The sequence below is a fragment of the Muntiacus reevesi genome, chromosome X (assembly GCF_963930625.1).
Source record: "Muntiacus reevesi chromosome X, mMunRee1.1, whole genome shotgun sequence".
Taxonomy (NCBI): Eukaryota; Metazoa; Chordata; class Mammalia; order Artiodactyla; family Cervidae; genus Muntiacus; species Muntiacus reevesi.
The window spans coordinates 36,160,027-36,232,115 of NC_089271.1; the positions used below are offsets into that span (position 1 = coordinate 36,160,027).

Consider the following 72,089-nt stretch of genomic DNA (forward strand, 5'->3'; position numbering starts at 1 on the left):
AAGTAAAGAAAAGACAGACCACAGAAAGGGGGAAAATATTTTCAGATGAGGTGAGCAACAAGATACTAATCTCCAAAATGTACAAACAGCTCATACAGCTGTATGTCAAAAAAGCAAACAATCAAACAATGAGCAGATCTAAATTGACATTTCTTCAAACAAGACATATAGATGGCCAAAAAGTGCAAAGCACATGAAAAAATGCTCAACATCACTAATTATCAAATAAATGCAAATCAAAACTACAATGAGGCATCACCTCATACTGGTCAGAATGGCCATCAACAAAAAGTATGCAAACAATAAATGCTGGAGTGAACGTAGAGAGAAGAAACCTCCTACACTGTTGGTAGGAATGAAAATTGGTATAGCCACTATGGAGAACAGCATGGAGTTTCCTTAAAAACTTAGGATAGGAACTACCATATGATCCAGCAATCCCACTCATGGGCATGCACTGGAGAAAGCCATAATCCAAAAAGACACATGTACCTCATTGTTCATTGCAGCTGGACATGGAAGCAACTTAATAGTCAGGACATGGAAGCAACCATATATCCATCGACAGAAGAATGGATAAAGAAGATGTGGTACATATATACAATGAAATATTGTTGTTATTTAGTCACTAACTAACGTAAGACTCTTTGCAACCCCATGGACTGTAGCCTGCCAAGCCCCTCTATCCATGGGATTTCCCAGGCATGAATCCTGGAGTGAGATGCCATTTCCTTGTTCAGGGGATCTTCTCCACCAAGGGATTAAACCCGTGTCTCCTGCATTGGCAGGCTGATTCTTTAAGGCTGAGTCAACAGGGAAGTCCACAATGAAATATTACTCGGTCAGAATAAAAGAACAAAATAATGCCATTTGCAGCAACAAGGATGGACTTGGAGATTATTATACTACAGTCAGACAGAGAAAGATAAATGTCATATGTTATCATTAATAGGCAGAGTCTTATTTTTTATTTAAAAGGTGTAAATGAACTTATTTACAAAACAGAAAGAGACTTACATATCAAACTTATGGTTACTAAAGGGGAAACGTGGGGGAGAGGGATAAGTCAGGAGCTTGGGATGAACATACACACACTATACTATATGAGATAGATAACCAATAAGGCTCTACTGTATAGTACAGAAAACTCTACTCAATATTCTGTGATAACCTATATGAGAAAATAATCAAAAAGAGAGTGGATATATGTATGTGTATAAATAAATCATTTTGCTCATTACCTGGAACTAACACACCATTGTAAATCAACTATATTTCAATAAAAATAATTTTAAAAAATTAAAAAGCTGTATTTAAAAACTCTAAAATTGTATCTCCAGCTGGAGATTGCTTCTCTTTCATGTTGCCTTCCTTTTCCCAGAGATTCAAATAAGCAAAAATCATCACTTATCAAGATGTGTTGTTGTTTAGTCACTAAGTTATGTCCAACTCTTTGTGACCCCATGGACTGTAGCCCGCCAGGCTCCTCTGTCCATGGGATTTCCCAGGTAAGAATACTGGAGCGGGTGGCCATTTCCTTCCTTCCCCAGGGGATAGTCTCAACCCAGGGATCAAACCTGCACATTTCCTGTGTCTCCTGAATTGGTAGGCAGGTTTTGTTTTGTTTTTTTTTTTTTTTACCACTAAGCCCCTAGGGAAGGCTATGAAGATTTACAGTTTTCAATATTCAAAGAGTTCAAATTCCAATCAACCCAGCAGTGGCAAACAGCAAGGAAAGTGTTTCTGGAGGAAAATTCATAGATATAATACAGAAAACTGAGGAGAATATCATTAAACCTTCAAATACAGAAACGTACTGTAGAAGGAAACAATCAGAGCAGGTCTCCCCAACACCCTGTTGGGAATGGCTCCACATGGCAGAAAGTGAGTGTTGGGCACATAAAGCTTCACCTGCATTGACACTCACTCCTGATCATTCATATTATCACCTGGGTGCTACCTCCTGTCACATTAGCAGTGGTATTAGATTCTTATAGGAGAACAGACCCTACTATGAACTGTGCACCTGAGGGATCGAGGTTGTGCTCTCCTTAGGAAAAACATCCTGAAAACATACTCTCCCTCCAACGGAAAAATTGTCCTCCAGGAAACCAGTCCCAAGTGTCAAAAATGTTGGAGGATGCTGAATTAGAGAATAAGAAAAAGTTCTTTCAAATTATTATTAATGCAAAATTTAAAACTCAATAGGTGTCAGGTGCTCAGGTCAAATCATTCCTGCCTCACCCAGGCTTTGATGGAACTTGGACTCAGAGTTCTGGCCCCGCCCACAGGCCCCGCCCACCTGGTGACCTCTTCCTTAAGGGACCCAAAGCGCAGGCGCTCACCCTGCACAGACGCCACTTCCTGTCCATCCCAGAGCCCACACCCAGCCACCTGCCCCCGTGGCCCAGAGCCCGCCTCTGGCCGCCGTCATGGGTCACCGTGAGAAGACTCCGAGGAGGCGGCCAGCACCCCTGCACCCGCTGCTGCCCCCGTCGCTGCTGCCCCCGCCGCTGCCCCCGTCGCTGCTGCCCCCGCCGCACCTCCCTCATCCGAGACGCCTTCTGGATGGTCTGGCCGCTGCCCGCCATGTTGCCCGCAGCGGCCTCGCAGGTGCGCTACCACTACCGCCCCGAGTGCGAGGACGCGGTCAACAGCCGCGCCGCCCTGGAGCTCCACGCCTCCTTCCAGTGCCTGGCCAGGCCCTGCTCCCTGCACCACCACCACGACGTAGCCTTGCAGCGCTTCTCCCGCTTCTTCGTGCTCCGCTCCCAGGAGCACGAGACGATCGAGAGCCTGATGTTCCTGCAGAACCAGCGTGGGGGCCGCATCTCCTTCCTGGACATCAGGATGCCCGAGAGCCAAGAGTGGGAGCACAGCCTCCAGGCCACGCAGGACGCCCTGCACCTCGAGAAGAGCGTCAGCCAGAGCCTGCTCGACCTGCACCAGCTGGCCACCAACAGCAGCGACGCCGACCCGTGCCACGTCCTGGAGATGCACCACCTGGACCAGCAGCTTGAGTTCATGAAGAAGCTGGGGGACCATCTCACCAACGTGTGCAACATGGGGGCGCCGGAAGGCAGCCTGGCAGAGTACGCCTTTGACAAGCTCACCCTGGGTGCTGGTGACAAGGACTGAGCCTAGACTGGACTTTCCCCCGAGTCCTGGGTGAGTGCCCAAGGTCACCTTGTTTGCCATGCAGACCACAGTGTTGCCCTTGCAGAAAAAGTTCACCTAAGTTTTTTTTCTTCCAGTTTTGCCAGTTCTTCACATAAAGTTATTGGGTTCCTAAATTAATAAATGTCTGTTTGATTCGTTTGTGCAACTCTCTCATCTTTTAAACTTTAAAACAGGTATCCAGGAGTCTTTCTCAGCTACCCAGGTCTGGTCCATATACAGCTGAGGATCTCTGCAGAGGGATGGAGAAGGGGTTCCTGAGATCCTGGAAAACACAGGACCCCCATGAACAAAGTAGGTGGAGAGGGTGGGGTGGGCCATCTGAGGCCCTAGTCTATGTGGGAACCTGTACATGGTAAAATTATATATATATATATATAAACCATAATATGGCATTCAAAATACTGGTTGTCTCTTAGTGAGAAGTCAAGAAAGATTAGACAGGGAGCAAAATAAGGGAGTCTTCAACTTTACCTGAAAACATTTAGCTCAACAGATTATGCAAATGCTGAAGTCTATTGCTTCTGAGTAGCATGTCTTTAACAGTATCTCCCTGGACAACACTGATACTGGTAACTAAGCCATAGGCTGACTTCCCTATAGACACAGGAGTGACATCCTAGCTCACCATGCTAGTCATGCATATTGCCGTCAAAAACATCCATCATATATGTTGTTCAGTCTGTAAGTCATGTCCAGCTTTGCAACACCATGGACTGCAGCACATCAAGTTTCCCTGTCCTCCACTATCTCCCAGAGTTTGCTCAACTTCATGTCCACTGAGTTGGTGATGCTAACAATCTCATCACCTGCCATCCTCCTCTCCTCCTGCCTTCAATCTTTCCCAGCATCAAGATCTTTTCTAATGATTCAGCTCTTCACATCAAGTGATCAAAGTATTAGAGCTTCAGTCCTTCCATTGGATATTAAGGGTTGATTGCCTTTAGGATTGACTGGTTTGATCATCTTGCAATCCAAGGGACTATCAAGAGTCTTCTCCAGTACCACAGTTCAAAAGCATTAATTTTTTGGCACTCAGCAATTTTTATGGTCCAACTTTCTCTCTCTCACACACACATATTCCCCCCCCCCTTCCATTGTACCCTTTCTTCCATTAAAATCATCATACCAGAAAACTCAAACTACCTCAGGAGAAGGGCTGAAAAATATGTGGTCAGGTTAAGGTCAAACTTTTGTTTCTGAATAAAAAATAAAATAAAACTCCCCGAATGTTAAGCCAGTGATTTTGGCTCCTTTAAAGAAAGTAGGTGAGTGATGGTGAGTTGAGGCCAGGAGACAAATTAGGAGACCTAGTAGCAGGGCAGAGAGACAGTGGGGGCTGGAAATAGAGTGGCTGCTGAGGGAATGAGATCTTCACATGTTCCAGATGGAATCTGGAGACAAAATTTGCTTATGGGACAGAGGAGAAAAATGGGAAATGATGGAATATAATCTCCATTCCAGGTTTTGCACTTGATCACCTGGGTTTAAAGTGTTGCTACTAATTAATCTGGGGACGTTAGCAGGGAGGCCAGAAGGATGTGGGAAGGCATGTCATGTAAGTCTCAGATGCCTATTAGATTCGGAAGTGGAAATGCCTTGCAGGCAGCCAGAAAACTGCATCTGAAGCTCATGTGGAAATCAAGCACTGTTCTGCAGGGCGTTTCTGGGGTGAGACCCCTGTGTGCCCCTCCCACCTCTTGTTCCCAAAAAAGCTTACAGCAAATTTAATCAGAGAAGTGAGAGTGTACAGAAACAAATGAAAACACACAGCCAAGAGCAAATAATGGTTTAGCCATTAGAACTCCTTCAGTTTCTTCTCAAGGGCTTTATATAACATCCTGAGAGCTGTCTTTGAGTTGTCTTGCAGTTACTAAAACCCCACCATGTAGAAAGAGTTAACTACATGCTGCCACAAGAATGTATAACCCAGAGCTGCTGAAACCAGAAGGTTCATGACTGAGATTCCTGAAAACATCACCCTGTTACCTCGCCATCAATGGATCAGAGAATTGAGCAAAAATGGATCATGCCCCCGAGACCCTTTGCCTCACACTGTTGGTAAAAACCTTCTGGTGAAAGCAATTGGAGAGCTGGGGTCATCTCAGCATGAGCTGCCGGTTCTCCTTGCCTGGCCTGCAATAAAGGCTGTACTTTCCCTTGTACAACCTGTGCCAGTAGATGGGTTTCACTGTGTTTTGGGGGAGTGAATCCCAGTGTGGTTGAGCAACAAGGTGAGAAAACAGTATTTAAAATAAACATAGGGGAACCAACATCTTCTTGAGAGCGCTGGACTCACAGGACTGGATAAACTAACTATTGGATAAGAAGGTAAGCAGAGTCCTGGAAGATTAAGTGAAAGATCACAAGGGTCAGGCCACCTAGGCTTTCTAGTGAGATTTCTTTGGTACTGTGTAGTTTATATGGTATCTAATGCATCATGAGCTCATGTAACAAACCTAGGCCTACTGAACCAGTTCACCTGTTTACCAAGTGCTCCCCACTGTCTGTGTAGAGGAAGCAGCTTATGTGACGCCGGGCTGCGTGGGCTGCTCTGGTGTACAGGTCCATCTGGTCAAGGCTATGGTCTTTCCAGTGGTCATGTATGGATGTGAGAGTTGAACATAAAGAAGGCTGAGCACTGATGAATTGATGCTTTCAAATTGTTGTGTTAGAGAAGACTCTTGAGAGTCCCTTGGATAGGAAAGAGATGAAACCAGTCAATCATAAAGGAAATCAGTCCTGAAAATTCACTGGAAGGACTGATCCTGAAGCTCTAATACTTCAGTCACCTGATGGGAAGAGCCAACTCATTGGAAAAGCCTCTGATGCTGGGAAAGATTGAAGGCGGGAGGAGAAGGGGACGACAGAGGATGAGATGGTTGGATGGCATCACTGGCTCAATGGACATGAATTTGAGGAAACTCTGGGAGATAGTGAAGGACAGGGAAGCCTGGCCTGCTGCAGGCCACGGGGTTGCAAAGAGTTGGACATGCCTTAGCGACTGAACACCAATCTCAACAACTCGCCAAGTTGAGAGGAAGGGATGCTACTTGTTAGAGACGAAAGTCTTCCACATCTTGCTTGTCTCACCAGGATCTGCACCTGTCCCCTCTTCTCACAGTCCCATCCCTTCCTCATCTCTCCATCTGCTCATCCAGTGGATTCCATGCCGAGGGCTCTAAATTCTTGCCACTCAAAGTAAGCTCCCTGACACCAAGAATACTGGCTTCATTTTGGAGTTTGCTAGAAATGCAGATTCCTAGCCAGACCCCAGACCAAGTGAGTCAGAATCTGTACTTGAATGGAATCCCTAGTGATTCATGTGCAAGGTAAAGTTTGAGAAGCACCGGTCTACAGAGTCTTCTCGGGCACTCACCGTGCACAATGGTTGCCATTTCCTGTCCATCCCAGAGCCCGCACCCAGCCACCTGCCCTGCGGCCCAGAGCCCACCTCTGTCGGCCGTCATGTGTCACCATGAGAAGGCTCTGAGGAGGCAGCCAGCATCTCCGCACCTGCTGCTGCCCTTGCCGCACCTCCCTCATCCGAGACGCCTTCCAGATGCTCTTGCCACTGCCCGCCATGTCGTCCGCAGTTGCCTCGCAGGCGCGCCGGTGCTACCACCATGAGTGCAACAGCCACACTGCCCTGGAGCTCCGTGCCTCCTTCCAGTGCCTGGCCAGGGCCTGCTCCCTGCACCACCACAACGTGGCCTTGCAGCGCTTCTCCCGCGTCTTCCTGCTCTTCTCCCAGGAGCATAGCGAGACAACCGAGAGCCTGATGTTGCTGCAGAACTGGCGTGGGGGTAGTTTCTCCTTCCTGGACATGAGAAACCTCGAGATCCAAGATTGGGAGAGTGGCCTCCAGGGCATGCCAGAAGCCCTGCACCTGGAGAAGAGCGTCAACCAGAGCCTGTTCGACATGCGCCAGCTGGCCATTGACAGCAGCGACGCCCACCGGTGCCACTGGACCAGCAGGTCGAGTTCATCAAGGAGCTGGGAGACCAAGTCGACAACCTGAGCAACAAAGGGTCCCTGGAAGGCGGCCTGGCAGAGTACTCTTTGAGAAGCTCACCCTGGGCCACGGCGACAAGGGGGACTTAGCCTGGACTGGACTTTCCCCTGAGACCTGGGTGAGTGCCCACGGTCACCCTGCCTGCCATGAAGTCCGCAGTATTGCCCTTGCAGAATAAGTTCACTTAAGTTTTCCTTCTTTCAGTGTTGCCAGTTCTTCCAGTAAACTAATTGCTTCCTAAAGAAATAAAGGTCTCTTGTTGATTCATGTGTACAAACCCTTAAACTTTCTAGTTGTAAAACAGGGATCTGGGAGTCTCTTGAGTTACCAATGCCCTGTCCACAGGAAGCTCAGCATCTCCACAGAGGGAGGGAAGAAGGGGATGCATGGGACCCTGAACAATACAAAATGTACCTTCCCCTAATAAACAATGTGGTATATGGGGTGGGTGTGGGTGAGGTGAGGCCCTGGTGAATGTGGGTGCCTGTGAATAGATGAGCTATAAAAATAGGGCCTGAAAATCATGACTGGGGTTGATCTCCAGAAATGGTGAAGGGAATGCGACTGTGAATGGAATGAAATAAAGGGGTCTTCATTTAGTTTGAAGCAGACTTCTGGGTAGCAAGATGGGGGTCCGAAATGCTGGCATAGCAGAGTCCCTCTCTGACAAGCTCAACCTGGACTACAGTGACAATCTAAGTGTAGCAGGGCTGGATTTCCAAGAGACGTACTTCCTGTGGTCACCACTGTTGAGCATGGATGCTACCCTTACAAAACATCCACCTGTGATTTTTTACTTGAACTATACTACCCTGAGATAAAGTAACATGGTACCACTCAAAATTTACCTCAATAGAAGGGCTGAAAAATACAAGCTCAAGGATTAAGGTCAATTTGTGATATTGAATATAAAGTAAAATGAATCCCCCTGAATATGAATTCAGTGGTACTGGCTGCACTGAGGAATGTAAAGGGGGATGGGTTGAAGCTGGGAGACTAGCTAGTTGGTATCACAGCTGGTCCGGGTGAAAGACAATGGTGGTTGAACTGGAGTAGAGGATGAAGAAATGAAGAGATGTAGACACATTGCAGATGGATTTGGATAAATCAGCAAGATTTCTTCATGGACCAGAGATATGAAGAAATTAACCCAACTTCTAATTTAGCCTGGATTGATGGTGGTGTTACTTACTAACTTGGGGTCTTTTGCCAGGGGCACAGCTGGGATGGTAGAGAAGGTTTATCATGTAATGTCAGAGATGCATATTAGACATCCAAGTGGAACTGTCATGCAGGTAGCCAGAAAAATGAATCTGGAGTTCAGAGTGGATGTCAGCTTTAGAAACAGACCTATGGGAGACATCATGATGCCTACATAGGTTGTGTTGTGGTCATGGGAGTGGAAAACCTCAGTGAGAGTGGACTGGGAGGATGGCAGAGCCCAGGCCCAGGGTAACTAACATGTAGAAGCAAGGCTGACGTGATGAAACACTCAGGGGGGTGCTGACCTCACCTTGACCTTTAGCTCACTGCAGACTCTGCCCACACCCCGTGGCCCCAAATCAGCCTGTTCAGGACCTCCGTGTGGTCTCCTGGGGTATGCTTTCAGAATGGGGAGAAGACTGTACTTTTTCTCTTTTGGTGACTGTGCAGAAAGAAATTTTCCAGTTAAAAAAAAAAAAAAGATTTCTTAAGAAAATGATAGGGACTTCCCTGGTGGTCCAAAGGTTAAGAAGCTGCCTTCCAACACATGGGATATGGGTTTGATCTCTGGTCTTGGAACTATGATCCCACATGCCTCAGGAGAACTAAGGGCACATGGAGCAACAATGTGCTGCACACAGCCCCCAAAATTATCAGTTCTTCTTTTCCTCTTCCCCTTTAAAAATTCAGCCTCTTGGTCAACTCTATTTGATCTGATGAAATCTGTACACATGTTTCTGCCTGCTTGGACTTCAGTAGTTGGGGCACAGGGGCTCAGCAGCTGTGGTTCCCTGGCTCTAGAGCACTGGTTCAGTAGTTGTGATGCACAGGCTGAGGTGCTCTGCGAAATGTGGGATCTTCCCAGATCAGGGATCAAACCCAGGTCTCCTGCTTTGGCAGAAGGATTCTTTACCACTGAACCACCAGGGAAGCCTGAAGGTCCTTCTTACTCTCCTGTTTTGGAGAAACAGTTTGATGTCATGAATTCTTCCCCACAGATGGCCTGGGTTCAAATTCCAGTCTAGCCACTTACTAAATTGAGGGAATTGGGGCTTGTTATTTACCTTTTCTGTGCCTCAGTTTTCTCACATGTAAAATAGGCATCATAAAACTATTGCTTAAAAGATTAGATGATTTAGTATATTTTAAATGCTTAGAACAGTTGGCTGGAACATAATAAGTACTTTGTGTAACCATCTTTTCTCATCATGACCATCGTCATCATCATACACTAGTTCTAAGTTCCTTTGTGGTGTGTATACTTTGGGGAAAATATTTTTTTAATCTTTTCTTTGCCACTGGGGGTCTCTTGCATTTTGACCAATCCTGCCACCCTTCTAATTAAAAGGGAAATATCCTTTGTAACTGGTTGATTGTCAAGTGCTACTAGGAATCAGGAGAACACATTGCTCTTTTCACTGCTGCAAAATCAGGCCCAAGACTGAAGGCAAGTTTCTGGGTGACAAGTTTTCTTGACAATGCCTCTGCCACATTCTGTTTCAACTAGCTTTTCCTTTAAATTGGCCCCCAGAACCCTTTTTGCTTCTTCTGCAACTCAGGTTGCCTGAGCCTCCTCTTTCCATCCTGAGCTATAAGTTCACTCCTCACAGGTGGGAAACATATGAAGGATGTAGAGGTAACCCTGATCCCATCTTTGACGGTGGGAGAGAAGCAAGTCGGGGTGTCTGGAATCGGAAGAGAAGACCACCTTAGGGCTGATAAAATAATTAAACTTGATAAATCACCATGCACTTTGCCATCGAGGGTCACAAGCTTTGCTGTACAGTAGAATCGTTTATAGAGCTTTTAAAATGCTGGCTGCCCCAGACACATCCCAGACCAATTACATGAGTCCCTGGGGCAGGATCCAGACATCTCAAGCAATTAAAGCCAGCTCGAGCACCTTGCTCTTCAAACTGTGCTGTGGGAACCAGCAGTGGCCACTTCGCCTGACAACCTGTTAGATACTTGGTAGTCCTAAATTTTAAGCGCTACCCCAGGTGTTGGTCCTTTATTGGACCAGAACCTGGTGGTTCGGAGTCGACGATGAGAGAGTGAAAGAAGGAAAGAGGCTAATATTCCCTGGGTTATGCAGCCGGCTTCCGTGCTCCAGGGAATCAACCAGAAACAGAGAGAGAGAGAGAGAAAGAAGAAAGAAAGAAAGACACGGGGACCCAAGCTCTGATGGAGCGAAGGTGTTTTAATCAACGTCGTGTGTGCATATATACTGTCTTACAAGGTAGTTATTCTCAGCAAAGATAAAGATTAAAATTCCAGACTTACAAAACACAAGGCGATCCCTATTAAAGAGAGAACAGGGTACTTATCACCATAATGAGAAACTAACAAAGGAAATGTCTGGATTCCTCAGCCCCAGGAAAGGCGAGCCTCTCCTCTTAATTCCTGAATAGGAATTAATAAGGGCCAAAGGTTTCCTGACAGATCCAGAACAGCACACAGGAAGCCTCCTGTTCAATGCTTCCTGACACCCAGGCTTCCTGAAGCAGAATCAACATTTGAACAAGGTCCCAGGTGATGAATACGCACACTGGATTTTGAGAAGCATTCTTTAGCATCCTAGTTGTCAAACATGGCTCCACTTTGGAATCACGTGCAGCACCAGAAAATAATGCTGACGTCTCGAGATGAACTCAGCATACCCTCCTGTTAGGACTGAAGCAAACACAATAAAAACTTAATGTGTCTTCAAACGCAGTTATGCAAAGGGCCTTGGAAACCTCTTCTTGCACTTCATGTTTCACACACGGTGACACAGACACACCAAGAGACACCCGCACACTTTACACATTGTGTTTTATCACAGCTTCTGCACTTCACTTTTTCCCAGGTGATACAATCACCTCTTTCACCCTCCTCCTCACTGAGTAAGTTCTTCAAGGTGGCAAGTGAGATGGAGCCTGGACTCACAGGCCCCTCGGTGACAGGCAAGCCTGCCGCTCAGCACCAGTGGAAAAACTATTAGGAGCCTCTGACGAAATGGCTGCAGTCTGGGAACTGCTGGAACAGCTTCCTTGGCAGCTGGGTGCCATGGTGGCTTTCAAGCTACCATTTCTGCCAACTATCTCTAAGGGAAGGCGTCTTTTTCAGTATTCCTTAAGTGAACCCTCAAACCCAAGCTGGTCATCCTGGAGATGGTCCATTCTCCTCCGTGGCTTCTCCAGGAAATTCTTACAGCCAAACTGTGGATAGTCACTGCCGCCTTTGCTCCAGAAATTAAACTAGGCTCCGGCTTCCTCTCTTATCCCTCTTAGACTGTTTAGGGTGGGGGCAGGGAATGAGAGGAGGTCATTTTTTAAGACAGGACAATCCATAGACTATTCTCAGTTCTTGGGTTTGAAACCTGGGATGCTCACTAAGTCTTTGACTTAGGGGTTGTCTGATCTCTTTCTCCTCAAAACATCCATTTTCAGAGGGGCTGGCTAAACTTCAGAACCAGCACGAAAGTAGAGAGTGGTTGAGGGGCAAGTCTCTCGTGTGCCTCGATTTTTCCTACTAAGAGACAAAGTGTACTGTGAGCCCAGACTGGAAAACCCTGCTGCTTCCCTTCAGCACCCAGAAGGGCAATGTTTTTCCAGGTGCCACCAAATGTCCCACACCACACAGACCTCTCCTTTCTCAGAAGACTGCAGGTTGAGCCCCATCCGTGAAGGCTGGGAAGAGGTGGCAGGCATTTCCTACTGGTGCTTGTGCTGGGCCCTTCATGGTTTTGCTGGCATAAAAGTCAACTAGCTTGAGTCATACAGTGGTGGAAACTGATCTGCCAACATCAGAACTCTGGCTTCATGAAGGGCCTGTCTTTCTTCAGGGGACAAACTCCCAGAGAACTCTTGGTGGTCCTCCCATTAGCTCTGCCTGGCACTGGCATTATCAACTCCCCTCAGATTAAGAGTAGGTTCACAATGTCTGACCTCAACCGTTTTTTTTTTTTAAGTTATTCTGCAGAATACGAATTTGCAGAAGAGAAGGAAGGTATGGTTCAGGGGGAAGACTGAACATCAGAAAAAGCCTGTCTCGACTGGTTTAGAGACTAATGATGATCCTGACTGAATCCATGTGGCTCTGCCTTCAGTGGCTCCCATGCTTCCCCACCATAAAAAGTGAGAATCCCTCCACAAAGTTCAGAGCTTCCATCAAAACTCCTCCGAAGGCCACAGCTCCACCGGTACCCCTGTACCCTGCCTCACCAGAGAGGCCAAAGGGATTGGTCTCCCCATCCTTGAACCCACGAGGGAACTATATTTGGCGCAGGGGGTACACAGCCTCAGGCAGGGCAATAAACAATGAAACAAGCTCCCAAAGCGCGAGATGATCGTGGTCAATCTAGGGTATTCGTACATGTACACTCTCCATTGTCGACCTCGGATCTTACATAATTGGGGGGAAAAGAATACATAGGGCACAGCTTTCTGCATTTGCCTGAATGCCCTATTCCCTTACGGGGGGGAATCTAACAAAGTTAAATGCCCAAGTGACTTTCTCACCAGACAAAGCAAACGCTAAAGTACTCCTAGGTCAAGCCTGCACCCTCCAAGCTGTGCTATGACCATGGAGAGACAAACTTCAACCAGAAGTCCCTGGAGAAATTCTACAAAAGGTAAGAGCGGATGCTTGAGTAGAAGGGAGGCGAGGAAGAGCCAAGACCGCTGACCCAGTAGTAGGAAAACTCCAGCCAGGTGCCAAGTATCAGAACTGAAAAAGCAATAGCCTTTAAAGAGGCATGTGAAGTATAAAGCCTCTGACAACCGCCTTTACTAAATGCCAAGTAATTCAAAGTTAGTAGTGCATGGTTAGTCACTCAGTCGTGTAAGATTCTTTGCAACCTTAAGGACTGTAGCCCACTAGGCTGCTCTGTCCATGGGATTCTCCAGACAAGAATACTGCATTGGGTAGCCATTCTCTTCTCCAGGGGATCCTGCCGACCCAGGGATCAAACCCATGTCGCCCACCTTGCAGGCAAGTTCTTTAGCCTCTGAAGCACCAGGGAAGCCCTTTCAAGGCAGTGGGCTCTCTGGAAGCAACAGCCAAACGATACTTGCCCTCCAGTATCAACATCAAATAGGGATACAAGCCAACTGGCCCTATGACTGCTCCTACATAAAAGCCATCTGGATATGGGGAATGTGCTCCCAGGATCTGTGTAGGGACTGCCCTAGTGGCTATGCCTAAGTAGCATCAATAGATCGCCTCAGGCCTGGGATGTAAATGTGCCCAGAATATCCATGTGCTTTGGATGAGCTCTTGCAGGAAGGATAGGACAGCCACTCATCCCACTGCTAAAGATGCCCCTGAAGAACCCAGAGAGCTCTCAACAGTTTGTTCCACAAGCAGCAGGCATCAGATATTCCCTGCAATCCTCAAGGAAGCCTCTATGTTATATCAGGCCAGCCTATGCCCAGCTGATGACCAATACTGCATATCCACATGGGTTCCCACCCCTGGGTGGCCTCCACTCCAGAGGACCTCACTGGTGAGTGAGACAGACTCATCGCTGGAGATGATACCACTCCCGGGGGCCATATCCCAGGCCAGGAGTTCACCACCGGAGACACCTATCCCTCCCTCCTCCACTGGAGATGACATCCCAGAGCCATGGTACCATGTTGGAGATGCAGCTGCTCACCCAGATGGCTTGCTCCCCAGTTCACATTGTGGAACAGTGCAACGCGGACTGAGACGTTCCTGAAACAATGGACTGAGTGCACTGCCCAATGGCACCGGAGGACGAGCCGCTATGATCTTACCTGGCGGAACTTGCTGAATGTTGCCTGGGTGACCCAACCCTAGACCAAGAGGCCCTTCAGGCTGTCAGTCAGTTCTCAGGCCAAAAGGACCACCCAGAAACAGACAGTGCCCCTGCCTACAAATCCTGAAGGCTGTTCATGTCCTCACCTCCTGGATCTGCTGTCTCAGCATCACAGGCTGGGCTGTCCTCTAAGCACCTGAGTTGTTTTGTTTTGTTTGCCTGCACTGGGTCTTAGCTATAGCATGTGGGATCTAGTTCCCCAACCAGGGATTGAACCCAGGCCCCCTGCACTGGGACCTTGAAGTTGTAGCCACTGGACTACCAGGGAACAATTACCCTGAGGTTTTTTTTTTTTTTTTCTATGTTTGTTTTTAAATTTTTTTTTATTGTAACGCAAGTGCCTGATGTTAAGCTGTTGATTGCTAAGGCATCCACATCACAGACAGCTGTCTTAAATAAACACAGTGCCAGCTACCAGACTAAATGAAAGCCAGGCTTCCCCATCACAGAAGTTTAAAAAAGAAATCAAAATATCCATAGAAACGAATGAAAATTAAAACACAACAATCCAAACCTAGGGGCCACTGTGAAAGCAGTGCTAAGGAGAAGGTTCATAGAAATACAGGCTTACCTCAAGAAACGAAAAACAAGTCAAATAAATAACCTAACTCTACAGCTAAAGCAACTTGAAAAGGAAGAAATTATGAACCCCAAGGTTAGCAGAAGGAAAGGAATCTTAAAAATCAGGGCAGAAATAAATGAATAAGAAGCAAAAGAGACCATAGCAAAAATCAACAAAACCAAAAGCTGGTTCTTTGAGAAGGTAAATAAAATTGACAAACCATTAGCCGGACTCATCAAGAAACAAAGGGAGAAAAATCAAATCAACAAAAAGAAAATAAAGAGATCACAGCAGATAACACAGAAATACAAAGGATTATAAGAGACTATCATCAGCAACTATATGCAAATAAAATGGACAACTTGGAAGCAATGGACAAATTCTTAGAAAAGTACAACTTTCCAAATTTAACCAGGAAGAAATAGAAAATCTCAACAGACCCATCTCAAGCATGGAAAGTGAAACTGTAATCAGAAATCTTCCAACAAACAAAAGCCCAGGACCAGACAGCTTCACAGCTGAATTCTACCAAAAATTTAGAGAAGAATTAACACCTATCCTACTCAAACTCTTTCAGAAAATTGCACAGGAAGGTAAACTTCTGAACTCTTTCTATGAGGCCACCATCACCTTAATACCAAAACCCGACTAAGATGCCACGAAAAAAGAAAACTATAGGCCAATATCACTGATGAACATAGATGCAAAAATCCTTAACAAAATTCTAGCAAACAGAATCCAACAACATATTAAAAACATCATACATCATGACCAAGTGGGCTTTACCCCAGGGATGCAAGGATACTTCAATATCCACATTAATCAATGTAATACACCACATTAACAAATTGAAAAATAAAAATCATATGATTATCTCAATAGATGCAGAGAAAGCATTTGACAAACTTCAACATCCATTTATGATAAAAAAAAAAAAAACCTAGAGAAAGCAGGAATAGAAGGAACGTACCTCAACATAATAAAAGTTATAAATGACAAACCCTCAGCAAACATTATCCTCAATGATGAAACCATGAAACCATTTCCCCTAAAGTCAGGAGAAAGAAAAGGGTGCCCACTCTCATCACTACTATTCAGTATAGTTTTGGAAGATTTGGCCACAGCAATCAGAACAGAAAAAGAAATAAAAGGAATCCAGATTGGAAAAGAAGTAGTAAAACTCTCACTGTTTGCAGCAGTTTCCTTTGTTTTAGAGATCACTGGATGACTAGGATAACTGACCATCTGACCACTTGTTTTTCCCGGCTGACATTGTAATTCACGCTCATGTTTTAAATTCACCAAGAAAGACTCAATCTGTAACACGCTAGGCATCCCAGCCTAGACCCCAATAAAAGTGCCCCAGGCTACACATGTACTCACTTTCTACCCATGACCCGGCTGTGGAGTTCGACGCATGCCGTCCATCCTCCAGGACCTGGGAGTAATGAGCCATGTTTTCTTTCCAAAGTTCCCTAAGGGTTGTTCCTGAGGCACCTCTTGCAATCATAATAAGAACCACCAGGCAGGGGAGGGGAGGGTGAAATCACAATGAAAAAAGTGGAAGTGTTAGTCGTTCAGCCGTGTCGGACTCTGTGCGACTCCACTGACTATAGCCCGCCAGGCTCCTCTGTCAAAGGGATTCTCCAGGCCAGAATACTGGAGGAGGTAGCCATTCCCTTCTCCAGAGGATCTTCCAGAAGCAGGGATCGAACCTGGGTCCTTTACTCCCAAATATAGATGGACAAATGTTTACCAGATATTTGACAGAAGTGAAAGAGATCATGATGAATGAACACAACTATTTTTAGAGAAAAAAAATATATACGACAGGAAACAGAAGAAGCCATTACCAAAAAAATCCAAATTCATGTTGTCAGAACTGTAAAGATGACAGTGGCCTTATAAAATGGGAAGACGGTGCTATAAAAGGGAGCAATCAGAGAATAAGAGAAAGTCCTTGGGAAAAAAGTATTACAGCAAATGGAAAACTTTGTAGATGCGAAGTACTCAGCTCAAAGCAGCTCTAGCCTCACCCTGGCTTTGATAGACAGTGGTCTCGCCCCGCCCACAGATCCCGCCCACAGATCCCGCCCACTCACGTGACCTCCTCCTTAACCAATCTCAAGCGCAGGCACTGACCCCGCCCAACGGACGCCATTACCCCTCCATCCCAGAGCCCGCAGCCAGCCACCTGCCCTCTAGCTCTGAGCTCACCTCTGGCCGCCCACACCGTCCAACATGGGAAGGTTCCGAGGAGGCCGCTGACGCCCGCGTCCCCGCCGATGCTGGGCCCACACTCGCGTCATCCGAGCTGCCATTCCCTCGATATTGGAGTCACCCGACATGGTGCCCACACCAACTTCGGAGGTGCGTCAGAACAACCGCCCTGAGTGTGAGGCCGCGGTCAACAGCCACGCCGCCCTGGAGTTCCACGCCTCCTTCCAGTGCCTGGCTGTGGCCTTCTACCTCGACCGTGATGACGTGGCCTTGAAGCATTTCTCCCGCTTCTTCCTGCTCAGCTCTCACGAGCACAGCAAGACAGCGGAGAGCCTGATGTTCCTGCAGAAAGAGCGTGGGGGCCGCGTCTGCTTTCTCGACATCAGGAAGCCCGAGAGCCAAGAGTGGGAGAGCGGACGCCAGGCCATGCAAGACACCCTGCAGCTGGAGAAGTGCGTCAACCAGAGCCTCCTTGACCTGCACCAGCTGGCCATTGAGAGCTGTGATGCCGACCTGTGCCACTTCCTAGAGACCAGCTACCTGGACCAGCAGGTCAAGTTCATCAAGGAGCTACAGGATCATGTCAGCAACCTGAGCAACGTGGAGTCAGCAGAAGGCAGCCTGGCAGATGACGTCTTTGACAAGCTCACCCTGGGCCACAGCAACAAGGAGGACTGAGCCTGGACTGGACTTTCCCCTGAGTTCTGCGTGAGTGCCCATGGTCACCCTGTCTGCCATGAAGTCTGCAGTATTGCCCTTGCAGAATAAGTTCACTTAAGTTTTCCTTCTTTCAGTGTTGCCAGTTCTTACAATAAATTGCTTCCTAAAGAAATAAAGGTCCCTTGTTGATTCATGCGTCAAACCCTTAACCTGTCTAGTTGTAAAATAGCTATCCAGGAGTCTCTTGAGCTACCAATGCCCTGACCACAGGCAGCTGAAGATCTGCACAGAGGGAGGGGGAAGGGGTTCCATGGGACCCTGAACAATACAAAATGTACCTTCGCCTAATAAACAATTTTGTATATGGGGTGGGTGTGGGTGAGGTGAGGAGCTGGTGCATGTGGGCGCCTATGAGTAGATGAGCTATAAAAATATGGCCTGAAAATCATGATTGGGGTTGATATCCAGAAATAATGAAGCGAGCGGGATTGGGAAGGGAATGAAATAAAGGGGTCTTCATTTTGTTTGAAGCAGAATTCTGGGTAGGAAGATGGGTGTCCGGGATGCTGGCATAGTAGAGTCCCTCTCTGACAAGCTCACCCCGGGCTACAGTGACAATCAAAAGTGTAGCAGGACTGGGTTTCCTAGAGACATAACTTCCTGTGATCACCACTGTCTAGCAAGGATACTACCCTTACAAAATATCCACCTGTGATTTTTTACTTGAACTGCACCACCCTGAGATAAAGTAACATGGTAGCACTCAAAATTTACTTCAATTCTATTGAGGGTGATTCTATACAACCCTTGGAGGGTGAAAAATACAAGCTCATGAATGCAGGTAAATTTGTGACATTGAATATAAAGTAAAATGAATCCCCCTGAATATGAAGTGAGTGGCTGCATTGAAGAATGAAGAGTGGGAAGGGTTGAAGATGGGAGACCAGTTAATAGGGATCAGAGCTGGTCCAGGTGAAAGATAATGGTGGCTGAACTGGAGTGGAGGTTGAAGAAATGAAGAGATGTAGACACATTGCAGATAGATTTGGATACATGAGCAAGGGTTCTTCATGGAGCAGAGAGGAAGAGGGAGATATGAAGAAAATAATCTCATTTCGCCTGGGTTGATGGTGGTACCATTTGATCAATTTGGGGTCTTTTGCCAGGGACACAGCAGACATGGAAGTTTGGAGAAGGCATGTCATGTCAAATCAGAGATGCATATTAGACATCCAAGTGCAACTGTCATGCAGGTAGCCAGAAAAATGAATCTGGAGTTCAGAGTGGATGTCAGCTTTAGAAACAGACCTATGGGAGATATCATGATGCCTACATAGGTTTGTGTTGTGGTCATGGGAGTGGAAAACCTCAGTGGAGAGCGGACTGGGAGGATGGCAGAGCCCAGGCCCAGGGTAACTAACATGTAGAAGCAGGGCTGAGGTGATGAAACACCCAGGGGGGTGCTGACCTCACCTTGACCTTTAGCTCACTGCAGACTCTGACCACCTGGGCCCACACCCCGTGGCCCCAAATCAGCCTGTTCGTGACCTCAGTGTGGCCTCCTGGGGTCGGCTTTCACAATGGGGAGAAGACTGTACTTTTTCTCTTTTGGTGACTGTGCAGAAAGAAATTTTCCAATTTAAAGAAAAAAATGATCTCTTAAGAAAATGATAGGGACTTCCCTGGTGGTCCAGTGGTTAAGAAGCTGCCATGCAACACAGGGGATATGGCTTCGATCTCTGGTCTGGGAACTATGGTCCCACATGCCTCAGGAGAACTAAGGCCATGTGCAGCAGCAAAGACCCAGCACAGCCAAAAAAAAAAAAAAAACAAAACTCTAATTTTTTACTCTTCCCCTTTAAAAATTCAGCCTCTGGGTCAACGCTATTTGATCAGATGACGTCTCTACACATGTAAACCCTAATATTGCTTTTGCCTAATAAAAACACTCAAACTATGTTTCTTCCATGACTAGGTGTGGTTAATAAGGCAAAAGTCAATAGTTTTACAGATCTTGCCTGTCTTATCAAGGACAGGCACATGGTTCTTGATAAGACAGGGTCCTCTGATTGACCCAAGGTCACTTTGAGACTCCGTAAAGTTTGCAAACTGCTTTGAATATTTACAAATATTCCTCCCTGTATTGCAGACGGTAAACAATCTGCCCGCAATGTGGGAGACCTGTGTCTGATCCCTGGGTCAGAAAAATCCCCTGGAGAAAGGAATGGCAACCCACCTCAGTATTCTTCCTGGAGAATTCCATGGACAGAGGAGCCTGGTTGGCTACAGTCCATGGGATCGCAGAGAGTTGGACACGATTGATCGAATAACTCTTATTTTGAATACTTTCAATTATATAAACAAGCTTGGCTACCAAGGAATTAACTTTCCCATTTCACCATGACTGCACTTGAAGATTTTTTTTAAATGAGGATTAAGTCTCCTCACTTAAATTTCCAGAAAATGTGCTTGTTCCTTTGTTCTTAGACAACCGGGATCTTTTCACTGTTTCATTCTCTGCTCACATTGAGGATCTCTCCTCTTTCTTTGATGGGCATTCCCTGGAGGCTCAGACGGTAAAGAATCTGCCTGCAATGCAGGAGACCCGGGTTTAGTCCCTGGGTCAGGGAGATCCCTGGGAGAAGGGAATGTCCACCCATTCCAGGCTTCTTGCCTGGAGAATTCCATGAACAGAGTAGCCTAGCGACTCCAGTCGATGGGGTTGCAAAGGGTGGGACGCGACTGAGTGACTAACACTTTCGTTTTCCTCTCTCTGACAGGGTCTCAGATCCTGCATATGTCATATGTCAATTCACTGTTCTCTTCTAGATAGCAGCAAGCACCAGGTGAAAAGCTGTTCATCTTTACCACTAGAAATGGACTTTTCGGTTGCGCTAGGGCTTCGTTACTGCGCAGGCTTTTCTCTAGTTGCGGTATGTGGTTTTCTTACGGTGGTGGATTCGCCTCTTGCACACCAAGGCAAGGTATGCTTGCCTTGAGGCTCGAGGCGCTTGGACTTCAGTAGTTGGTGCACAGGGGCTCAGCAGCTGTGGTTCCCCGGCTCTAGAGCACCGGTTCAGTAGTTGTGATGCACAGGCTGAGGTGCTCTGCGAAATGTGGGATCTTCCCGGATCAGAGATCAAACCCAGGTCTCCTGCTTTGGCAGGCGGAGTCTTTCCCACTGAGCCACCAGGGGAGCCTAAAGGTCCTTCTTACTCTCCTGTTTTAGAGAAACAGTTTGCTGTCGTGGATTCTACCACATAGATGGCCTGGGTTCAAATCCCATTCTAACCACTTACTAAATTGAGGGCATGGGGGAATGTTAATTTCCTTCTCTGTGCCTCTGTTTTCTCATATGTAAAATAGGGATCGAATAACTATTGCTTAAAAGAGTAGATAGAGAAGGCAATGACACCCCACTCCAGTACTCTTGCCTGGAAAAGCCCATGGACAGAGAAGCCTGCTAGGCGGCAGTCCATGGGGTCGCTAAGAGTCGGACACGACTGAGCAACTTCACTTTCACTGTTCACTTTCGTGCATTAGAGACGGAAATCGCAACTCTCTCCAGTGTTCTTGACTGGAAAATCCCAGGACAGGGGACCCTGGGGGGCTGCTGTCTATGGGGTCGCACAGACTTGGACACGACTGAAGCGACTTAGCAGCAGCAGCAAAAGGGTAGATGCGTTCTTATATTGTAAATGTTTAATTTAAATTTAAACACATTTAAAATTAGTATCTTTTAAATTGCCCTCAGGCAGGGCATTATCAAACAAAACAAGTTCCCAAAGCGCTAATGACCAAGGTCAACCCAGGGCATTCCTACATGGACACTCTCCATTTTCCACCTAGGATTTATGCAATTGGGGGAGGAAAAAAAAAGCATATATAGGACACAGCTTTCTGTATCTGCCTGAATGGACTATTCCCTTACTGGGAGGACATTTAACAAAGTTAAATGCCCAAGTGACATTGTCATCAGAAAAAGGAGACACTCAGGTACTCCTAGGTCAAGCCTCTACCCTCCAAACAGTGCTATGACAACCAGAGACAAACTTCAACCAGAAGTCCCTGGAGAAATTCTACCAAAGGTAAGAGCAGATGCTTGAGTTGAGGGGAGGCCAGCAAGAGCCAAGACCACTGACGTAGTAGTAGGAAAATGCCAGCTCGGTGCCAAGTATCGGAATTCAAAAAGCAATAGCCTTCAAAGAGGCATGTGAAGTATAAAGCCTCTGACAACCACCTTTATTAAATGTCAAGTAATCCAAACTTAGTAGTGTACTGCTGGTCACTCAGTCGTGTAAGATTCTTTGCAACCTTATGGACTGTGGCCTGCTAGGCTGCTCTGTCCATGGGATTCTCCAGACAAGAATACTGCATTGGGTAGCCATTCTCTTCTCCAGGGGATCCTGCCGACCCAGGGATCAAACCCATGTCGCCCACCTTGCAGGCAAGTTCTTTAGCCTCTGAAGCACCAGGGAAGCCCTTTCAAGGCAGTGGGCTCTCTGGAAGCAACAGCCAAACGATACTTACCCTCCAGTATCAACATCGAATAGGGATACAAGCCAAATGGCCCTATGACTGCTCCTACATAAAACCCATCTGGATATGGGGAATGTGCTCCCAGGATCTGTGTAGAGACTGCCCTCATGGCTGTGCCTAAGTAGCATCAATAGATCGCATCAGGCCTGGGATGTAAATGTGCCCAGAATATCCATGTGCTTTGGATGAGCTCTTGCAGGAAGGAAAGGACAGTCACTCATCCCACTGCTAAAGTTATCCCTGATGAGCCCACAGAGCTCTCAACAGTTTCTTCCACAAGCAGCAGGCATCAGATATACCCTTCAGTCCTCAAGGAAGCCTCTACGTTATATCAGACCAGTCTATGCCCAGCCGATGACCAATACTGCATATCCACATGGGTTCCCACCCCTGGGTGGCCTCCACTCCAGAGGACCTCACTGGTGAGTGAGACAGACTCATCGCTGGAGATGATACCACTCCCGGGGGCCATATCCCAGGCCAGGAGTTCACCACCGGAGACACCTATCCCTCCTCCACTGGAGATGACATCCCAGAGCCATGGTACCATGTTGGAGATGCAGCTGCTCACCCAGATGGCTTGCTCCCCAGGTCACATTGTGGAACAGTGCAATGAGGACTGAGACATTCCTGAAACAATGGACTGAGTGCACTGCCCGATGGCACCGGAGGACAAGCCGCTATGACGTTACCCGGCGGAACTTGCTGCATGTTGCCTGGTTGACCCAACCCTAGACCAAGAGGCCCTTCAGGCTGTCAGTCAGTTCTCAGGCCAAAAGGACCACCCAGAAACAGACAGCGTCCCTGCCTACAAATTCTGAAGGCCGTTCATATCCTCACCTCCTGGATCTGCTGTCTCAGCGTCACAGGCTGGGCTGTACTTTAAGCACCTGAGTTGTTTTATTTTGTTTGCCTGTACTGGGTCTTAGAGGTAGTATGTGGGATCTAGTTCCCCACCCATGGATTGAACCCAGGCCCCCTGCACTGGGAGCCTGGAGTTGTAGCCACTGGACTACCAGGGAAGTCCCCTGAGTTGTCTTTTGTTGGTTTCTTTGTTTTTTATTGTAAACTAAGTGCCTGATCTTAAGCTGCTGATTGCCACGGCAGCCATATCACACACAGCTGTCTAAAATAAACAGTGCCAGCGACCAGACTAGATGAAAGCCAGGCTTACCCATCAGAGAAGTTTCCTTTGTTTCAGACACCACTGGTTGACTAGGATAACTGACCATCTGACCACTTGTTTCTCCCGTCAGATATTTTAATTCGCGCTTATGTTTGAAATTCACCAAGAAAGACTCCATCTGTTAACACACCAGGCATCCCATCCTAGCCCCCAGTAAAAGTAGCCCAGGCTGCACGTGTCCTCACTTTCCACCCATGACCTGGTTGGGCAGCCTGACGCATGCCATGCATCCTCCAGGACCTGGGAGTAATGAGCCATGTTTTCCTTTCAAAGTTCCCTAAGGGGTTGTTCCTGAGGCACCTCTTGCAATCATAATAAGAACCACAAGGCGGGGTGGGAGGAGGGGGCGGTGAAATCACAATGAAAAAAAGTGCAAGTGTTAGTCGTTCAGTCGTGTCAGACTCTGTGCGACCCCACTGACTTTAGCCCCCCAGGCTCCTCTGTCCAAGGGATTCTCCAGGCCAGCGTACCGGAGGAAGTAGCCATTCCCTTCTCCAGAGGATCGTCCATATGCACGGATCGAACCTGGGTCCTCTACTCACAAATATGTATGGACACATGTTTACCAGATATTTGACAGAAGTGAAAGAGGCCATGATGAATAAACAGAACTATTTCTGGGGAAAAAACAAAAAAAACAACTATACGACAGGAAACAGAAGAGAACATTACCAAAAATTCCAAATTCATATTCTCAGAACTGTAAAGATGACACTGGCTTTGTAAAATGGGAACAGGGTGCTATAAAAGGGAGCAATTAGATAATAAGAGACAGTCCTTGGGAAAAAAGTATTACAGCAAACGGAAAACTTTGTAGATGCGAAGTACTCAGCTCCAAGCGGCTCTGCCTCATCGTGTCTTTCATAGACAGTGATCTAGCCCCGCCCACGGACCCCGCCCACTCACCTGACCTCCTCCTTAACCAATCTCAAGCCCAGGCACTGACCCCGCCCAGCGGACGCCATCACCCCTCCTTCCCAGAGCCGGCACCCAGCCACCTGCCCTCTAGCTCTGAGCTCGCCTCCGGCCGCCCACACCGTCCACCATGGAAACGGTTGGAGGAGTCTGCTGGCGCCGGCGCCGTCGCCCGCATCCCGGCCGATTCCAGCCCCGCAGACACCTCATCCGAGCCGCCATTTCCTGGTTCTTGGAGTGGTTCGCCGTGCTGCCCACACCGCCCTCACAGGTGTGTTGTAACTACCGCCCTGAGTGCGAGGCCGCGGTCCACAAGCACGCCGCCCTGGAGTTACACGCCTCCTTCCAGTGCCGGGCCGTGGCCTTCTACCTCGACTGTGATGATGTGGCCCTGAAGAATTTCTCCCGCTTCCTTCTGTTCCGCTCGCACCAGCACAGCAGGACAGCCGAGAGCTTGACGTTGCTGCAGAACCAGCGTGGGGGCCGCGTCTGCTTCCTCGACATCAGACAGCCCGAGACCCCAAAGTGGGAGAGCGGACGCCAGGCCATGCAAGACACCCTGCAGCTGGAGAAGTGCGTCAACCAGAGCCTCCTCGACCTGCACCAGCTGGCCATTGAGAGCTGCGACGTCGACCTGTACCACTGCCTGGGGACTGGCTACCTGGACCAGCAGGTCAAGTTCATCAAGGAGCTGGAGGACCATGTCAGCAACCTGAGCAACGCGGGGTCCCCGGAAGGTGCCCTGGCAGAGTACTTCTCTGACAAGCTCACCCTGGGTGATGGCGACAAGGAGGTCTGAGCCTGGACTGGACTTTCCCCTGAGTCCTGGGTGAGTGCCCACGGTCACCCTGCCTGCCATGAAGTCTGCAGTATTGCCCTTGCAGAATAAGTTCACTTAAGTTTTCCTTCTTTCGGTGTTGCCAGTTCTTCCAATAAACTAATTGCTTCCTAAAGAAATAAAGGTCCCTTGTTGATTTCTCGCGTGCAAACCCTTCCCCTTTCAAGTTTTAAAACAGGTATCTGGGAGTCTCTTGAGTTACCAATGCCCTGTCCACAGGAAGCTCAGCATCTCCACAGAGGGAGGGAAGAGGGGGATGCATGGGACCCTGAACAATACAGAATGTACCTTCCCCTAATAAACAATGTGGTATATGGGGTGGGTGTGGGTGAGGTGAGGCCCTGGTGAATGTGGGTGCCTGTGAATAGATGAGCTATAAAAATAGGGCCTGAAAATCATGACGGGTTGATCTCCAGAAATAATGAAGTGAGCGGGATTGGGAAGGGAATGAAATAAAGGGGTCTTCATTTTGTTTGAAGCAGAATTCTGGGTAGGAAGATGGGTATCCGGGATGCTGGCACAGCAGAGTCACTCTTTGACAAGCTCACCCTGGGCTACAGTGACAATCTAAGGGTAGCAGGGCTGGCTTTCCTAGAGACACATGTCCTGCGGTCACCACTGCTGAGCATGGATGTTGCCCTTAACAAAACTTCCACGTGTGATTCTTTACTTGAACCGTACCACCCTGTGATAAAGTAGACTGATACCACTCAAAATTTACCTCAAGTCTATTCAGAGTGATTCTCTATAACCTTTCTAGGATCAAAACTATAAGCTGATGAAGGAAGGTCAATTTGTGATATTGAATATCAAGTAAAATGAATTCCCCTGTATATGAAGTCAGTGGTACTGGCTGCATTGAAGAATGTAGAGTGGGAAGACTTGAAGCTGGGAGACCAGTTAATAGGGATCAGAGCTGGTCCAGGTGAAAGATAATGGTGGCTGAACTGGAGTGGAGGTTGAAGAAATGAAGAGATGTAGACACATTGCAGATAGATTTGGACACATGAGCAAGGTTTCTTCATGGAGCAGAGAGGAAGAGGGAGATATGAAGAAAACAATCTCATTTCGCCTGGGTTGATGGTGGTACCATTTGATCAATTTGGGGTCTTTTGCCAGGGACACAGCGGAGATGGAAGTTTGGAGAAGGCATGTCATGTCAAATCTGAGATGCATATTAGACATCCAAGTGCAACTGTCATGCAGGTAGCCAGAAAAATGAATCTGGAGTTCAGAGTGGATGTCAGCTTTAGAAACAGACCTATGGGAGACATCATGATGCCTACATAGGTTGTGTTGTGGTCATGGGAGTGGAAAACCTCAGTGGAGAGCGGACTGGGAGGATGGCAGAGCCCAGGCTCAGGGTAACTAACATGTAGAAGCAGGGCTGAGGTGATGAAACACCCAGGGGGGTGCTGACCTCACCTGGACCTTTAGCTCACTGCAGACTCTGACCACCTGGGCCCACACCCCGTGGCCCCAAATCAGCCTGTTCGTGACCTCAGTGTGGCCTCCTGGGGTCGCCTTTCAGAATGGGGAGAAGACTGTACTTTTTCTCTTTTGGCGACTGTGCAGAAAGAAATTTTCCAATTTAAAGAAAAAAATGATCTCTTAAGAAAATGATAGGGACTTCCCTGGTGGTCCAGTGGTTAAGAAGCTGCCATCCAACACAGGGGATATGGCTTCGATCTCTGGTCTGGGAACTATGGTCCCACATGCCTCAGGAGAACTAAGGCCATGTGCAGCAGCAAAGACCCAGCACAGCAAAAAAAAAAAATCTTTCATTTTTTGCTCTTCCCCTTTAAAAATTCAGCCTCTGGGTCAACGCTATTTGATTAGATGAAATCTCTACACATGTAAACCCTAATATGGCTTTTGCCTAATAAAAACACTCAAACTATGTTTCTTCCATGACTAGGTGTGGTTAATAAGGCAAAAGTCAATAGTTTTACAGATCTTGCCTGTCTTATCAAGGACAGGCACATGGTTCTTGATAAGACAGGGTCCTCCGATTGACCCAAGGTCACTTTGAGACTCCCTAAAGTTTGCAAACTGCTTTGAATATTTACAAATATTCCTCCCTGTATTGCAGACGGTAAACAATCTGCCCGCAATGTGGGAGACCTGTGTCTGATCCCTGGGTCAGAAAAATCCCCTGGAGAAAGGAATGGCAACCCACCTCAGTATTCTTCCTGGAGAATTCCATGGACAGAGGAGCCTGGTTGGCTACAGTCCATGGGATCGCAGAGAGTTGGACACGATTGATCGAATAACTCTTATTTTGAATACTTTCTATTATATAAACAAGCTTGGCTACCAAGGAATTAACTTTCCCATTTCACCATGACTACACTTGAAGATTTTTTTTAAATGAGGATTAAGTCTCCTCACTTAAATTTCCAGAAAATGTGCTTGTTCCTTTGTTCTTAGACAACCGGGATCTTTTCACTCTGTTTCATTCTCTGCTCACATTGAGGATCTCTCCTCTTTCTTTGATGGGCATTCCCTGGAGGCTCAGACGGTAAAGAATCTGCCTGCAATGCAGGAGACCCGGGTTTAGTCCCTGGGTCAGGGAGATCCCTGGGAGAAGGGAATGTCCACCCATTCCAGGCTTCTTGCCTGGAGAATTCCATGAACAGAGTAGCCTAGCGACTCCAGTCGATGGGGTTGCAAAGGGTGGGACGCGACTGAGTGACTAACACTTTCGTTTTCCTCTCTCTGACAGGGTCTCAGATCCTGCATATGTCATATGTCAATTCACTGTTCTCTTCTAGATAGCAGCAAGCACCAGGTGAAAAGCTGTTCATCTTTACCACTAGAAATGGACTTTTCGGTTGCGCTAGGGCTTCGTTACTGCGCAGGCTTTTCTCTAGTTGCGGTATGTGGTTTTCTTACGGTGGTGGCTTCGCCTCTTGCACACCATGGGCTCGAGGCGCTTGAACTTCAGTAGTTGGTGCACAGGGGCTCAGCAGCTGTGGTTCCCCGGCTCTAGAGCACCGGTTCAGTAGTTGTGATGCACAGGCTGAGGTGCTCTGCGAAATGTGGGATCTTCCCGGATCAGAGATCAAACCCAGGTCTCCTGCTTTGGCAGGCGGAGTCTTTCCCACTGAGCCACCAGGGGAGCCTAAAGGTCCTTCTTACTCTCCTGTTTTAGAGAAACAGTTTGCTGTCGTGGATTCTACCACATAGATGGCCTGGGTTCAAATCCCATTCTAACCACTTACTAAATTGAGGGCATGGGGGAATGTTAATTTCCTTCTCTGTGCCTCTGTTTTCTCATATGTAAAATAGGGATCGAATAACTATTGCTTAAAAGAGTAGATAGAGAAGGCAATGACACCCCACTCCAGTACTCTTGCCTGGAAAAGCCCATGGACAGAGAAGCCTGCTAGGCGGCAGTCCATGGGGTCGCTAAGAGTCGGACACGACTGAGCAACTTCACTTTCACTGTTCACTTTCGTGCATTAGAGAAGGAAATTGCAACTCTCTCCAGTGTTTTTTCTGGAAAATCCCACGACAGGGGAGCCTGGTGGGCTGCTGTCTATTGGATCTCACAGACTTGGACACAACTGAAGCATCTTAGCAGCAGCAGCAAAAGAGTAGATGGTTTATTATATTGTAAAGTTTTTATTTAACTTTAAACATACTTAAAATTCAATTCAGTCGCACAGTCGTCTCCGACTCTTTGCTTTCTCATGAATCGTACCTCGCCAGGCGAACCTGTCCATCACAAACTCCCAGAGTTTACTCAAACTCATGCCCATTGAGTCAGATCTTTTAAATTCTTCTCAGACAGGGCAGTATCAAACGAAACAAGTTCCCAAAGCGGTAGATGACCAAGGTCAACCCAGGGCATTCGTACATGTACACTCTCCAGTTTCCACCTCACATCTTATATAATTGGTGGAGAAAGAAAAGGATATGGAGGACATAGCTTTCTGTATATGCCCAAATGCCCTATTCCCTTACAGCGGGAAGATTTAACAGAGTTAAATGCTCATGTGACATTCTTACCAGAAAGAGGAGACACTAAAGTATTTCCAGGTCAAACCAGCACCCTCCAAGCTCTGCTCTGAAAATGGAGAGACAATCTTCAACCAGAAGTCCCTGGGGAAACTCTACAAAAGGTAAGAGCGTATGCTTGAGTTTAGGGGAGGCCAGGAAGAGCCGAGACCACTGACCCAGTGGTAGGAAAACGCCAGCTCCGTGCCAAGTATCGGAACTCAAAAAGCAATAGCCTTTAAAGAGGCATGTGAAGTATAAAGCCTCTGACAACAACCTCTATTAAATGCCAAGTAATCCAAAGTTAGTAGTGTACTGTTAATCACTCAGTCGTTTAAGACTCTGTGCGACCTTATGGACTATAGCCCGCTAGGCTGCTCTGTTCATGGGATTATCCAGACAAGAATACCGGAGTAGGTAGCCATTCCCTTCTGCAGGGGATCCTGCCGACCCAGGGATCAAACCCATGTCGCCCACCTTGCAGGCAGGTCTTTAGCCTCTGAATCACCAGGGAAACCCTTTAAAGGCAATGGGCCCTCTGGAAGCAACATCCAAACGATACTTGCCCTCCAGTATCAACATCAAATAGGGCTACAGGCCAACTGGCCCTATGATCGTTCCTACATAAAACCCATCTGGATATGGGGAATGCGCTCCCAGGATCTGTGCAGGGAGTGCCCTCAAGCTTGTGCCTAAGTAGCATCCATAAGATTGCCTCAGGCCTGGGATATAAATGTGCCCTGAATATCCAAGTGCTTTGGATGAAGTCTTCCAGGAAGGAAAGGACAGCCACTCATCCCACTGCTAAAGATGTCCCTGATGAGCCACAGAGCTCTCAACAGTTTCTTCCACAAGCAGCAGGCATCAGATATACCCTTCAGTCCTCAAGGAAGCCTCTACGTTATATCAGGCCAGCCTATGCCCAGCCGATGTCCAATACTGCATATCCACATGGGTTCCCACCCCTGGGTGGCCTCCACTCCAGAGGACCTCACTGGTGAGTGAGACTCATCGCTGGAGATGATACCATCGCAGGTGACATCATCCCAGGCCAGGAGTTCACCACTGGAAACACCTATGCCTCGTCCACTAGAGATGACACCCCAGGGCCATGGTACCATGTTGGATGTGCAGCTGCTCACCCAGATGGCTTGCTCTCCAGGTCACATTGTGGAACACTGCAATGGGGACTGAGACGTTCCTGAAACAATGGACTAAGTGCACTGCCCGATGAACCGGAGGATGAGCCACTATGATGTTACCTGGCGGCACTTGCTGGGTGCTTGCTGACTGACCCAACCCTAGACCAAGAGGCCCCTCAGGCTGTCAGTCAGTTCTCAGGCCAAAAGGACCACCCAGAAACAGACAGCGCCCCTGCCTACAAATCCTGAAGGCCGTTCATGTCCTCAACCTGCTAGCTCTGCTGTCTCAGCATCACAGGCTGGGCTGTACTCTAAGCGCCTGAGTTGTTTTATTTTGTTTGCCTGCACTGGGTCTTAGAGGTAGTATGTGGGATCTAGTTCCCCAACCAGGGATTGAACCCAGGCCCCCTGCACTGGGAGCTTGGAGTTGTAGCCACTGGAATATCAGGGAAGTCCCCTGAGTTTTTGTTTTTTGTTTTTTTAAATTTGTTTTATTGTAAGCTAAGTGGCTGATCTTATGCTGCTGATTGCCAAGGCATCCACATCACAGACTCCCTTCCAAAATAAACAGTGCCAGCAACCAGACTAGATGAAAGCCAGGCTTCCCCATCACAGAAGTTTCCTTTATTTTAGACATCACTGGTTGACTAGGATAACTGACCATCTGACCACTTGTTTTTCCCGTTGGACATTTTAATTCGCGCTCATGTTTTAAATTCACCAAGAAAGACTCAATCTGTAACACGCTAGGCATCCCATCCTAGGCCCCAGTAGAAGCACCCCAGGCTGCACGTGTCCTCACTTTCTACCCCTGACCTGGCTGGGCAGCCTGACGCATATCATGCATCCTCCAGGACCTGTGAGTAATGAGCCATGTTTTCTTTTCAAAGTTCCCTAAGGGGTTGTTCCTGAGGCACCTCTTGCAATCATAATAAGAACCACAAGGCAGGGTGGGAGGGGGGTGGTGAAATCACAATGAAAAAAGTGCAAGTGTTAGTCGTTCAGTCGTGTCAGACTCTGTGCGACCCCACTGACTTTAGCCCCCCAGGCTCCTCTGTCCAAGGGATTCTCCAGGCCAGCGTACCGGAGGAAGTAGCCATTCCCTTCTCCAGAGGATCTTCCAGATGCACGGATCGAACCTGGGTCGTTTACTCCCAAATATGGATGGACACATGTTTACCAGTAATTTGACAGAAGTGAAAGAGGCCATGATCAATACAAAGAACTATTTCTGGAGGAAAAAAAAAAAAAACAAATATACCACAGGAAACAGAAGAGGACATTACCAATAATTCCAAATTCATATTCTCAAAACTGTAAAGATGACAGTGGGTTTATTCAATGGGAACAGGGTGCTATAAAAGGGAACAATTAGAAAATCAGAGAATGTCCTTGGAAAAAAGTATTAGGCAAATGGAAAACTTCGTAGATGCGAAGTACTCAGCTTAAAGCGGCGCTGCCTCACCCTGCCTTTGATAGACAGTGGTCTCGCCCCGCCCACACATCCCGCCCACAGATCCCACCCCCTCACGTGACCTCCTCCTTAACCAATCCCAAGCCCAGGCACTGACCCCGCCCAACGGCCGCCATTACCCCTCCACCCCAGAGCCGGAACGCAGCCACCTGCCCTCTGGCCCGGAGGTCGCCTCTGTCCGCCCACAGCGTCCACCATGGGAAGGTCCCGACGAGTCTGCTGGCGCCCGCGTCCCCGCCGATTCCAGCCCTGCAGACGCTTCATCCGAGCCGCCGTTCCCTGGTTCTTGGATTGGCCCTCCGTGCTGCCCACATTGCCCTCACAGGTGCGTGAGAACTACGGCCCTGAGTGTGAGGCCGCGGTCAACAGCCACGCCGCCCTGGAGTTCCACGCCTCCTTTCAGTGCCTGGCCGTGGCCTTCTACCTCGACCATGATGACGTGGCCCTGAAGCATTTCTCCCGCTTCTTCCAGCTCCGCTGCCACGAGCACAGCAACACAGCTGCGAGCCTGATGTTCCTGCAGAACCGGCGTGGGGGCCGCCTCTGCTTCCTTGACATCAGAAAGCCCAAGACCCAAAAGTGGGAGAGCGGACTCCAGGCCATGCAAGACACCCTGCATCTGGAGAAGTGCGTCAACCAGAGCCTCCTCGACCTGCACCAACTGGCCACCGAGAGCTCCGACACCGACTTGTACCTCTTCGTGGGGACCGGCTACCTGAACCAGCAGGTCAAGTTCATCAAGGATCTGGAGGACCTTGTCAGCCACCTGAGCAACATGTGGTCCCCGGAAGGTGCCCTGGCAGAGTACTTCTTTGACAAGCTCACCCTGGGTGTCAGCAACAAGAAGGACTGAGTCTGGACTGAACTTTCCCCCGAGTCTGGGGTGACTGCCCAAGGTCACCCTGCCTGCCGTGCAGCCGTGCAGACCGCAGTATTGCCTTTGCAGAATAAGTTCACTTAAGTTTTCCTTCTTTCAGTGTTGCCAGTTCTTCCAGTAAACTAATGGCTTCCTAAAGAAATAAAGGTCTCTTGTTGATTCATGCGTGCAAATCCTTAACCGTTCAAGTTTTAAAACAGGTATCCGGGAGTCTCTTGAGCTACCATTGCCCTGTCCACAGGAAGCTCAGCATCTCCACAGAGGGAGGGAGAAGGGGATGCATGGGACCCTGAACAATACAAGATGTACCTTCCCCTAATAAACAATGTGGTATATGGGGTGGGTGTGGGTGAGGTGAGGCCCTGGTGAATGTGGGTGCCTGTGAATAATGAGCTATAAAAATATGGCCTGAAAATCATGATTGGGGTTGATCTCCAGAAACTATGAAGGGAACGGGATTTGGAAGGGAATGATATAAAGGGGTCTTCATTTTGTTTGAAGCAGACTTCTGGTAGCAAGATGGGGCCTCAGAATGCTGGCATAGCAGAGTCCCTCTCTGACAAGCTCACCCTGGGCTACAGTGACAATCTAAGGGTAGCAGGGCTGGCTTTCCAAGAGACACATTTCCTGCGGTCACCACTGTTGAGCATGGATGCTACCCTTACAAAACATGCACGTGTCATTTTTTACTTGAACTGTACCACCCTGCAATAAAGTACCATCATTCAACTCAAAATTTACCTCAATAGAAGGGCTGAAAAATATGGTATTAAAAATATCTGGTTTATTGATATGGCAGGAAACATTCCTTTCTCAACATATTCATATACATTACATAGAGTATGTCAGATACCTAAGGATAATTTTGAAATAGCATAGCAGATCATCATACTTTATGCATGATCATCTCAAGAAAAATAAAGAACTGACTTCTTCACAGTACGTTTTTCACAAACCACAAACTGTTAAGAATCACTCATATACCTCTAGTGCACCTGGGCTGGAAATATGAAACTTTTAAAACTAGTCTTCCCATGTTATATTTATGACTGGAGCAGGAATGCAATATGACTTCTTAATATTACAAAGGGGACCAACAAGTTGCTTTTTCTTCTAACGCAGTAAACATAAGACTTGAGAAAGCACTTCAGTACCCCCATATTTGCTGGTATGTAATTCTCCAGCTTTATTTCTCCAGTCAGATGGAGAAAGCATATGACGTTTTTTTTGACTGGAGTGCACTGTTCTTCAGAGCTATAGCTCAGATAACTGCCAATTTACATGAAATGGTCCCTTGGTGACATTCACTCCTACAATACAAGACACTCTGAGAGCAAAGTTCTCATCTTTGAAACTGTTTTGCCTTTCCAGTTATAAATACAAAACTTTTCAAGGCACATTTAAAGGTAGTGTGGTATTATTTAACAAAGAGTTCTGTTATATAGATGCATACTGAAATATTTATGCATAAAATATCTTAGCATTTTTTCAAAATAATAATAGGTGAGGTAATATTGCCAGGAGTCAGTAACTGTTGAAGGTGGGAGATGGTATAACTGATAAGGACACTGTGGGTCCTTTCTAGGAGAGACCCCTCCCCCATATCCTCTGCCTTAGCTCCTCTCTGAAGTACCTAAATAATAATAATACCTTTATGTACATTTCCTGAGTTGTTTTACAGATGTTAAAACCTCATCACCAGAGAATTCTCTGGCAGTCCAGTGGTTAGGACTTGGGGCTTTTATTGCCAAGGGCCCAGGTTCAAGCCCTGGTCACCTGGTCGGAGAACTAAGATCCCTCAAGCCACGTGGCACAGTCAAAATAATGTTTTTTTAAATTAAACACCACCAAATGGAAGAAATTTAACTACTTGATGATCTGAGCATGTACCTCCCTCCAGACTTACTGGTGCCTAAGGACTGATAATGTTGACACCATCCTGGTACCTTACCATGAATCAATCAAACAACTATGCACAAACTGATACCCTGAGATGCCCCTTCCTCAACTTGCCTTTCAAAATGCTCTTGAAACCCATCAGGGAGTTTGATTGTTTTGGGCATTAGCTATCCTGAATTCCTTGCTTGGTTCCCTGCAGTAAATGCTGCATTTCTTTGCACCAAAACTCAGAGTCAATTGATTGGCTTTACTGCATGAGGGCAAGTGGACCCAAGTTTGGTTTGGTAACAATGAGAATATGGGAATTTATTGTAATATTGTCTACTTTTGTATACATTTGAAGCTGACTACAATCTAGAGATAACTCATACCTTCCAAAGCACACCAGGATAGTTTTGTTACAAAATATTGCAAGAACAATAATTTTAATGGTTTAATGTGAAATTTACAGCACTGTTTTAAGGTAAATCTTGTTTATAATAATAACCAAAATAAGTTGAGTATAAAATCTAGTTAGTTCTCCTTCACATTCATATATCTCATAAGAGATGAGTTTCTAGTATTTATTCCATTTTTATAATATATTCTAGAATCTTTCATGGTAACAATTTTTAATATTTATATACCAATATTCTTGGATAACTTAACCTTGAGAAAATATTTTTCATTCCTGACAAAACCAATGCATAAATCTTTCACTGCACGCAAAGAGATATGAAGAAAATAGGAGAATGTGTAGTTTTGTTTTTACATATAAGAAACATATGGTTATGTTTTTGAAATTGTTGATTGACAATATGAAAAATTATTTATATTTAACTTCCAAAATTAACTTTACTCAAAAAAAAATTCCCTTTGGCAATTAAAATTTCAAAAGCAGATGAAAGGCAAAGATTTGATGTCCCACTTACAAAATGCAGCTTTACAAGTTATTACATTGAACAACTAATCTAATGTGGAGGTCATGGCCACTTAAGCTATTTCCCAGTTTGACAAAGCAACAATTTTATTCAGCACCACTGATTAAAAGGATTAGCACCGATTTTGGAAACATTGAAATATGATTTGAAACTTGTTTCCTAACATGGAGTCTACAAAATGTGTTGTTTCTAAACTGTAAACATGATTAAGGGATCCAAATAATAAAATGTGAATCATGACTTCAGACCCTAAACAGTTTTCCTCCCACGTTAAGTCTCTCTTTTCTCCTCAGAGACAGTATTACTCAGGGCCCTCAACCACCACCGCCACCATCTCCTCCATCCCTTCCTCTCCCCCAGCAGACGCACTCATGTGACATTTTCCCACATAATCCCAGACCAGAAGTTTGGATTCTACAGCATAGTTTGATGGTGATGACTGAAGAGAGCGGGGGCAGTTAACACCAAGGTTTTGGGTATGTGATCCTTTAGTGTGGCTCACTTCCAGCACATGGGCCCACAGATTTACAGCTACTTTCACACAAGCCCTTAATTATCTCATTCTTTACATACTGTCCCTTATTGTGCCCATCTTTGCATGAAATGTTCCCTCAGTATCTCTAATTTTCTTGAAGAGAGCTCTAATCTTTCCCATTCTATTGTTTTCCTCTATTTCTTTGCACTGATCACTGAGGAAGGCTTCCTTATCTCTCCTTGCTCTTCTTTGGAATTCTGCATTCAGATGGGTATAATCTTTCCTTTTCTCCTTTGCCTTTAGCTTCTCTTCTTTTGTCAGCTATTTGTAAGATGTCCTCAGACAGCCATTTTGCCTTTTTGCATTTCTTTTTCTTGGGAATGGTCTTGATCACTGCCTCCTGTACAATGTCATGAACCTCCGTCCATAGTTCTTCAGGCACTCTGTCAGATCTAATCCCTTGAATCTATTTCTCACTTCTATTGTATAATTGTAAGGGATTTGACTTAGGTCATACCTGGATGGTCTAGTGGCTTTCCCTCCTTTTTTCAACTTAAGTCTGAATTTTGCAGTAAGGAGTCATGATCTGAGCCACAGTCAGCTCCTGGTCTTGTTTTTGCTGACTGTATAGAGCTTTTCCATCTTTGGGTGCAAAGAATATAATCAATCTGATTTCACTATTGACCATCTCGTGATGTCTATGTGTAGTTCTTCTTTTGTGTTGTTGGAAGAGGGTGTTTGCTATGACCAGTGTGTTCTCTTGGCAAAACTCTATTAGCCTTTGCCCTGCTTCATTTGTACTCCAAGGCCAAATTTGCCTGTTACTCCAGGTAGCTCTTGACTTCCTACTTTTACATTCCAGTCCCCTATAATGAAAAGGACATCTTTTTTTTGGGTGTTCATTCTAGAAGGTCTTGTAGGTCTTTATAGAACTGTTCAACCTCAGCTACTTCATCATTACTGGTTGTGGCACAGACTTGGATTACTGTGATATTGAATGGTTTGCCTTGGAAACAAACAGAGATCATTCTGTCATTTTTGAGATTGCACCCAAGAACTGCATTTTGGACTCTTTTGTTGACTCTGAGGGCTACTCCATTTCTCTAAGGGATTCTTGCCCACAGTAGCAGATATAACGGTCATCTGAGTTAAATTCACCCATTCCAGTCCATTTTAGTTTGCTGACTCCTAAAATGTTGATGTTCATTCTTGGCATCTCCTGTTTGACCACTTCCAATTTGCCTTGATTCATGGACCTAACATTCCAGGTTCCTATGCAATATTGCGCTTTATAGCATCAGCCTTTACCTCCATCACCAGTCACATCCACAACTGGGTGTTGCTTTTGCTTTGGCTCCATCCCTTCATTCTTTCTGGAGTTATTTCGCCACTGTTCTCCAGTAGCATATTGGGCACCTACTGACCTGGGGAGTTTATCTTTCAGTGTCCTATCTTTTTGGCTTTTCATACCTTTCATGGGGTTCTCAAGGCAAAAATACTGAAGTGGTTTGCCATTCCCTTCTCCAGTGGACCACGTTTTGTCAGAACTCTCCGCCATGACCCGTCTGTCTTGGGTGGCCCTACACAGCATGGCTCATAGTTTCACTGAGTTAGACAAGGCTGTGGTACACGTGATCAGTTTGATTAGTTTTCTGTGACTGTGGTTTTCTGTCTGTCTGCCCTCTGATGGATAAGGATAAGAGGCTTATGGAAGCTTCCTGATGGGAGAGACTGACTGGCAGGGAAACTGGGTCTTGTTCTGATGGGCAGGGCCATGCTCAGTAAATCTTTAATCCAATTTTCTGTTAATGGGTGGGGCTGTGTTCCCTCCCTGTTGTTTGACCTGAGACCAAACTATGGTGGAGGTAATGAAGATAATGGCAACCTCCTTCAAAAGGTCCCCTGCACTGCTGCACTCATACACTACATCTTCTTTATCCATTCATCTGTTGATGGGCACTTGAGTTGCTTTGATATCTTGGCTATCATAAATAATGCTGCTATGAACAATGGGGTGCATATGTCTCTTCAAAGTGGTGTTTTTGTTTTTTTTTCCCTGATATACACTTAAAAGTGGAATTGCTAGGTCATATGGTAGCTCTATTTTTAGTTTTCTGAGAAACCTCCATACTATTTTCCATAGTGGCTTCACCAATTTCCATTCCAACCAACAGTGTAAAAAAGGGTTCTCTTTCCTCCACATCCTCTCCAACACTTATTATTTGTGTTCTTTTTGATGTCAGGGGTGAGGTGATATCTCATTGTGGTTTTGATCTGCATCTCCCTGATGATTAATGATGTTGAGCATCTTTTTATGTACTTGTCTGCCATCTCCACCATATGCTACTTTATAAAAGAAACTTATCATACCTACTCTGTAAAGAACCAAAGCCAAATAACTGGTACCTAGGAAATACTTTTTTCTTTGCATGTAGAATACAGGGTCAGGCTGCTCCTTGAGCTTACTGGTTTTCATGGTAACTGAGTCTTAAGACACTACATAAAGGTAAACTTTTCCTCTTCAACAGATTTTTATCCAAGCACTTGCTGAAGTGAATTAGGACATGAAAAGTGATTTTAACGGGTACCAATTTGCAATGGCTAACAGCCACTATATTTATAACTAACAGTAACCAAATTCTGGCTGCTATCATTCCATATAGGGGAACCACATTAGTAAAATACCTAGGTATGAAACTCTTGCATAGGGAGTTGCCTTAGGCAATTTTGCTGCAGTAAAGCTGTCTAACAAGCAAAATCACATTCTCAGGTCTGCAGAATGACATTTGCAGGAGTCAGCTTCTACCTGCTAGGCTTGGCTATGGGTTGAGTTTGGTTGAGGAGATTCCCTTCTGTTCTACATGTCTCATTTTTCTGCAACCTGCCTAGGACATGTTCTTCAAATGGTGGATGGAAGAAACATAAGAGACCATGCCCAACCATGCAAGCACATTTACATCTTTTGGTCAAACTTGACAAACCTTAGGTTTTTTCATGTATCACTGACCAAAACAATTGACTTGGAACACCCCAAGTCAGAGAAGAGAGGAGTATTTACCACCATCAATGAAGCCATGATTATGACAGGGAGGGAAGAAAGAATTGAGGAAATAATGCAATCTACCACAAGGAAAGGGAATTCTTGGAGTGGCAGGGAGAAGGTGAATGGTAAGAGTCCAATCTCAGTTCATCTTGGGTCTCCAAACAGGTGGCAGGACTAGATTGGCTTATGGTTTGGATGATTGTAATGACTGACAGCAACATCAATAAATTACTCAGACTGGGCAAATATGCAATAAACACGGATGACAATTCAGACTTTAAAAACCAATGACAGCTTAAAAAAAAAATCTGGTGACAGCTTTTGTTCATGCACAAATCTAGTTTGAATAAATCAAGTGATCGCAAAAAAACAAGCATTTGAAAATGTAGATGTTGTTAGGCTTCCATCTAGTGGCCACTAAGAGTATCTGCTCAAGATGGATGCTGAATAAACCATGTTAAAGGCAGAAAAAAAGTGAAAACAAACAAAAATGCCCTATATATTTAGTATGGGTGAGGCTAAAAAGTCAAATTCAATGTGTGTTAAAAGACAGGGTATTTATAGGCCAGGAACTTGTTTCTCAAGGATTTCTTTCTTCTGTAGTATACCTAGAACAGAGTTTCACACTCAGAAATTAACAACTAATTATTGATGGATTCAATAATAGGGCTTAGTATTTGCCAGAGGCTGGAGGGAAGGGGATTGGCAAGTGACTGCTAATGGGTATGAATGGGTACATGGATTCCCTGGTGGCTCAGATAGTAAAGCATCTGTCTACAATGTGGGAGACCTGGGTTCGATCCCTGGGTTGGGAAGATCCCCTGGAGAAGGGAAACGGCAGCCCACTCCAGTATTCTTGCCTGGAAAATCCCACAGGCGCAGGAACCTGGTAGGCTACAATCCATGAGGTTGCAAAGAGTCAGACATGACTGAGCGACTTCACTTCACTTCACTTCACTGATGGATTCAGTTTTACCAGTTTCCTTTTCCCATAAGGAGTATTAAATCCTTTTTTTCTGAATGTTTTATTCATCTTATTATACTGCTGGGTGGTAGGAAAAAAGCCATCATTAACATGAAAATTTGTTTCTTTCAATATTGCCAAATGATGAAAGTAGTAACATTTCATGACAAATGAGCTACACAGCCTACTCTGAATTTCATCTCCGTTGTACAGCCTGATCTTTGGCTGACACACTGTTCCTTTTTAAAAAAAATAACAGCCTTATCAAGATATGATTGAAAAAAAAGAAAGATATCATTGCATACCATATGATTCCAAATTATCACTCAATGTTTTTTAGTACCTTCAAAGAGTAATGCAACAATCACACGACTACATCATTTCAAGGCATTTTCATTATCCCCCAAAGAAGCCATGTACCCATTCATACCCATTAGCAGTCACTCCCCATTCCCCTTCCCTCCAGCCCCTGGCAAATACTAATCTACATTTTTTTCTCTATAGGTTTGTCCATTCTAGACATTTCACATAAATGGAACCATGCCACATATAGCCTTTTCATACAGATTAAAATAAAAATTTTAAAACGTATCAAGGAAAATCTAGAAAGGAGAGGTATCAGTCTTCAAGAACAATCTTAGCATGAAGGTTGGATTTCCATCTTTTTCCCTAGGGGCAGGAAGTTAGATAACTGACAAGAAGGATACAGGATTCTGAATTGGCTCTTTTTGTCCTGTCACTTGCTTCCAGGCACACAGGTCATTCAAAGGACCTAAAAGGAACTCTCAGTCTATCCCAGGTCTTTGTTTCAGTATCTTTCATCATCACACAGTAGAAAGAGTTCTCACTTAGACTTCCTCCAAATGGCCAGTTCAACCACAGACCCTAAAGTTGACCCACTGCTCTCTCCCTGGGGCCAGTCCCCAATAATAGTAGACATGCTCCTCAACATCTTAGCTTTGTCCCAGGTTATAAGACACTGCTTGGCTTGCAACAAACTCTTCCCTCTGGTTGATTTAGATTTCTTTTGTTCCTCATTCTTTCCATTTCTTAAGGTGGGAAGTTCAATAATTTGAGACTTTTCTTGTTTTTTAATATAGGTATTTGGTTCTTATACATTTCCATCTAAGCACTGATTTAGCCATATCTCACAAATGTTGATATACTGTATTTTACTTACTGCCTGCCAAGTCACTCCAGTCGTGTCTGACTCTTTGTGACCCTATGGACTGTAGCCCTCTAGGCTCCTCTGCCCATGGGTCCATTCCAAATAATTTTAATACACCCCTTATTCTTCGACTTTTGGATTGTTTAGAAGTATTATTAGCTTTCAAATATTTGGGGATTTATCAAATATCTTTCTGTTAATGACTTCTAGTTTAATCCCACTGTGGTCAGAGAACATACCTTGCATGATTTAAGTCTGTTAAAATTTACAGAGACCTGTTGTGTGGCCCAGAATTTAGTTTGTATTGGTAAATGCTCCATGTATACTAAAAAATGACATTCTAAAGAATAAGTTTCTAAAGATTCCTCTCTTATGTGTCTATGATTTTTCTTCACATGAGTATTATTTCTTTTTCTTCCTCCTCTTCTCCTTATTTTAATAAGTAATAACCCATTGATTGACTACAGAGAGAAAACTATGCATTTTCAAATAGTAAAAAGTGATAATTGACTCATACTGGCAGACTAGAAACAAAAACAATTATCTAAATGAGAAAGGATATAGTTAGCAAACCAGAGATTTTGAGGCATGCCTGAAAGATAAAACCATGATATGCTTTTACAATTATAAAACCAGAGAATTGAAAGTAACTGCAGCAGACTACTGGGAGATCAAGATAGCAAAGTAGGAGGACGCTGAGCTTACCTCCCCTCATGAACAGATCAAAAATACATCTACACGTGGAGTAATTTATCACTGAAAACAAAATGGAGACTGACTGACAGGCTCTTCTATTCTACAGTGAAGACTGGAATAAAGATAGACATAGGAAGGAAGGAAGGGTGGAGAAGCAATAGGATTGGGACCCGTGCTCCTAGCAGGGAACACAGACGAGGGAGATCACATGTCCTTGGGATCTTCCCTGGGGAGTGAGTGGTTCAAACCACATACTGGGCACCCCAGACCTGGGATCTGATCCGGGGAAGATGAGTCCCCTTGGCTGGTTTGAAGACCAATAGCACTGGCACGGGAGCTGTGAGAAACCGAGACACCACTCATGTACACACCTGCAGGCTGTTAAAACAAGGCAGAGGAAGCGGACTGAGACTGACTGGGGCTCTAGCCAGTTTCCCACAACCCCGAGTGCATACCCCAGAGTCCACTCCAAGTGCATGCTCTGGCCCATCTTGCTCCATGACATAGCTCCCCACTAAGGCAAAGTCTGCCATTGCGGAAGAGAGTGCACAGTTGTGGAGTATGGAGCTGGCTCAGACCCAGCACTACATCTAAATGGGGCAAGGGCAGCCAATGCTGGCACTCTAGGGAGGCAGCAGGTCAGGAACATCTGGGACTCAGACTGGGTGCTGGGACGAACCAAGCACAAGCCCAGACCCACACGAGCAACCCACTCTGGCCCCTCTTGCTCCAACGCTGCTCCCTCGGGAGAAGGGAGAACATACATTTAGAGGAAACATAACCAGCTTAGACCCAACCCTCTTGGCTTCTGCTCCAGCACTTTGGGACCCAATCCCACCCCTGATAGAATGGCATTTGCCACTCAGCATAGGAGAAGCCCCATCTCATACCGGGCTCTGACTCTAGCTCCTCCATCTCCAGCCCTACTGCCCACCAAGGTGATAGTTGCCAGGAAATCCTTGGGGAAGATATGATTCATGCTCACTTCAGATTCAGCTCTACCACCAAAGCTACTGGGTACACACAAATTGTATCGGGATGCTCCCACAAAAGGACACCTCTTCAAGAATGGGATTGCTAACTGTTTTACCTAATTTCATAGAGACAGACAAAGTTAAACAAAATGAGAAGATGAAGGAATTTATTTCATACACACACATGAGAAAAAACTCTGAAAAATACTGAAACAGATAAGTAATTTACCAGATAAAGAGTTCAAATAATTAGTAATAAGAATGCTAAGTGAACTAGGGGAAAGAATAGATGAATATAGCAAAAATTTTAACAAGGAACAAGAAAATATAAAAAAAGAACCAGTCAGAGCTGAAGAATACAATAAGTTAATGGAAAAAAAAAAAAAAAAAAAAAACCACCACGAGGGATTAACAGCAGACTAAGTGATACAGAAGCATGCATAAGTGACCTGAAAGATAAAATAATGAAAACCACTCAGTCAGAACAGCAAAAAAAATCAAGTTCAAAAAAATGAAAACAGCTGAAGGGATCTCTAGGACAACATCAAATAATACTAACATTTGTATTATAGAAGTCATTAAGGGGTATAGTTAAAAAAAAAAAAAGAGGTCAAAAATAAATTTGATAGATTCATGGATGAAAAATTCCCAAACCTGAAGGAAATTGTTATCCAGGCATAGGAAGCACAGAAAGTCCAAAATAAAATGAAAGCAAAAAGACCTACACCAGAACGTATCATAATTAAAATGGCAAAAATTAAACAGAATTCTAAAACCAACAGGAGAAAAACAGAATCATATACAAGGGAACACCCATAATACTATCAACTGACTGATAGCAGAAACTTTGCAAACCAGAACGGAGAGGCATGGTATTTTTAAAGTGATTAAAGGGAAAAACCTATAACCTAAGATACCCTACCCAGAAAAATTATCATTCAGAATTGAAAAAGAGATAAGGAACTTTGCAGAGAAGCAAAAACTAAGAGTCCATCAATACTAAATCAATCCTAAAGAAAATGTTAAAGAATCTCCTCTGCATAGAAAATCAAAGACTACAAGAACTAAGAATCTACAGAAAAGGAAAAACCTCTCTAGTAAAGGCAAATATATAGTAAAAGCTATGGAGTAACCACTTAAATAAGCTAGTAGAGATATTAAAAGACAAAAAAATTTAAAAAATTTTAAAAAGACAAAAAAATGAAAAATCAACTGTAAATACAATAACAGTTAAGGCATAAATATGAAAATGTAAAATATGACATCAAAAACACAAAATGTGAAGGAGGGGAGCTAAAATAATGAAGACCTTTTACAATATGTTTGAATTGAAATGACTACCAGTTTAAAACAATTATAGTTATAAGTCATCATATCTGAATCCCAAGGTAACCACAAATCAAAAACCTACAACAAATTCACAAAAACTAGAGAGAGGGGAACACAACTATGCCACTAAAGAAAATCATCCAATCATCAGGGAAGAAATTAAAAGAAGAAAAGAACAGAAGGTCGCTACAAAAACAACCAGAAAACAAATAAAAAACTGGTAATAAGTACATACACATCAATAATCACTTTAAAGGTCAATGGATTTAATGATCCAATCTGAAGAAAAAGGGTAGATGACTGGATAGAGAAAAAAAAAAAACAAGACCATCTATATGCCACCTACAAGAGACTTATTTAAGAGCTAAAGACAAGCATAGGCTTAAAATGAAAGGATGGAAAAAGATTTCTCATGCAAATGAAAATGACAAAAAAGCAGAGGTGGCAATACTTGTATTAGACAAAATAGACTTTAAAACAAAGTCTATAACAAAAGACAAAGAAGGGAATCATATAATGATAAAGGGATCAATACCAGAAGAGGATATAACATTTGTTAACATATATGCATCTATTATGGAACATTTAAATATATGAAGCAAATATTATCAGACATAATGGGAGAAACAGACAATAATACAATAATAGTAGAGAACATTAACACATCACTTATATCAATGGACAGATCATCCAGACAGAAAATCAAATAAGGGAACAGTAGTCTTAAATGACACAATACACCAAGTTGAACTTCATAGATATCTATAAGACATTCTAGCCCAAAACAGCAGGATACATATTCAAGTGTACATGGAATATTCTCCAGGTTGGATCACATACTAAGGCCAAAAAACCAGTCTCAACAAAGTTAAGAGGATAGAAAGTGTATCAAGTGTTTTCTCAGACCACAATGGTATAAAACCAGAAATTAATTACAGAAAGAAAAATGGGAAAACACTAAAAAACCAGTGGGTCAATGAAGAAATCAAAGAGGATATTAGAAAATACCTCAAGACAAATGACAATGGAAACACAACTTTCCAAAATCTATGAGATAAGGGGACTTCTATGGCAGTTCAGTGGTTAAGACTCTGCACTTCCAATGCAGGAGGTGTGGGTTCAAATCTGGTTGGGGAACTATTAATAAGATCTCACATGCTGTATGGTATGGTCCCCTCTCCAAACAACCACCACCACCAAAAAAAAAAAAAAAAAAAAAAACCACCCACAGAATAAACCCAAAATCTATGGGTTGCAACAACAGCAGTTCTAAGAGGGAACATTATAGTGATACAAGCATACTTCAAGAAACAAAAATCTCACCGCTTCTCGGCCTTTTGGCTAAGATCAAGTGTTAAGAAACAAAAATCTCAGATAAACAACCTAATCTACTATCTATGGGAATTAGAAAAATAAGAACAAAATTAGTAGAAAGAAGGAAATAATAAACAGCAAAGAGAAAATAAGAGAGACTCAAAAACCAATAGAAAAGATCAATGAAACCAAAAGCTTTTTTTTTTTTTGAAAAGATAAAACCACAATATTGATTCTTCCAGTCCAAGAATGTGGTATACCTCTCCATCTGTTTGTGTCATCTTTTTTTTTTTTTTTTTTTTTTTAGGTTCAACAATATTATTTTTATTATGATTATTTTTTTTTTTTTTTAAATATTATTTTATTAGTTGGAGGCCAATCACTTTACAACATTTCAGTGGGTTTTGTCATACATTGACATGAATCAGCCATATAGTTACACGTATTCCCCATCCCGATCCCCCCTCCCACCTCCCTCCCCACCCGACTCCTCAGGGTCCTCCCAGTGCACCAGGCCCGAGCACTTGACTCATGCATCCCACCTGGGCTGGTGGTCCGTTTCACCATAGATAATATACATGCTGTTCTTTCAAAACATCCCACCCTCACGTTCTCCCCCAGAGTTCAAAAGTCTGTTCTGTACTTCTGTGTCTCTTTTTCTGTTTTGCATATAGGGTTATCGCCACCATCTTTCTAAATTCCGTATATATGTGTTAGTATACTGTATTGGTCTTTATCTTTCTGACTTACTTCACTCTGTATAATGGGCTCCAGTTTCATCCATCTCATTAGAACTGATTCAAATGAATGCTTTTTAACGGCTGAGTAATATTCCATGGTGTATATGTACCACAGCTTCCTTATCCATTCATCTGCTGATGGGCATCTGGGTTGCTTCCATGTCCTGGCTATTATAAACAGTGCTGCAATGAACATTGGGGTGCACGTGTCTCTTTCAGATCTGGATTCCTCAGTGTGTATGCCTAGAAGTGGTATTGCTGGGTCATATGGCAGTTCTATTTCCAGTTTTTTAAGAAATCTCCACACTGTTTTCCATAGTGGCTGTACTAGTTTGCATTCCCACCAACAGTGTAAGAGGGTTCCCTTTTCTCCACACCCTCTCCAGCATTTATTGCTTGTAGACTTTTGGATAGCAGCCATCCTGACTGGCGTGTAATGGTACCTCATTGTGGTTTTGATTTGCATTTCTCTGATGATGAGTGATGTTGAGCATCTTTTCATGTGTTTGTTAGCCATCTGTATGTCTTCTTTGGAGAAATGTCTGTTTAGTTCTTTGGCCCATTTTTTGATTGGGTCGTTTATTTTTCTGGAATTGAGCTTCAGGAGTTGCTTGTATATTTTTGAGATTAATCCTTTGTCTGTTTCCTCATTTGTTATTATTTTCTCCCAATCTGAGGGCTGTCTTTTCACCTTACTTACAGTTTCCTTTGTTGTGCAAAAGCTTTTAATTTTCATTAGGTCCCATTTGTTTATTTTTGCTTTTATTTCCAATATTCTGGGAGGTGGGTCATAGAAGATCTTGCTGTGAAATTGAAAGCATTTCCTCTGAAATCAGGAACAAGACAAGGATGCCCACTCTCACCACTACTATTCAACATAGTGTTGGAAGTTTTGGCCACAGCAATCAGAGCAGAAAAAGACATAAAAGGAATCCATATAGGAAAAGAAGTTGTGTCATCTTTAATTTATTTCATCAGTGTCTTATAGTTTTTTGCATACAGGTCTTTTGTCTCTTTAGGTAAACTTATTCCTAAGTATTTTATTATTTTTGTTGCAATGGTGAATGGGATTGTTTTCTTAATTTCACTTTCTGACTTTTCTTTGTTAGTGTATAGGGGTGCAAAGGATTTCCATGTATTAATTTTATACTCTGCCACTCTGCTATACTCAATGATTAGGGCTAGTAATTTTCTGGTGTCATCTTTAGGGTTTTCTATGAAAGAATCATGTTACCTGCCAACAGGGAGAGTTTTACTTCTTCTTTTCCAATCTGGATTCCTTTTATTTCTTTTTCTTCTCTGATTGCTATGGATAGGACTTTGTCTTAAATGACCATATTACTCAAAGCAATCTATAGATTCAATGCAATCCCTATCAAACTACTAATGGTATTCTTCACAGAACTAGAACAAATAACTTCAAAATTTGTATGGAAACACAAAAGCCCCCAAACAGTCAAAGCAATCTTAAGAAGAATGGAGTTGGAGGAATCAACTTCCCTGACTTCAGATCATATAAAGTTACAGGCATTAAGACACTATGGTACTGGCACAAAAACAGCAATATGAACCAATGTGTTCCATTGGTCTACATTTCAATAGACAGAAAGCCCAGAGATAAATCCATGCACCTATGGGCACCTTATCTTCAACAAAAGAGGCAAAAACATACACCAGAGAAAAGATGGTCTCTTCAATTAGGACATTTCCTAACACCATACACACACACACAAAAAAAATTTAAAATGGATTAAAGACCTAAATGTAAGATCAGAAACTATAAAACTCTTAGAGGAAAACATAGGCAGAACACTCTTTGACATAAATCACAGCAAGATCTTCTATAACCTATCTCCTAAAGAAAATAAAAACAAAAATAAACAAGTGGAACCTAATTAAACTTAAAAGCTTTTGCACAATGAAGGAAACTAGAAGTAAGATGAAAAGACAATTCTCAGAATGGGAGAGAAAATAATAGCAAATGAAACAACTGATAAAGGATTAATCTCCAAAATATACAAGCAGTTCATTCAGCTCAATACCAGAAAAACAAACAACCCAATCAAAAAGTGGGCAGACCTAAACAGACATCTCTACAAAGAAGACATACAGATGGCTAATAAACACAAGAAAAGATGTTGAACATCACTCATTATTAGAGACATGCAAATAAGAACTACAACGAGGTATTACCTTACACTGGTCAGAATCACCATTGTCAAAAAGTCTACAAACAATAAATGCTGGAGAAGGTGTGGAGAAAGGGGAAGCCTCCTGCACTGTTGGTAGGAATGCAAATTGATAAAGCCACTATGGAGAACAGTATGGAGAGTCCTTAAAAAAACTATAGGATTAAGACTACCATATGACCCAGCAATTTCACCACTGGGCATATACCCTAAGGAAAGCATAACTGAAAAAGACACACATACCCCAGTGTTCATTGCAGCACTATGTACAATAGCTAGGACATGGAAGCAACATAGATGTCTATGGGAAGATGAATGGATAAAGAAATTGTGATATATGTAAGCAATGGAATATTACTCAGCCATAAAAAGGAACACAATTGAAAAAAAAAAAAAAGGAACGCAATTGAATCAGTTCTAATGAGGTAGATGAACCTAGAGCCTATTACACAAGGTGAAGCTAAATTAAAAAGAGAAGACAAATATCGTATATTAACGCATATATATATATAGAATCTAGAAAGATGGTACTGATGATCCTATTTGCAGGGCAGCAAAGGAGATACAGACATGAAGAACAGACTTAGGGTCACAGTGGGGGAGGGAGAGGGTGAGATGACTTGAGAAAGTAGTATTGAAACATATACATTACCACATGTAAAACAGATATCCAATGGGAATTTGCTGTATAATGCAGGGAACCCAAACCCAGTGCTCTGTGACAACCTAGGGGTGGGATGGGAGGTTTGAGAGGGAAGGGACATATGTATACCTATGGCTGATTCATGTTAATGTATGGCAGAAACTATCACAATATTGTAATTATCATCCAACTAAAAATTAAAAGAAAAAAATTTTAAGATAAACAAAACCAAAAGCCTAAAGAAAAAAAGAGAGAGGACCAAAGTAAACCAAATAAGAAATGAAAGAGGAGAAATTATAGTTTATATGACAAAGGTACAAAAATCAGAAAAGAATATTATGAACAGTTATATGCCAACAAATTGGACAACCTAGAAAAAAATGGATAAATTTCGATCAATACAAAAATTTGCAAGACTGAATCTGGAAGAAACAAAAAATCTGAACAGACTGTTTACTAGCAGTAAAGTTCAATTAGTAATAAATGAACTATCAGAAAGGGAAAACAAGAAAACAACCTTATTTAAAATCACATCAAAAAATATATAGGAATAAACTTAACCAAGGAGGTGAAAGACTTATATTCTGAAAACTATAAAACACTGATGAAGGAAACTGAAGATGATACAAAGAAGGGGAAAGCTATGGCACCTTCATGGATGAAAAGAATACTGTTAAAATGTACATATTGTCCAAAGCAATCTACAGATTTAATGCAATCCCTCTCAAAATACCCATGACATTTTCCACAAAACTTAGAACAAATAATCCTAAAATTCATATGGAACCACAAAAACAAAGCGTTCTTAAGAAAAAAAGAACAAAGCTGGAGCTATCATGCACCCTGATTTCAGACTATGCTACAAAGCTACAGTATCAAAACAGTAGCTTAAAAAGGCACAAAACAGATGCATAGATCAGTGGAACAGAATAGAGTGGCAGAAATAAAGCCATGTACATTATGGTCAGCTAATCTACCATAAAGGAAAGCAATAATATACAATAGACAAAAGACAGTCTCTTCAATAAGTGGTGCTAGGAAAACTGGACAGCTACATGTAAAGGAATGAGCTTAGAACATTTCCTCACACCTTATACAAAAACAAACTAAAACTGGATTAAAGACCTACATGTTAGACCAGAAACCATAGAACTCCTAGAAGAAAAAACACTATTTGACATAAAAGGTAGCAGTGTTTTGGACCTGTCTCCTAAGCAAAGGAAATAAAAGAAAAAATAAACAAATGGGACATAACTGAATTTAAAACTTTTGCACATCAAAGGAATCCATCAATGAAACAAAAAGACAACCAACTGAATGGGAGAAAATATTTTCAAATGATATGAATGATAAGGGATTAATATGAAAAATATGTAGCCAGCTCATACAACTCAATAAAAAGAAAAAAAAGAAGAACCCAAACAACCCAACTGAAAAATGGGCAGAACACGTGAGTGGACATTTTTCCAGGGAGGACAACATACAGATGGCCAACAGGCACATGAAAAGATATTCAACATCACTGATTAGAGAAATGCAAATCAAAAACACTTGAGAAATCTCCTCATACCTGTCAGAATGGCTATCATCAAGAAAAGCACAAATAGCAAGTGTTGGCAAGGAAGTGAAGAAAAGAGAACCTTAGTACTCTGTTGGTGGGAATGTAAATTGGTGCAGCTACTGTAGAAAACAGTATGGAGAATTCTCAAAAAATGAAAAATAGGACTACCATATGACCCAGAAATTCCAGTCCTGGGCATATATCCAAAGAAGATAAAAGCACTAATTTGAAAAGATGCATGTAACCCAATGTTCATAGCAACATTATTTACAATAGCCTAAGTATCCATCAACAGATGAATGGATAAAGATGTGGTGTACAGAATACTATAGTGGAATACTATTCAGTCATAAAAAGACAAAATCTGTCACTTGCCACAACATGAATGGACCTGGAGGATATTATGCTTCACGAAATAAGTCAGACAGAGAAAGACATATACTGTATGTTATCACTTATATTTAGAATCTAAAAAATAAAGCAAATGAATGCAACAAAACAGAAACAGATTTACAGATTTAGATAACAAACTAGTGGTTAACAGGTTCCACTAGTAGGGAAGGGGAGACAGGGAGAAGGGAGGAGAAAGAAAGGAAGAGGTACAAGACAGGAGTAGGGGATTAAGAGGTACAAACTACTCTGTATAAAATAAATAAGCTACAAGGATATGTTATATAGCACAGGGAATAGAACCAGTTATTTTTATAGTAACTTTGAACAGAGTATAGTCTATAGAAATATTGAATCACTAAGTTGTACACCTGAAACTAACATAGTATAAATCAACCATACTTCATTTAAAAAAAAGAGAGAGAAAGAAAATAATATACCTGTAGTAGAAAGCCAAGCATATTCAGAGAGAGTTCAAGAACAGAGTTGATGAAATCCAAGCAGTGCAGAAGGTCCTGGTGGGCTGTGAGGTTGAAGAGCTCCTCTCAGAACAACAGTTCTGTTTGCCACACCTAAGCTCTGACCCTACCCCAATCTTCCTTTCATTGAACAAAGCCAAAGTGGCATTTGATCAGCTTAATCTCACAAAACTACACTCCAAAGACAGTGAATTACTTGACCAGGAAAGGAACCCAAATTAGAACAGACATGAGGCAACACAGACCTGCAAAACAGGACACATCTATCTGAAGAGAGATCCACTTAAGTTTTCTGATGTCAGAGAAATGCCATGGTTTCAGCATTTGGAAGGGTCCCTATACTCCCTTAAAAGTTTTATGCCACATACACCCAAAGGAGAAGACTACCCCCTAACTGACACACTCCACCCTACCATACAAAGGAGGGGCATGCTGATGAAATGGACGTCATAACTGTACATCAGATCCATGCTAATTTCTGAGGCTAATCAAATGAATCCTTTACTCCCAAATATGAATGGATAAATGCTTGCCAGATATTTGAGGGAAATGAAAGAGAGGATCATGATGAACAAACAGAACTATTTCTGGAGGAAAAAAACAAATATAATACAGGAAAAGAAGAGAACATCACCAAAAAAATGCAAATTAATATCCTCTAAGGAAGCCAGTGGGTTTATAAAATGAGAATAGGGTGCTGTCAAAGCGAGCAATTAGAGAACAAGAGAAAGTCCTTGAGAAACAGAAATCTTACAGCAAAATTTAAAATGTAATAGATGCCAGTGGCTCGGCTCTGTCTCTGCCCCACCCAGGCTCTGATGGAACCTGGAACGCGGGGCTCGAGCCCCGCCCACCAGCACGCTCCCCCTCTAACAGAAATGGAACCTCGTTCCCTCTCGTCAACCTGGTAACGGAATCCTCTTCCAGTCCATCCCAGAGCTGCCGCCCTGATCTGAACCGCCTGTCTCAGGCGGCCTTCATAGTCCACCCTGGGGACTCTCCCGGGCTACGCGCGCCGGCCCCGCCGCTTCTCCGTCACTATGGCCTTCTCACCCGCCGCACGTGCGGTGCCAGTGATGCTGCCAGCACCGCCCTCGCAGGTGCGCCAGAACTACCACCCAGCGTGTGAGGCCGCGGTCAACAGCCACGCCGCCCTGGAGCTCCACGCCTCCTTCCAGTGCCTGGCCATGGCCTTCTACCTCGACCGTGATGACGTGGCCTTGAAGCACTTCCACCGCTTCTTCCTGCTCCGCTCCCATGAGCACGACAGGAGAGCTGAGAGCCTGATGTTCCTGCAGAACCGCCGTGGGGGCCGCGTCTCCCTCCACAACATCAGGAAGCCCGAGACCCAGGAGTGGGAGAGCGGCCTCAAAGCCATGCAGAATGCTCTGCATGTGGAGGAGCACATCAACCAGAGCCTCCTCGACCTGCACCAGCTGGCCACGGAAAAGCGCGACCCCCACCTGTGCCACATCCTGGAGACCCGCTTCCTGAACCAGCAGGTGGAGTTCATCAAGGAGCTGGCGGGCCATGTCAGCAACCTGAGTAAGATGGGGTCCCCGGAAGGTGGCCTGGCAGAGTACCTCTTTGACAAGCTCACCCTGAGTGATGGTAACAAGAAAGACTGATACCTGGGCTCTAAATCCAAAAGTGGACTTTTCCCAGAGGCAGGGGTGATTGCCCACAGTCACTCTTGTCTGCTATGCAGTCTCCAGTATTGCCCTTGCAGAAAAGTTCACTCCAGTTTTTCTTCTTTCAATTTTGCCATTCCTTGCAATAAAGTTATTGGTTCCTAAAGAAATAAAGGTCTCTGGGTGATGTGTGTGTGCAAACTCCTAACTTCTCCAGTTTTAAAACAGGTATCCAGGAGTCTCCCCAGCTACCAATGCCCTGTCCACAGGCAGGTGGGGATTTCCACAGAGGGAGGGAGAAGGGGTTCCCTGGGACCCTGGAAAATACAAAATCCATTTTCCCCTAATAAGCAATGCAGTATATGGGGTGGGGGGGTGGGTGAGGTGAGGCTCTGGTGAATGTGGGTGCCCGTGAATAGTAAAAGTATGAAAATCACAGTAATGGTGCCTCTGGAGGAAGAATGAAGGGAATGGGATGGGATATGGATTAAAATAAAGGGTTCCTAAATTTTACGTGAAAACTCTGAGTTTACTAAAATATGTAAATGTTAGTGTTTGTTGATTCTGGGAAGCAGGATGGAGATCACAGAAGCCAGGTGGAGTCCCTCTTTGACAAGTTCACCCTGGGTGATGGTGACAAAGGTAACTGAGCCTTAGGCTGGACTGTCCACAGACAAAGGGGTGACTCCCTAGGTCACCATGCTGGACACACATGTTGTCCTTACAAAACATGCAAAAGTATTTTTATTGTGCACTTCCTTCCATTAAGGTTACATGGCACCCCAAGCCCCAAATTACCTCAATAGAAGGACTGAAGAACATAAGGCCAAGATTGAAGGGCAATTTGTAGTATTGAATATCAAGCAGCATAAATCTCTCTGAATGTTAAGATTCTGACTCTGACTCTGGCTGCTTTGAAGAATGCAGAGAGTGAGGAGAGTTGAAGCTGCAAGACCAATTTAGAGGCTCTGTAGCAGACCTAGGGTAACAATGGTGCCTTGAACTGTGGCATAGGCAGAGGAAGAGATGTAGACAAATTTCAGATGAATTGCATGACTCTATAATGTTTACTTTATGGACCAGAGGTGACGGATGGGAAATGGTGAAAATAACCTAGGATCCAGTTTGGATTTGAACACCCTGGCTGATGGTCATGCTATTTATGAAGCTGGAGGTGTCTGCAGGGGGACTCAAGGAGCTGGGAAGACATGTCATGTGAAATCTGAGGTGCCTATTAGATACCCAAGTGGAACTGTCATGCAGGCAGCCAGAAAAATGAATCTGAAGCTCAGGTGGGAGATCAGGTTTGGAAATACACATACAGGATATATTAGCATATACATAGATGGGTTGAGGTCATGGAGAAGATTAAGCTGACCAGAAAGGAAGTAGGGAGATTATGGCATAGGCAGCCCCAAACCCAGGGCAGTCAACCTTCAGAGGATGGGATGAGGAGTTGAACATCTAGAGGGCTGCTGGGCCCACCTGAATGGTTACCTCATTCCAGACGGTGGCCACCTATGTCTACTCAGTTGATCTCAAAATCAGCTTCTTCCCCAGTTTGGCCTCCGGTTCTTCCTCTGTAGATGTGGAGAGGCATGATCCTATTACCTTATCTTCTTGATGATGGGTAGACATTATTTCCCAGCAAAACAGTTTCCCAAGGAAACAATAGACCTGCTTTTCTTTTTTTCTGTTCTCCTTTTAAAACTCTTCCTTTCTTTCAATTTGTTCTTTATTTACCAGATAAAATCTGGTCCCATGTAAACCCTAAGGCTGTCTGTGTCTGAGAAAAAATATTCAGAACATACAGTATTATTTCTTCTGTGTCATGTATGGTGTACAAAGATCAAAGTTAGAAATTTGCAGACTTTGTATCCTATTTTCAAAGACACATAGATAGCTTGAGCCATTTTAGAGATAATAGATTGCTTTTAACATTCACTAAAATATGAACAAGTTTAACTAAACAGTAATTTCTTTCTATATTTACTCATAATTATGCTTTAATAAAAATGCAGATTATAGCCCTTTGAGTTTAGTTTCCAGAAAATGGTAGTGAATGGTATTGTCCTTTTACTCTTTTTAGTCAAGCTTGTTCAAACAAATATGTTTAGTCAAACATATATATATATATACATACATATATTTGAGACTAATATATATACACACACATACATATATAGTTGTTGTTTAGTCACTAAGTCATGTCCAACTCTTTTCAACTCCATGGACTATAGCTCGCCAGGCTCCTCTGTCCATAGGATTCTCCAGGCAAGAATACTGGAGTGGGTTGCCAATTCCTCCTCCAGGGGATCTTCCAGGCCCAGGGATTGAACCCAGGTCTCCTGCACTGGCAGGCAAATTCTTTACCACGAGTCACCTGGGAAGCCTATATATATATATAGGCTTATATATATATATAATATATATAGGCCTATATATATATAGGCTTATATACATAATATATATAAAATATATATATATATATTCATGCTCTCCTCTAGATATGAAGAAGCACAGGATGAGCAGTTGTTTGTCTGTAACTATAATAAAAATCCTTCTTCTCTTATTTTGGAGAAGCAGTTTAGTGTCATGGATTGTTCAACACAGATGCCCTGAGTTCAAATCCCAGTTAAACCACTTACAAAATTGGGGGAACTTGGGAAAGTTATTTTATTTCTCAGAGCCTTGAATGTAAAATAGGGATAATAAAAGCATCGGTCCCACTGGATAAAATATTTGTAAATGACGCAAACAACAAGGGCTTAATTTCCAAAATACACAGTTTATATGCATGAATAACAACAACAACAACAAAACCCAATCAAAAAATGGGCAGAAGACCTAAATAGACATTTCTCCAAAGAAGACATACAGGTGGTCAAAAAGTATAAGATGCTCAAGATCACTAATTAGAGAAATGCAAATCACAACTACAATGATGTATCACCTCACATTGATCAGAATGGCTATCATCAAAAAATCTACAAATAATAAGTGCTAGAGAGGGTGCAGAAAAAAGGGAACCCTCCTACACTGTTGGTGGGAATGTAAATTGGTATAGCCACTATGGAGAACAGTGTGGGAGGTTCCTTAAAACACTAAAAACAGAACTACCACATGATCTAGCAATCCCACTCCCTGGTATATATCCAAACAAAACTAAAATTCAAAAAGATACATGCACCTCAATGCTCACAGCAACACTGTTTACAAAAGCCAAGACAGGGAAGCAACCTAAGTATCTGTTCCATTCATCCACAGATGAATGGATGAAGAATATGGGGGATACACATACACACAAAGTGGACTACTAGCCATAAAAAGAGTGAAAGAATGCCATTTGCAGCAACATGGATGGATCTAGAGATTATCATACTAAGTGAAGTGAATCAGGGAAAAATAAACATCATATGATATCATATGTGGAATCTGAAATATGACACAAATGAACTTATTTACAAAACAGAAAAAGGCTCAAAGATATAGAAAACAAATTTATGGTTACCAAAGGTAAAGGGAAGTGAGGAAGGAATAGATTAGGAGTTTGGGATCGGTGGATACATACCAGTATAAACAGAATAAACAACATCCTACTGTATGGTACAACTATATTTAATATCTTGCAATAAATAATAAGAAAAAAGAGCATGAAAAAGAACATATTTATTTATAAATGAATTGCTTTGCTGGGTACAAGAAACTAACACATTGTAAATCAACTATACTTCAATTTTTATTTTTATTTATTTTTTTTTTTTAATATTATTTTATTAGTTGGAGGCCAATCACTTTACAACATTTCAGTGGGTTTTGTCATACATTGACATGAATCAGCCATATAGTTACACGTATTCCCCATCCCAATCCCCCCTCTCACCTCCCTCCCCACCCGACTCCTCAGGGTCCTCCCAGTGCACCAGGCCCGAGCACCTGACTCATGCATCCCACCTGGGCTGGTGGTCCGTTTCACCATAGATAATATACATGCTGTTCTTTCAAAACATCCCACCCTCACGTTCTCCCCCAGAGTTCAAAAGTCTGTTCTGTACTTCTGTGTCTCTTTTTCTGTTTTGCATATAGGGTTATCATTACCATCTTTCTAAATTCCGTATATATGTGTTAGTATGCTGTAATGTTCTTTATCTTTCTGGCTTACTTCACTCTGTATAATGGGCTCCAGTTTCATCCATCTCAATAGAACTGATTCAAATGAATTCTTTTTAACGGCTGAGTAATATTCCATGGTGTATATGTACCACAGCTTCCTTATCCATTCATCTGCTGATGGGCATCTGGGTTGCTTCCATGTCCTGGCTATTATAAACAGTGAAAGAAGTATCAACCCCACTGGGTTGCCAAGAAGAATAAATGAGTTAGTATTTTTAAATGCTCACAACAGTGCCTGGCACATACAGTATATATATTACTTGTAAACCATCATTTATCATCATTATCATCATCATCATTCACTTAATTTCTAAGTCCCTCTGAGGTGTTTATGATTTGTTTATGAAAGGATTTCACATCTATACTTTGCCACTGGGGGTCTCTCTTGCATTTCTACCAACTGTGTCACTCTGCATATCAAGAAGGAGAAAGCCTCCCTAACTGTTTGGGTGTCAATTGCTGCCAGACTTCAGGAGAGTAGATTGCTATTTCCAGTGCCCCAAACTCGGGCCCAAGCCTGGAGGTGAGTTTTGCTGTGACAACTCTCTCTGGTAATTCCCCACTTGTCTCAATCAGTTTCCCCTTTAAATCAGCCCCTAGGAACAATTTTTTGCTTCTCCTTCCCCAACTCAGGTTCCCTGAGCCTCCTCTTTCCTTCCTGAACCACATTCCACTCCTCAGAGGTGGGGAAGATGGAAAGAATGACGAGTTAAGCCTGAACCCACTGTTTTCTGGATGTTTGGGTCTGAAAAGGAGAGGAATGGATGGAGTGAAAGGGGAGATGGGCAAAAGGGCTCCAGATAACACAGTAAGTGAAACTGACAAGTCACCACACACGTGATCTAGCATAGAGGTTCTCAACCTGCACTGCACCTCGGCATCACTTGTGGAGCTTTTATTGTTCTCAGTGCCCAGGCCACCTCCCAGACCAATTACATCAGTGTTGGGGGCAGGCCCTAGACATCCCAGGCATTGAAAACCAGTGAAAGCATCTTGCTACGCAAAATGTGGTCCATGGACCAACAGGTCAGTGCCATCTGACAGCTTGTTAGAAATGCCAAATCCCAAGCTCAACCTCAGACCTACTGAATCAGAATCTGCATTTTAACAAGATCCTAGGTGATACATATGCACACTGAATTTTGAGTAGCATTCTTTTAATAAACTTATTTATTTTCAATTGCAGGATAATTGCTTTACAGTATTGTGTTGGTTTCTGCCACACATTAACATGAATCAGCCCTAAGTATACATATGCCCCCTCCCTCTTGAACCTCCCTCCACCTCCCACCCCATCCCACTCTTCTAGGTTGTCACAGAACACGGGATTTAAGTTCCCCACCTCACATAGCAAATTCTATTTTACATGTGATAATATATATGTTTCAATGTTGAGTAGCAGTCTTTAGCATCCTATTTGTCAAACATGGCGGCACCTTGGAATCTCCTGGGGCGCTGGAAAATAATACCAATGGTTCGATTTAACCAACTCACTCAGTCATACTCTCATGTAAGTACTGGACCAAGAACAATAAAAACATACCAAGCACAATAAAAACTCCAACAACAATAAGTGAACCAACAATTATTGATCACACACATATATTTAACATAGTGGCTTTTGCACAATCTGCTGTTTTGTCTCCAAATGGTGTTTTTCGAGTATGGGTTGGCAAGCTACAGTCTGCAAGCCAAGACGGGCCCCAGCTGGTTTTGAAACAAAGTTTTACTGGAACACAGCCACACCCATTCAATTACCTATTGTCTGAGGCTGCACCCACCTACAACAGCAGTTAGTCACTGCAACAAAGACTGTATGGCCCGCAAAGCCTAGAACGTTTACAGGAAATCTCTGCCAACCCATGTTTTACAGTAATTGGCCACAAGCCCTGAAGTCATCTCGAGCTGTCACATATCTTAAACTTTTTACCAGTCTTTGTGCAGCTCTTTGGCTTTTCCTATTTCATTTTTCCTCACTTTCAATGACTATACTAGAATGGCTTAGCTGTTTATAATATTTTTTACACATCCCTAACCCTCACACTGCCCAGAACTGTCATGGCCACCTTCCAGACTGACATCTTGGTGTATTTCAGCAAGTCAACCTGTTGACTTTCTCTGTGTCTTCCGTTTCCCTAGGCCCATAATGTAGCTTTGTTAATGGAGGGCCATCAGTCATCTCTCTTCTGGGAGCATTAGAGTGGGACTAGCCTTTTTGACTGATTCTCCGTAATCACACATTCATCACAGATGCTGTTTAAAGTGCACTCATTTTTAAGTTATTGCAATCTATTCCAATCATTTTTCTTACTGTGAAACATTTAAATTTCATTAATATGCAAAGCTACTGCTCTGCCTGAGGAAGAATAGACTTCTTCCCTTTAATGTGTATTTTAACGTTTATTTTTTGGTCACATTTCTTCTGGTTTGCAATGCATTATATCTGATATTAACTATTCTATGTGCAAGAAGGAGATTTATTTTTTTTCCTGTGGAATAATTCCCTGGGCATGATTTTTTTTCTCCCCAAAGTTTAGTTTTCCCATAAAGTTCATGGAGAAGTAAAAGTTGCAACTTAAAATATTTTCAGAATCATAATTTAAGAAATAAAGCTAAAATAAAGCATTCTAGGAAGGAGCATTCATGCAGCTTGGGAAATTTGTAACCAAGTAGCCAGTTCTTTCAACAAATAATCCTGGATTCTGTGAAGTATTCTTCGCTATGCTTGGCACTAAGAATATACGATGACTAGGGTACAGTTACTGCTCCCAAGTGAGGTGGGAAAGATGGACATGTAGGGAGATACCGCAAGTCTATTTGAGCAGGATCTAAAAGAGGCTTGGGACTTCCCTGGTGGTCCAGTGGCTAAGACTTCACGCTCCCAACGCAGTGGGCCCAGGTTCAATCCCTGGTCAGGGAACTAGATCTTACATGCTGCAACTAAGGGTTCGTATGTCGCAACTAAAGATTCCACATGCTGCAACTAAGACCCGGCACAGCCAAATCAATAGACAAAAATATTTAAAAATAAATAAATAAAAGAGGAGGCTTACAAGGTACAAAGTGAATGCATGAGAGGAAAAAGGTCTGAATCTTACCTGGCTCACAGGATATATCCACTATAGAGGTGACATTGGGTCTTCAAAGAGGAACTGGAGCCCTAGAAGTGGAAAAAAGAGGGAAGGATATTTTAATGATGTTTATTTGCTGCAGAAGAGTCAACAGAAAGGGAAAGGTTACAAATTCAGGAGTGGTCTGGGATACAGTTAACAAAAGAAGATCCAGAGAAGAGAGGGTAGGTGGAGGATTTACGTGACACAGGAGATGGGGGAGTTTTTCCCTTAAAGAAACTCTACCAAAACTCTTCTCTCAAAGGTAACCACTGGCTTTCTACTTCATATTACCAAGGGTCTCTCTTCAGCACCTGTCCTGCTTGATCATTCTATAGTTCTTAATAGTGTCCTTCTCTCCTTACCTCCCTTGTCTTTTCATGGTTTATCTAAGGTTTGTTTATAGAGAAGTATATAGACCTAACCATCCCCTGGATTCTGCTGTTGGCCTCTTCAACTCTTGTTCTATACATATTTCCCCTCCAATTCAGACACATCCGTGAGCTGATCTTTGTCTGTCTGTCTCTTTCTCCTCCAAGACACTCCTCTTGACCATGAAATTTGCACAGTCATCTGTGAAACATCTCCTTCTGAATGCCCCCAGAAAACTCAGACTCAACAAGTCCCCAAATGAACTCACTGTCCCTTCCCTTCTCCAAACTCCTTCTAGTTGTGCCACACCTTCTCATAGTCTTGCAAGTAAAAAAATTCAGAGTCATCCATAGACTTCTGGCTCTTACTCAGTCTGAATGTCTCTCTCCTCTCCTTGGGCTCTTCTCTTACTGGATACCCCCATCTTTTTCAGGCTTCAATCATCTAGGACCTAACAATTTCCATCATCTCTGAACCTGTCAGGGTTCTTGGTGATAAAACACAATGTTAGACTCTGGCTAATCAAAACAGAAAAGGCATTTTTAGAAGGATGTCTAGTGACCTCTGGGGAAGGACAGAGAACTTTGCCGAGAAAATGCGAAGCATCATATGGAGCGGAGCCCTGTCTTCCATCTGTCTTGACATTTCTCCCTCAACAGGAAGGGTACTCAGATGTTGGGCTGCCCAAAGTGATAAACGTATCATCTAGCTTTTTCTAACCCTCTTTTAGCAGATGCTATTGGTGCTCTGCCCATATCAACTTGACCAGTCAGGACAGCTAAAGCCCCAATTGCTTGTGAGCACTGCAGCTGACGGCTTATGTCTGTGATGTTCTCAACATTGCCCTTGGCTAACTGGAACAGTCAATGACAGGTACACAAAAGTCTGGACCATTTTGTCCCATCTCTGCAGTGAGACTTGTGCTCCAGAATCTGTCATGCTAGACTCAGCCTGAGATCACATCCTTGATTCTTTCTCCTGCTCTATTCGGCCTTCCTTCCTTCTGTACAGTTTTCCTCTGAGTGTCCTCCTTCAATAAATCCCTGTCTCTAGCTGTTTACAGGAAACTCAACCTAAAAATCCACCCTTAAACAACACAACTCCTACTTCTTTTAATGACATTTACCACTCTTAAGACAATTTTTTTCTTCACATGCCTATATTTCTTAATAGACTATAGAATCCTTGAGTGCAAGGATTACATGTTTTTTCCCCCTCTCCTTAAACCCTGGCATACATGTAATAGAAACCTTAAAAAATAGTAAGCTTAACTTAAAATAAACTGAAATAAACTTAATAAACTGAAAATAAAGGCCAGATCACAGTGAATTTAAAAATGAACAGAAATGAGATAGTGGGGACAGTAAAGGTAGGCTATTCTGTATAATGTCTAAATGTCACTTTTGGCTTACCTATTTTTATCCTCCTACTAGACTGTAGATAATAGAGCAAAAACAAGTTTTTAGTAATTAGTCTCTGATCAAAAGGATTTCATAACAAGACAAAGTTTATGCAATCTGGTTAATTTCCCAACTGCGTAAGACATATTCTTTCTTTCTTTGCTAGTTTCATCATTACCTACTCAGGAGGGGTTCAAGTTTAAAATTTTGTGGCTTGGCAATCTGTTCCATTCGAATGCCTGAAAATAAGAATGACCAGAATGGATGGCCATTCTGGATAGCCAGAATGAAGGATTTCATCCCCTGTGTTTGCATTTTTGAAGCCTATGTTCCTTATCACTCACCTATTATGCATAATTATTTTGAATTTGGCAAATGATTCCAGTTTTATTACCATGTTGGTTCAAGGGTAGGAGTCTGTGTGTGATGGATATGAGATGTTTACTGAGCATTTATTATATATATATTTCATCAATTGTTGGGGGGTAGACCATTGACAACAAAGAATAAAAAGTATCTCCATGTGGAAGGAGCTCAAGTTAGCTAGAATCATGGTATCCATGAAGTAGGATCACATACAGAGGACCTGCATCAACCATTTTCAAACTGATTAATAATTAATGCTGAGCCTATAAGAATCAAGAGGATGCAGTGCAATGGGATGATAAGCAAGCTCAGGTCACTCAAGAAAGAACATCTTTTGGAGAGAAATGTTTAAGTGCACTTATGAACCTCATTTTTCTTAAGACACTTTCTCAACATTCCCTTCTAACCCATACCCTCCTCCTCATGTTTACTCGTGAATTCTCAAGACATGATTCTGGACATGATATAACCAAACACTGGGACAAATTGAGTGGGTGCTGATCAGTCTGGCTTTGAGGCCAGGATGTTGCCGCTTGGTGAAATATCATTGGTCCAAGTTCAGGCCCTCATACTCACAAATATAATTCATGGCTTTCTTTTTCTCAGTGAACCCACTGAGAAAGATGAACAGTTTCTGTGAGGGGTCAGCAAACTTTTCCTGTAAGGCATATATATTTTAGAATTTACAGACCTATGGTCTTTTGTCACAGCTCCTCAACTCTTACTGCAATGTGAAAGCAGCCACAGAGAATATGTAAATGAAGAAGTGTGGCTGTAGTCCCAATAAAACTTTATAAAGAACAAGTGTCTGGTCACATTCAACACACAGGTTGTCGTTTGCCAATCCTTGTTCTAGAAGACTGACTTCTACCAACAGGATTTCAAAGAGTCACTAATCAGCTAGATAAGACTCACATATAACTAAGACAGATTATCTGCAAAGATCATCCTACCAGAAATTAGCCATTAATGTAACTAAATACAAATCAAAAGACTGCTTAGTAAGCAGTGAGTCAGGCAAGTTAAACTGTTTTCTCGGGTTTTGTTCTTCCAGAAGTGATCCTGAGAAAAAGGTTTAAATCCAACTGGTTACTTGGCAGATAATCCCCGGAACTACCAATAAGGAAGCACGAAAGTAAAGCAGGGAAGGGAAGGAAGCCAGTAAAATCTGCATAGATGAGAAGGATCACTAAGAGCAACTTTTTGAAAGAACACACCTAGAATTATAATTCAGAAAGATACATGCACCCCAATGTCCACTGCAGCACTATTCACAATAGTAAAGGCATGGAAGCAACATAAATGTCCACTGATTGACAGATGAATGGGTAAAGAAGATACATATACCATGGAGTATGACACAGCCATAAAAAAGAACGAAATAATGCCATTTGCAGCAACATGAATGGACCTAGAGATTGTCATACTGAGTGAAGTAAGTTAGACAGAGAAAGTCAAATATCATATGATATCATTTAAATGTGGAATCTAAAATATGATACAAAGGAACCTATCTATGAAATAGAAACAGAATCAGGGACATAGACAACAGACTGCTGGTTGCCAAGAGGAAGGGGTGGGGAAGGAGTGGAGTGGAAGGTTAAGGTTAGCAGATGTAAACTTTTATACATAGAATGGATAACAAGGTCCTACTGTATAGCACAGGGAACTATATTCAATATTTTATGATAAATCATAGTGGAAAAGAATATTTTTAAAAAGTATATATGTATGCACAGGAGAAATCAAAACACTGTAAATCAATAATATATATGTATGTATTATATAAGAATTTATATATATTTATAAATATATATATAATGAAAAAAGGAAACATGGGGCTTGCTAACCTGAGGTGAGGTCAACACTTGTCCCATTCTTGTCCTGAACTGTCTACAGCAGTTCAGGACACTACGTGCCCTGTACTGCCATGGTTATTATAAGAGGAGACCAAAGGCTGGTCTGTGGAAGAGCAGAAAGTGGACTAGCAGTAGAAAAAGAAAAGTGGGCAACAAGGCCAGAGGATGAGGACCAGAGAAAAACCAGAAGTAGTGGGGTTTAGACAGATGTAGGGTGAGCAATAATCACTGCAGCCTAGGGGGAAAGGAAGAGATAGAAACAGACCTCTTCTGACTCCTAAGATCAATCTGTTACTAGTAGTAATAGTGGTAGTGACGGGAGGGCTTGAGAGTATTCATCTTATGTACCCAGCGTTTGTGCTTTTCACTTCTCTCCATTGCTCTTCATCAGAGACTGCATTTTCTTCTGGTTTGGCTGTTTGGGTTTGTAGTTCCACCCAGAGCCACTGCTTCTGATCACCTGTAGCCTATTCCAGGGGATCCAGGATCAATACAATAGTAGTAACAGCTGAATGCAAGGATATGGATGATCACGGCTATCTTCTTTGTCAGGTCATGTGAACCCTCAGGGGTTGACTAGCCAGGTAGTTACTCTGGAGCAACTATGGAGAACAAGAGTGGGTCTATACTTTCTGGGTCCACACCCCGGGTTTTGGAACACAAGTCCATTAAAGAAAGTGAAAGTTGCTCAGTCGCATCTGACTCTTTGCGACCCCGTGGACTACACAGTCCATGGAATTCTCCAGGCCAGAATACTGGAGTGGGTAGCCTTTCCCTTCTCCAGGGAATCTTCCCAACCCTGGAATCGAACTCAGGTCTCCAACACCACAGGCAGATTCTTTACCAGCTGAGCCACCAGGGAAGTCTGAGAATACTGGAATGGGTAGCCTATCCCTTCTCCAGTGGATCTTCCTGACCCAGGAATTGAACCAGGGTCTCCTGCATTGCAAGCATATTATTTACCAGCTGAGCTACTAAGGAAGCCCATGAAAGAAGGACTTCCACAATTCTGGCGTATTTGGGACAAAACAATTTTCAGGCTGTTTCACTGACTTTGTGAACCACTGCCACCCTGTTTGGAAGTCAACTAAAGACAGTAAGCCTAGCAGTTGAGAGCATAGGTTTTGGCATCATGAGTGCAGGGAGCCGACCTGAACGTACAGGCCCCTTACGGCCCTAAGAGAGAACAAAGGGTGGTCTCTCTTTGTCCTGCCACCCCTTCTTGTTAAAGTATAGACTGGCATTTATCTCCTTCAGGGAAAAAACACCCCGGTGACCTTTTGCCTGTTTTTCTGGTGCTGATAAACTCATCATGCTTGAAACCTGTTTTCCATCTAGATGATGTTCTATTGATGAAGCCTGTTTTCTATCTAATGTTCTATTGATCTTAATCATGTTGGGCGCTAGGGTAATTAATGCTTTACTGATTTTGAGTGTGGGAATTTAAAACATCTGTAGCTCTGCACTTATGCAAACCCTTGATCTATTCTTAGTAACTCCTGTTAGCGTATATATAGGCGTGGTATTCTTCAATAAAGTTGGTGGAGTCAGACGCAAGCGGACTCCGTCCCTCTCAACCCCATCTTTCTGAGTCTTATTTTTCCTAGGTACTCTGGTAATTGCGTTCTCGACCAGTTCGTTTGCCGGCAGGCTCCGGCACATGAGGACCTGATATTGACCATGTCTCAGCTACTCAGTGCTGCTGCATGGTATATTCATCCAGACATACATGTCCATAACTCATCAAGGACCCTGTGAAGAATGCATTCTCATAATAGCATTTGAGGCCAATGTAGACTTAAGATTCCACAGTAGAAATCAAGAAGGAATCTGTATCATGCCACCCAAAGTAATCAACGTTAGTATCTCTGACATTTATCATCTCCCAAATCCTTTCTTATCCTTCCTTGATATAATGATCTTCTCTCTGTCCTTCCTCCATAGTGTCCAGCATCACTGACTGCATTCTTGTCAACCTTATCCCTATTTATTTTCTCTTCTATCTTGCTACACTGCTGAGTCTCCTCCATATCTCCAGCTCAGCAACATTAAAACTTCACCAGGTAACAGGACCTTCTGAGAAGGCAAGTGGGGTTATATGGTATTCGTTGCAAGAAGCAGAGAGAATTATTTATGTCTCAAGGACTTCTCCTTCATTGGTATTTCTTTCTGGGTTTCCACTTCATTCCTTGAGAAAGAAGCACATGGGAGCAGCATTTCCTGCTTCTCTCTACTCCCTGGTCCACTTCTCTTCAAGGGTGAAGGAGTAACTTTTCTAAACAAAGACACTAGGAAAACAAACACAGTAGGTCTATGGGCAGCCCTGGAGGGGTGCCACTCAGATCCGCCTTCAAGAAAGAACTTGCCAGTGAGTTGCAACAAGTCAAGTTAGTTGACAGCCTCTAGATTTTGAAAACCATGTTCTTCTCCTTGGGCAGCCCCAACCCACGACTAAACACAGCGGGAGTGCCAAGATCTGACCATTTCTGCCTAAGGTGGTACCCCTTTAAGAGACAACGTTTGCTTTGGAGGTCCCCATGGGTTGGCAGGGGTTTTGTCAAATGTGCATTGAGATCCCAGGCTCTCCTGCCCTATTGTGCTTTCTTCCATTTTTATCTTTCAAAACTTAAGCTTAGAATAAAATTTTTGCACTCCTGGGTCTCAGAGTCTGCCTCTCAGAAGACCCAGCTTTACCCCTTCCCCATCCCTCCTTCCCTCCTCTGTTTCTGTTTCTGTGTCTCTCTGTTTCTCTGTGGATCTCTGTGTTTCTGTGTGTGTGTGTGTGTCTCTCACTGTCTCTGTCTCTCTCTGTATGTGTCTCCCTCCGCCCCTTCACAAACTCCATGTGGTAAGTTTATCAGTAAAGAGTTTCCCCCACAAGTGAGGAGCTACATTTTCTCATGCACTGTCAGGAAGGGAGGCTCTGGGGGACTCTTATGGTCATACATTCAGTTTCATTCTATAATTCAATCTTAAGAGTGACAGAGCTGATATTTTTATCTCATCCATTTGATTCTTTTTTTTTTTTTATTTTATTAGTTGGAGGCCAATCACTTCACAACATTTCAGTGGGTTTTGTCATACATTAACACGGATCAGCCATAGAGTTACACGTATTCCCCATCCCGATCCCCCTCCCACCTCCCTCTCCACCCGACTCCTCTGGGTCCTCCCAGTGCACCAGGCCCGAGCACTCGTCTCATGCATCTCACCCGGGCTAGTGATCTGTTTCACCATAGATAATATACATGCTGTTCTTTTGAAATATCCATTTGATTCTTATGTCTCATGTCTCAATTGGTTTTGGGCTCAAGGAGGGAAACAGAGATGATTTATTTTCAACTCCAGCATGAATAGGAAAAAAAAAAAAAAAACTCTTACATGTAATTGGAATATTTGAATGATTTCCTGGAGGCCATATAGGGCATTTCTTCTACTCTTTTGTAATGAGTTCATTTTTTAAAAGTTCATCAGGAAAAGAAAAAAATAAAATGTAAGGAGAAATAAAGAAATTCTCAGACAAGCCCCCAAAAAACGTTCATCAGGGACTTCCCTGGTGGTTCAGTGGCTAAGACTCTGCACTCCCAACACAGGGGGCCCCAGGTTCGAGCCCTGGTCAGGGAACTAGATTCCACATACTGCAACTAAGATCCAGCAGTCAAATAAACAAACAAATATTTTAAAAATTCAAAGGCATGATCTTAAAAGGTGATGAATATTTAGCAGGGTGACAGGTGGAACCAGGTACATCCCCAATTTCCTCACCCTCTTGGAGGGACTGTTCTGCAGCATGATCCCCGTTCTCTCAGAGGGTCTCTCAGAGAGTCAAGCTCCACAGCAGTAACTTACGTCCTCTTTTACTGAACTTGAGCCCTTTCTCTCGCTTTTCTCTCTCTGTGCTTCCTGTTTTCACTCCAGAACTACACTATTTGCACTCAACCCTTTTCTTAGTATATACTCTGGGGGAAGACGCCAACTCAGACACCCTCTAGAGCCTATCCGACTTTCTCCAGGAAATTAGAAGAGCGAGCGAGTTGGTGAGAAAACAGGAAGCAGTAGACATAGTGAGTGCAGTCAAATCACAGGAACTGTGGAGCTTCCATGTGAAGGACCAGGAATTCCTGCAGTGATGGTTTCCGGAAAGGCCTCAACCATAGATTCACAGAAGCCCTCTCGGGTTTCAGCTCCTGTGAGGCTCGGTCCCATGTCCATGAGGTCACCTGCTGCCCGTCTAAGTCTGTTTCTGTTCCTTGCAGGTTAAACAGCCTTGCCTCGACCAGAAGGCCAAGTAACTTCAAGCTTGCTCCCAATATGTCTCTTCGGATCAGGTTATTCTCATGTGCAATGCAGAAGCTGAGGTCAACAGCATGTTCATCATAAACAACAGTCCTTTTAAACCATCACATTCTAAAAGATGCTGTAGAAGCTCCAGACCCAATGGCAGCTCATTATTAAATCACTCTGCAGTTAGGGATTGAGTGGGCAAAGAAGGTCCCTGCAACCACAGTCAGCTTTGAGAAATACATTCCCTGGGGTCCTTATCACTGCCTATTTCAGAAGTTAAGTCCAAATAGATAAAGTCAGGCTTGTTAAACCAAACCTCCCTGCAACCAATCAATACAGGACTCAGGTTCTGAACCATGCTTTCAGCTAGTGTAGTTTTGGATTTTGAGAGAATGCCTTATGAGTTCCCTTCCTCTAAAGAGCTATCTACATACTGTGCCTTCCTAGGAAAGAGACTCAGCAGGCCCCCTCAGGGGTTACCGTGTTAGTATCGCAGACGGTAGGGTTTGGCAGGAGGTCTGGAGAAACTATGTAAGCTGGGATCTTTGGTGAGGTCCCTCAGCTGCAGAACTAAACCACACTAGCCAGCACTACAAGGAACCATACTTAACTCTAACTCTTGCCGAGTTTGTATCTAGTCCAGGTCACAGAGGGATTTTAGGTACCTCCTGCTGTGCAGACTTTCTTTCCTACCTCCCTACCCAACCCATCCCTCTAGGTTGTCCCAGAGCACCAGCTCTGGGTGCCCTGCATCATGCATTGAACTCGTGTGGGTGATCTGTTTTACATATGGTAATGTACATGTTTCTAGGCTATTCTCTCAAATCATCCCACCCTCGCCTTCTCCCACTGAGCCCAAAAGTCTGTTCTTTAAGCCTGTGTCTCCTTTGCCACCCTGCATGTAGGATTATTGGAACCATCTTTCTAAACTCCATATATATGCATTAATATACAGTATTTGCCTTTCTCTTTCTGACTTACTTCACTCTGTATAATAGGCGCCAGGTTCATCCACCTCATTAGAACTGACTCGAATGTGTTCCTTTTTATAGCTGCGTAATATTCCATTGTGTATGTGTACCACAACCTCCTTATCATGCTGTGCTGAAAATACCCTGCTAACAAAACTCAAAGATCCCCACTTAACCAAATGTCAATGATATTATTACCAACAGCAGATAAACTAACATCATATGCTTCCTGACGTGATGCTGTAAGGACACAAACTCATTTATGTAGTGTTTCTGCCAGAAGAGCACATAAACCAAATCTAATCATGAGGAAACATCAGACAAACCCCAACTGAGACTCCACAATAGCTAGCGTGTAATCTCTAAGAACATCTGTGTCATGAATGTCAAAGAGAGGCTAAGAGCTGACCTATGTCAAAGGAGGTTAGGGACTTCCCTGGTGGTCCAGGGGTTAAGACTTCGCCTTTCAATGCAGAGGACATGGATTCAATCCCTGGCTGAGGAACTAAGATTCCTCATGCCATGCAGCGGGGCCAAAGGAAAAAAAAAAAAAGGAGGCTAGAGAGACATAGTAGTTAAACACAAAACACTTAGACCAGGATTAGATCTAGGGAGAAAAAATTGTCAGGACGACATTGTTGCGACAATTGGTGAAGATTGAACGCAGACTATATTATGGGCTTCCCTGATAGCTCAGTTGGTAAAGAATCTGCCTGCAATGCAGGAGACCCCAGTTCGATTCCTGGGTCAGGAAGATCCCCCGGAGAAGGGATAGGCTACCCACTCTAGTTTTCTTGAGCTTCCCTTGTGGCTCAGCTGGTAAAGAATCCACCTGCAATGCAGGAGACCTGGGTTCAATCCGTGGGTTGGGAAGATCCCCAGGAGAAGGGAAAGGCTACCCACTCCAATACTCTGGCCTGGAGAATTCCATGGACTAGTCCATGGGGTCACAAAGAGTCAGACACGGCTGAGCGACTTTCACTTGGTGAAAACCGAATGCAGACTATATTATATAATATGTACTGTGTGCAGTGCTTAGTCGCTCAGTTGAAATTTGAATACTTACACAATAATTTTGTTTTTAATTTCATTTATTTATTTTTGGGGGGCCCTGCAGCATGTGGGATCCTATTTCCCCAGCCAGGGATCAAACTCATGCCTTCTGCATTGGAAGCACGGAGTCAACTGCTGTACCACCAGGGAAGTCCCTAGTTTTCTAAGAGAATTGTTTGTTCTTAAGCTAAATGAAGTGGTGTTAGCTGCAGCCATCTGCCTGTTCAACTTGAAATAAATAAACATGTAAATATGAACATATATATGTATATATATGGACATATACAACATGAAAAAATGTTAACAATTGACATATCTAGATAAAAAGTAAAGTTTGGGGGATTCCTTGGTGGCTCAGTGGTAAAGAATCTGCCTGCAATGCAGGAGACATGGGTTCAATCCCTGATCCAGGAAGATTCTACAGGCCAAGGAGCAACTAAACCCATGTGCCACAACTACTGAGCCTGTGCTCTAGAGCCTGGGAACCACAACTACTGAAGCCTGCATACCTTGAGCCTGTGCACTGTCACTAAAGAATAGCCTCCACTCGCTGCAACTAGAGAAAAGCCTGTGCGGCAATGAAAACCCAGTACAGCCAAAACTTAACAAACAAAATTAAAGTTAGGGAGGTATGCGTATGATATATGCAATTCTTCTGTAAGTTGTAAGATTTTCTCAATATAAATTTTTAAAGGCCCACTCTATGATTCTTTCATTAAAAATAAATAACACAGAGGGAAAAAAAACTAAATACCCTGATGCCACAGTAAAGTGGAAAGAGAATGGGCCGGGGCACCCTGAGTACCCATTACTCAGAGTTCTATCAAAAAATAACTGAGCATTTTGGGAGAAAGTCACTAAATCCCTTCATGACTCAGTTTTCTATAAAATGAAAGAGCTGCTCGAGATAATCTACAGGGTGAGTTCTTGTTCTCACACTTCACAAGACTCCCCTCTCCACATCTTCCCTCTAACAATACCACGTCATAAACTTGAGTATATTTATTCTTTATTGATTCCTTTAAATATAGCAGCCTTCTTCCTGAAAGCAAAGCCACAAACCGGCAACAGTAACCAGTTTCAATACAAATGGCCTGCAAATGCAATTTAATGCATTTTTAAATAGAGATGCACTCACAAGGGAGTATAATTAACTCAGAGGCATTCTTTTAGAGTAACCCTAGGTTTTTGGTATAGGTTCACTTCATCCATAGAGTCAAGAGAACATAATTGAGTTATATAAAAGTCAGCTCATCGGACACATTTTAACAGGGAAGATACAGTTGGCATCTCAAGTAAATAAAGCAATGACACAAAAAATGAATAGTCTCATCAACAGATTATGACATTATCTTCTGGAAATATTAGTCTGATGCTTACTGATACAATATAAGCCTGACAGTCAGTTATATGAGTAATGAATCTGAGCAAAAATTGATTACAAAATGTTCT

The 72,089-nt window shown here is 43.5% G+C and overlaps 3 protein-coding genes and 2 pseudogenes across 3 annotated transcripts; all 5 read left to right on the forward strand.

The window, feature by feature from the left end:
• The first annotated feature begins 2,589 nt into the window (after positions 1–2,589).
• Positions 2,590–3,138, forward strand: LOC136154426 (ferritin heavy chain pseudogene; annotated as a pseudogene).
• A 3,622-nt stretch (positions 3,139–6,760) lies between these two features.
• On the forward strand, positions 6,761–7,198 carry LOC136154427 (ferritin heavy polypeptide-like 17). The gene has a single exon (XM_065916708.1). The coding sequence runs from the start codon at positions 6,761–6,763 to the stop codon at positions 7,196–7,198; it is 438 nt and encodes a 145-aa protein (XP_065772780.1).
• A 9,929-nt stretch (positions 7,199–17,127) lies between these two features.
• Positions 17,128–17,679, forward strand: LOC136154428 (ferritin heavy chain-like). Its single transcript, XM_065916709.1, has one exon. The coding sequence runs from the start codon at positions 17,128–17,130 to the stop codon at positions 17,677–17,679; it is 552 nt and encodes a 183-aa protein (XP_065772781.1).
• Positions 17,680–24,431: 6,752 nt separating this feature from the next.
• On the forward strand, positions 24,432–25,100 carry LOC136154429 (ferritin heavy chain pseudogene; annotated as a pseudogene).
• Positions 25,101–52,494: 27,394 nt separating this feature from the next.
• On the forward strand, positions 52,495–53,046 carry LOC136154430 (ferritin heavy chain-like). Its single transcript, XM_065916710.1, has one exon. The coding sequence runs from the start codon at positions 52,495–52,497 to the stop codon at positions 53,044–53,046; it is 552 nt and encodes a 183-aa protein (XP_065772782.1).
• The last annotated feature ends 19,043 nt before the right edge of the window (positions 53,047–72,089 follow it).

Bases quoted from the DNA above. Each gene is read 5' to 3' on its own strand.
- LOC136154428 (XM_065916709.1), top strand. From the start codon at position 17,128: ATGGTGCCCACACCAACTTCGGAGGTGCGTCAGAACAACCGCCCTGAG.
- LOC136154430 (XM_065916710.1), top strand. From the start codon at position 52,495: ATGCTGCCAGCACCGCCCTCGCAGGTGCGCCAGAACTACCACCCAGCG.
- LOC136154427 (XM_065916708.1), top strand. From the start codon at position 6,761: ATGTCGTCCGCAGTTGCCTCGCAGGCGCGCCGGTGCTACCACCATGAG.